At 38.7% G+C, this 72,089-nt stretch overlaps 1 protein-coding gene across 1 annotated transcript; it reads right to left on the bottom strand.

Moving 5' to 3' along the window:
* Window positions 1-27,442: 27,442 nt before the first annotated feature.
* On the bottom strand, window positions 27,443-63,678 carry Aldh7a1 (aldehyde dehydrogenase 7 family member A1). The gene is made up of 18 exons (XM_078048178.1): window positions 63,453-63,678; window positions 61,072-61,125; window positions 60,399-60,464; window positions 53,307-53,387; window positions 52,871-52,994; window positions 49,267-49,399; window positions 48,425-48,469; window positions 47,427-47,504; window positions 44,900-44,997; window positions 40,517-40,558; window positions 38,591-38,685; window positions 36,497-36,581; window positions 35,123-35,229; window positions 32,846-32,962; window positions 31,368-31,465; window positions 31,122-31,195; window positions 29,165-29,240; window positions 27,443-27,613 (listed from the first exon to the last, which is right to left on the bottom strand). Exons 1-18 carry the CDS (start codon window positions 63,642-63,644, stop codon window positions 27,559-27,561), a joined length of 1,620 nt encoding a protein of 539 aa, XP_077904304.1. The 5' UTR covers window positions 63,645-63,678; the 3' UTR covers window positions 27,443-27,558.
* Window positions 63,679-72,089: the final 8,411 nt, after the last annotated feature.

Here is a 72,089-nt window from a genome sequence, read left to right as displayed (position 1 = left end):
TTCTTGTTTCTTACCTACATCCTAAAAGTTCTTGTTAGACCCCTGAACACAGGGATGAGGACATTTGGTTCCTACCCACCCACTCCCATCCTTCCCAGTATGGCTAAACTGAATAAATTCCTTTCCTACTTCACAATTACTTTTTCCACTTCATTTTTTGGGTGAGTGGACCTAATCTGTTTGGACTCCTCAAAGTCCCTAGCCCATCTCTGGCCTAAGATTCTGGTAACAATCATACCCTCTGCTTATGATAAAATTAATATAGATTGAGCACTTATGTCAATCAATATCAAGACTATAAAGGATAAAAGAGCTTTATTTAGGGTTTTAAGAATTGCAATCCAGGACACACAAATTTGGGTAAAACTGAAAATGTGTTCTGAAGAGAGAACAAAGGGCTTGGGTTTAAGAAGGCAAAAATCTACAGTGCAGGCCAGCACTGAAGTCCATGAGTTCATGGCTGATTGGTCAACTTAAAGGTATAGCTGCAGGCCGGTGTGAGTTAGTGTAAGTGCAGCCAGTTGGATGATCTCTAGGCAGCATTTTAAAATGTTCTCTTTGACCAACAGATCCCTTCTTAAGAAGAGTTTTCCATGATTTCACACTTATTATGTGTCAAGTCCATCCCTAGTTAGTTTACATCTTTTAATCATTTAATTCTGTAATAGTGGTCCACCTTACACTTTGGGTTTTTTTTATTTATTCTAGTTAGTTATGCATGACTGTAGAATGCATTTTGACATATTTTACACAAATGGAGCACAACTTCTCATTCCTCTGGCTATACATGGTACACTCCAGTAGTGTAATCATACATGTACATAGGGTAATAATGTATATAGGGTAATTCTACCATCCTTCCCATCCCCACAGCCCCACCCTTCTCCTATCCCCTGTGCACAAACCAAAGTTCCTTCATTCTTCCCTATCCCCTTGCCCCAGTAGCATTTGCTTATCAGAGAAAACATTCTGCCTTTGGTTTTGGGGGGGATTGGCTTATTTCTGTTAGCATGATTTTCTCTAGTTCCATCCTCTTACCTCCAAATGCCATCATTTCATTCTTCTTTCAGGATGTGTATATGCACGACATTTTCTTTATCCATTCCTCTATTGAAGGGCATCTAGGTTAGTTCCACAGTTTAGCTGTTATGAATTGAGCTTCTATAAACATTGATGTGGCTGTGTCACTAGTATGTAGTCCTTTGGGTATAAATTGAGGAGTGGGAGAGCTGGGTCAAATGGTGGATCCATTCCAAGTTTTCTGAGGAATCTCCATCCTGCTTTCCATAGTGGTTGCACCAATTTGCATTCCTACCAGCAATATGTGAGTGTACCTTTTCCCCCACATCCTTGACAACACTTATTATTGCTTGTATTCTTGATAATTGCCATTCTGACTTAGAGTGAGATGAAATCCGAGTTTTGATTTGCATTTTTCTAATTGCTAGAGATGATGAACATTTTTTCATATGTTTGTTGATCAATTATATTTCTTCTTCTGTGAAGTCTGTTCAGTTCCTTACCCATTTATTGATTGAGTTATTTGTTTTTTTGGTGTTAAGTTTTTTGAGTTCTTTATATATCCTGGAGATCAGTGCTCATCTGAGGTGCATATGTTAAAGATTTTCTCCCAATATTTAGGCTCTCTTATCATTCATTGATTGTTTCCCTTGCTGAGGAGAAGCTTTTTAGTTTAAATCCATCCCATTTATTGATTCTCAATTTTACCTCTTGCACTTTAGGAATTTTGTTAAGGAAGTCAGGTCCTAAGCCAACATGATGAAGATTTGGGCCTACTTTTTCTTCTATTAGGCACAGGGTCTCTGTTCTAGAGTCTAAGTCTTTGATCCACTTTGAGTTGGTTGTTGTGCAGGGTGGGAGATAGAGGTTTAATTTCATTTTGCTACATATAGATTCCCAATTTTCGCAGCACCATTTGTTGAAGAAGCTATCTTTTCACCTATGTATGTTTTTAGTGCCTTTGTCTAGTATGAGATAACCATATTTATGTGTGTTTGTCTCTGTGTCTTCTATTTTGTACCATTGGTCTGCATTTCTATTTGGTACCAATACCATGCCGTTTTTGTTACTATTGTTCTGTAGTATAGTTTAAAGTCTGGTATTGGGATGCTTCCTGCTTCATTCTTCTTGCTGAGGATTGCTTTGGCTATTCTGGGTCTCTTATTTTCCAAATGAATTTCACAATTGCTTTTTCTAGTTCTATGAGGGATATCATTGGAATTTTAATAGGAATTGCATTAAATCTGAATAACAGTTTCGGTTGCATGGCCATTTTGTCTGTATTAATTCTGCCCATCCAAAAGCATGGAAGGTATTTTCATCTTCTAAGATCTTCAATTTCTTTCTTTAGTTTTCTGTAGTTTTAATTGCAGAGGTCTTTCACCTCTTTTGTTAGATTGATTCCCAAGTGTTTTGTTGTTGTTGTTGTTGTTTTGAGGTTATTGTGAATGGGAGGTGGCTTTCCTAATTTCTCTTGCAGTGGATTCATCACTTATGTATAGAAATGCATTTGATTTATTGACTTTATATCCTATTACTTTGTTGAACTCATTTATTAGTTGTAGAAATTTTCTGGTGGAATGTTTTGGATGTTCTAAATATAGAATCATGTCATTAGCAAATAGTGATAGTTTTTCTTCTTTTCCTATGCATATCCCTTAAATTTCTTTCATCTGTCTGATTTGTCTAGCTAGAGTTTCAAAAATATGTTGAATAAAAGTGGTGAAAGAGAGCATCCCTGTCTTGTTCCAGTTTTTAGAGGGGATGCTTTAAATTTTTCTCCATTTAGAATATGCTGTCTTTGGGCTTAGCATAAATAGCTTTTACAATGTTGAAGTATGTTTCTACTATCCCTAGTTTTTCTAGTGTTTTGAACATAAAGAGGTGCTATATTTTGTCAAATGCTTTCTTTGCATCTATTGAGATAATCATATGATTCTTGTCTTTAAGTCTATTGATGTGATGGATTATGTTTATTGATTTCCATATGTTGAACCAATCTTGCATCCCTGTTACTTTATACTTTGATATAGCCCTTGCTGCTCTGCCACTGCAACTTACTTTTAAAATGAACATGTTTCTTTCTCTTCTTCTCTCCTTGCTCTTCCTAATCTCTTCCCATCCCTAATCTCAGGGAAAACAGGATTACCTTTCTTCCCCATTTTAGGCAGACTTATCTGCCTCTGAGTACACACTCACCACAGGAACAAAGTAATCCAGACTTTGGGGATGGCACCAGAAGGTCTCAGAAATGACTATCTCCCAAGTTAACAATTACAACTTGAATTACAACTCCAACAGAGAAATGGAGAATATAGCCTTTGAATCACTTCTTTAAAAGCCCCCTGTTCCTGCTGATGGGCAAAATCACAGCCTTTGGGACAGGAGTCCCTGTGTTTCTCCTTTGCTGCATGAAATGAACCTTCTTTTTCCTTTTTCTCAAAACTGTGTTCTCATTATTGGATTGGCATCTGGGACAAGAACAGAGCATTCAGCAACATTAGTATACTTATAATAAAAAGTTATTCTTTGTTTATCTAAAATTCAAATTTAACTGAATATTCTGGACTTTGTTTGTTGCTAAATCTGACAATCTCCTATTAGAAGAAATGCCTATGTGAGGGAAAATAGGGAGGGAGCTGGACCAGGCTGGGAGATCCCTCAGACTGACCCAGTGAGGAGTTGGGGCAGAAAGGTTAGATAGAAATATGAAGTTTGAATCAGGGGGACTGGGGACGTGGCTCAGTTGGTAGAGTGCTTGCCTTGTATGCACAAGGCCCTGGGTTCAATCCCCAACACCTCAAAAAAAAAAAAGTTTGAATCAAGCAAACCACACAAAGTTAAAGAGGCAAGAGGCCGTCTTGGAATTGGCTTTCCTTAAAAACTCCTGCCACAGTTGACTAGAAGCAGCCATGAAGTCCTGCGCACACAGTGATAGAGTTCAGAGGTCAGCGACAGGGGCCCTTGGTCGACCACACTCCCCAAAATTTGTAGGTTTATTTATTTTAAATTTTTTTATTATATGTTGTTTTTAGATATACATGACAGTGAAGTATATTTTGACATATAATACATACACGGAGTATAACTTATTCTAATTAGGATCTCATGGTTGTAAAAGAGGTAAACTTTCACTGGTGGTGTATTTATGTATGAATACAGGAACATTATTTCAGATTCATTCTATTGTCTTTAATTGGAGGTTTATAAAGCACACTCTTTTGCCCACACAAATCCATCTTACAGGTGCTAAAACTGAGTCACAGAGAACTTATCAAAAGTCAAGACTATTCAGTAGAGGAGCCAGGATTTGATGCTGTGATCCCAGAAGCCTTGTTCCTGGCCACCATGCTAGGCTCTCTCCTGTCCTCATGTTCAGAAACTGAAGTTCACTAGTATCTTTAACCAAATGATTACATGAGGCACATTTGATGACACAGTGTTTAAGAAAAGGAAGTCCATAATTATTTGATAGATCTTCAGTAAACACAGTCAATATGCTTACAAACCACCAAAATGAGTAGATCAGTTCCCAAGTCAAGAACACCCTGGAAAAAGTTTATATCCAGGATGACTCCTGAGCTCATAATGTGAAATAACTATTACTATTACTATTTCTTTCCAATGGCACAACAAATGATCTTTAATATTTCATCAGGGCCCTCAAATCTTAGAATGTTAAGATGGATTTCCACTATCTGGGACAAAATGAGGCCAAAATAAAAATGAAAAGCCAGATAAATAATCCTGCATCACTGGGTGAAGCATTCCTTATTAGGCTGGAAAACATGTCCCAACATCATAAATTTACTTCCTAAAAATAAACATTCCCAGAAAAAGTTTCCTTTTCAGAGAGGTGTTACCAGGGAAAAACTAAATAAACCCTCTAGTTTGACTTGCTCTTAGTTGGCTTAAAAATCACTAATATTAAGGTCACACAGCTGGGCAACACAATATTAGTCTCTCATCAGTTTTGCTGTAGGTAGTACCTCTGATATATGGGTTATGAAGACAAAATTTGCTGGGCACAGTGGTGCACACCTGCAATCCCAGCAATTTAGGAGACTGAGGCAGGAGGATTGCAAGGTTGAGGGTAGGGTAGGAAACATAGTGAGAACCTATCTCAAAATAAAATTTAAAGGGGCTGAGGGCAGCCAGAATGGCAGTTACCAAGAATACAAGCAGTAATAAGTGTTGGCAAGAATGTAGGGGAATAGGTACACTCACATATTGCTGGTGGAACTGTAAATCGGTACAACCACTTTGGAAAGCAGTGTGGAGATTCCTCAGAAAACTTGGAATGGATCCACCAATTGACCCAGCTATAGTATGGAACTATTCACAATAGCTACAGTATGGAACCAACCTAGATGCCCATCAGTAGAGGAATGGATAAAGAAACTGTGGTATATATACACAATGGAATATTATTCAGCCTTAAAAAAAAAAAGAATGAAATTATGGCCTTTTCAGGTAAATGGATGGAGCTAAGTGAAATAAGCCAATCTCCCCAACCAAAGGCCGAATGTTTTCTCTGATAGGCAGATGCTAATTCCTAAGGATCAGGGGTTTGGGAGGTTAGGGAAGAACAGAATTACTTTAGATCTTTAGGTAGAAGGGAATGAAGGAAGGGGAGGGCATATGGGACTAGGAAGAAGGATAATACAATGAATCAGATATTATTACCCTATTTACATATATAACTATATGACCATTGGGATTCTACATCATGTATACCAGAAGAATGAGAAATTTTTATACTCCATTATATATGATGTATCAAAGTGCATTCTACTGTCATATGTAACTAATTAAAACAAATAAAAAATTAAAAATTTTAACAAAAGGAGCTGGGGATATAAGTAGAGTGCTCCTGGATTCAATCAATCCCCAGTCCCCCACCCCCTCAAAAAAAGATGATAATGATTGCCAAAGTTACTTTTTAGGGACTTGGAGCCCACTTTTGCTGAAACATTTGACTCTTCACTTTGGCGGGCTGATGTGGCATGGAAAGGCTTGGCTCTCTGCCTACATATTGTGTCTGACTCCATTGCTGTCTTAACCTTTGGGTCAAATTCTATTCAGCTCTCCATGTAGACATGTTGAACTTGAAGAAATGATTTGTTTAGAACTATAATAATATAGGGCTAATTTGACCTCCCACTTCCAAGGCTAAAGATACTTCCCAGCCACATAGCCAGAAACACCAGGCTATGAAAGGATTGAAGAGCATCTGAGCTCCTGGAAGATCTCCACTATTCCCAGAAAAGACAGGGATATCCCTCCGCTGTGTTAGCCTCTCTCTCCCTCATTATTTCTTTCCTACCTCTGCAGCACCCTAACTCCTTGGAGTCGAGAAGTTGATTGGCAAGCATGGCCTCCCACTTCTCCATTGTTTGGCCACTGAACAAAGCTTTTATCCCCCCACCCCCTGCTTGTCTCTCAGACATTGTTTTTTCCATGTTATGAACTTGTGGACCTGAGTTTAATAACAGATTGATAGAGAATCAAAACCCCTGGAAAACCCCACACAAGACTGCCCAGCACCTTCCAGTAGGCCTTGGAGAATGATCCAAATGCATCTATCACTTGTTTTCTGGCCCTAGCCCTCAAGGTCAGTGCAGGCTCCTTTAGCCAGGTGACCCTTGTCTAATTCCCTATGAAGCCTGGACTTGTACAACTAGACCTGTTGCCCTGAAACCAAAGATCAGAAACAAAGAGTAAAAATCACTTCTTTTTATGTCAGGGGGGCAGTGGATGGCAGAGCTGGGGATTAAACCCAGGAGCACTCTACCTAACTGCTAAGCTACATCCCCAGTCCTTTTTATATTTTTGTGGGAGACAGGTCTTGCTAAGTTGCCCAGGCTGGCCTCAAACTTATGATCCTCCTGCCTCGGCCTCCCAGGTTGCTGTGTCACTATGCCCCCCTACCCTTACTCCCACACCCCCACCCCCCGCTTCTCAAAATCACTTCTCATTTGAACTGTGTACAGAGAAGTTTCAGGAGGCCCCAACTTCATTTTTTTGTTTTTAAGAAAGGATCTCAACAACAAAGCTATTGTTGGCCAGGTGAGTCATGAACTCTTGAGTGATCCTCCCACTTCAGCCTCCTGAATGCCGAGATTACAAATGCATACCACCACTCCAGGCTTGGTCAGTACCTCCAATTCCTTAATAACTTCTTAGGAGTAAATCCAATTCAATTGTTTTAAGATTCCTGAGGCCAGTTTTTTTTTTAATCCGATTTATTGGTTTTTATTCAGTCCCAAGGGAACTACTTTCAAAAACACATATACAAGGAAGTGGCTGTTGGTAGACAGAAAGTCTAGTATGCTCTGATACAGTGGCATCGAAAGACTCACTAGTAAGAAATAGGCAGAGTTATGAAGAAACAGGTGGTAAAAATGTTGTGGTTTAGTCATGAGGCGTCCTACTTTAAAAAAAATTTTTTTAAAAAAACCTCATGTTAGACAATGCAGAAATGTTCAAAGGTAAAATGATTACCTTATGAGAGCTGTAACCAGGATATGACTCCATTTGATGGGTTAATAACTTGAAAGGACCGTTGTACTGGGTTATAACTGTAGGCAGGTAGGGTGTGGCTGGAGAAAGTAGGTCACTGGGTCATGATTTGGGGGTTTATATTTTGTCCCTGGTATCTTGATCTCTCTGTGCTTCCTGGATGCCGTCATCTGAATAACTGTCCTCCTCCAGGCCCTCCTGCCATGACCATCTGCCTCACCTCAGCCCCAGAGCAATGGAGTCAGCTGACCATGGACTGACACCTCTGAAACCCTGAGTGAGATAGACTTCTCCTCCTCTAAGTTGTTCTTGTCAGGTATTTTCATCACAGTGATGAAATGCCCACTAACACCTATTCCATCAAGAAGACAATGGAGACAATATGCATGTATTTGTAATTAAGAAAAATAGTTTGCATGGCTAGGGATGTATCTCAGTGGGAGACTTCGTGCTTATTTTGCATGAAGTCCTAGGTTCCATCTTGTAAGGGTCCAATGAAGCTTCGGAGAAAGAGACCACACAAGAGACTGGCTTCATGCAATTGGCAAGAGGGAGTTTATTGAACCCAGCATGCTGGGGCTCAAGGCTCACTCAGGAAGGGAGAGCAGCCCAGAGCCCAGAGCAGAGGTCAAGCAGAGCTTAAGTACACTTTTGGGGGAGGGCGGGGGCTTTGCATACATCAAAACAAATCATCATGAGGCGCGGGAAAATTGAACAACAACTCTGAGACATGATTAGTACATTCATTGGCAGGAACAGTCTGGGCAGGGGTGATTGGTCACTCCTAAGCGGGGTACACATTCAAACTGATTGGTTTTGGGGCCTGGATGCCTACGTGCCGAGCTACTCAGAGCCCTTAGATATTAAACAACCAGGGAATCGGTGGAAATTTTTACTGGGCAGTTCCAGTATTGTGCTAACAGCTACAGGGATTACAGGTTCTGAGGGTAGCAGAGGAATTTTAACAATACCTAGTCTTTTACTTTTTAACCCAGGCCTTGCAGTTTAGAAACTTTACAATGCCCAGTCTTTTACACTTTAACTCAGGCTTTGCAGCTTAGAATCAGCTTAGAAATTTTACCTTTACAATCTCATCACCACAAAAACAACTTTTAAAAAAGAAAAATATGTTACAATTTATCCTGTACACATAACTTTTTGTTTTTAAAATTACACATATAATGTAATTAATGTTCCCATGAGACAGAATTCCAACTCTGCCAAGTCTTGGCCACATCCCCTGCCTCACTCCAGACCAACCAGGCTGCCCTCCCGCTTCCTCCTCCTGGAAAAACTGTCAAATTTACCCCACTCCTTCCTGCCCTAAGAGAAATATTTTTTTTCTCTATCCTGTTATGGTCTGTGGCTAGGACCTATCAATTGAACTGAGATAAATTAAGACAATTAAAAGACAAATTAAACCAAGCACAACGGCACACACCTGTAACCCCGGCTACTCTGGAGGCTGAGACAGGAGGATTTCAAGTTCAAGGCCAGTGTGGGCAACTTAGCAAGACCCTATCTCAAAGTAAAACTAAAAAGGGTTGGGGGTGAAGCTCAGTGGTAAAGCACCCCTGGGTACAGCCTCCAGTACTGGGGGGCGGGGAGAGAAATCAGGAGAAAAAGCATTCATATTTTATTGGATGTTAACATATTTATGTGGCATGAAACCCATCATAGAAAGAAATGTAAACTCCAAAGTAGCAGTTAGACCAAGGCCAGAGGCTTGTATTCCGTTTTAAGAAAGAGGGACAAATCGTGGAAAATTGACAAGACAAAGGAAAAGGGGATGGGGTTAAGGGTGGTAAATGATTGAAAAGTGACTGAGAAATAAATAGGAGAAAGTAATGGAAGCGAAAGATTACCTTAGGAAGGTTCATTTGTACACATTCATTTCCACATTGACTCTCCATCTCCAGGGGAACGACTGTCCTCTTCCTGGCCCGGGGAGGGCCCTTCTCACAGGACTTAAAGCCATGCTTTCAGGTAGAAAGAGGGAGGGCAGAGAGAGGACCCTTCCTGCATCTACCATCTCTCAAGTTCCTTCAGCTCAAAGTAATCACCATGCCAAAGCAGCATGTTTTGGGGTGGCGTGTTCTGAGCCCCTCGCTGGCCTCGCCTTTCCTTGCCTGGACACTCAGGTCTTGACATCGCTAACCATTTCCGTCCTCACTTCAGCTGAAATGTCAACTCCTGGGCAAGTGTTTTCCTAGCGTTGCTGTCTAAGACATTCTCCACACCTCTCTTACCTTTTAATTCTGTATCACAACCTTTCCTCCTAATAACACTTTGCTTCAAATATATTAGTGTGGGTTGATATGGGGTCCATATCTCCTATGGACTGAGGGCAAAGACTGTGCCTGCTTGTTCTCCAAGGCATCCCAGCACTCTGCTCCATATCTAGCACAGAGGGGGCTTCATGTGGAAATAGGTGGGCGCACATAGAGATAAGAATATACATCCAAGTATTAACCAGGGCTGACTCTGGCTAGCGAGACCATGTCTGACAAATTTCTTTTCTTTTGCCTAGCTGTACATTCTCCTTTTGTTTGTTTGTTTGTTTGTTTGTTTTAGTTATAGTTGTACATAAGACCTTTATTTTATTTATCTATTTTTATGTGGTGCTGAGGATTGAACCCATACTAGGCTAGCGCTCTACCCCTGAACCACAACCCCAACCCTCTCCTTGTTTTTTCCCCTCTATTTCATAATAAGAAAATAAGGTATTTGTACATTTTTTAAAAGATGTTTATTAATATTAACAACCTGATGAAATGCTTCTTTAATTTCAAGCAGTCACATGACTGTGAGGAAATTCAAGACTTTCTGATAGGTCCCAAACAAAAGAAGGTTCATTTCTGCCATGATCGCTCCCTTCTTAACTTGACCAAGGAGTTCACTACACTGCACACAAGTCAAAGGGAAGTGGGGGCCTTGAACATGGGTTTCAGGTTCAGCAGAAGCAGGTAAGCAAGCTGCATTTCCCAGCTGTGTTCATGAAGGCAAATAACCCAAACTCTCTGAGCTTTGTTTTCTTTTTATCTATAAATCATTATTTTTTAAATGTCAATTTTCAACGGTTGTTTTATGTATAATATTTTGTTACTGGTATTAATTAAAAATCACAGGATGCCATTGTTTTAGACTAAGCTCTTGCACAGACTAGACTAAAAATCAAAATGGAGTTACTCATGCTAAATTTCTATATCACCATGCTGAAAAGTAAACTGTTTAGCCTTCCAAGAAAAGCATCAAACTTGATTGGCATGATTATGAAGTTTTATCTGCCTTTAATTCTTACAAGAAGTAACCTGAAGTAAACTGATGTCAACCAATCAGTTATTTTTCTATTTTTCTGTCTCCACCTTACAAGGAAATAACTTGGAAATGACTCATTACTTTTTGTTCTTGGGTTCTGCTTTCTTCAGCCTTTCTGTCTATAAGACAAACCTCCTTTGCTCTGCCCATTAGAACACTTTCTCTGTTTTATAGAACGAAGTAGTGCCAGCTTCTAGAGCTGAAAATAAAGCCAATTAAAACCATTGAACTAAGTTATTGTCATTGTGTCCCTCCACACTGGCAATATTCATACTTGCCATTTTAAGAAAAAAGCAAGAAAACTGAAACCTCTTTGGTAGATTGAACTGAATAAAACTGCCAATATTTGACCATTTTTAAATGTAAAGACAAAGTGGCAATTTGATAGGGCACAGCATAATTGGTGGGTTGTTGTTTGTTCTGTTTGAGCTGGGGGGGTTCAGAGGAGAGCACAGCAATGAGACTCTGCTGACAGCAGAGGTACTGTCCAAACCAGTGAAGTGCCCCAAATGGCCCAACCTGATGGGAATCTCCACCTATTCAGGGTCCAGAGGCATTCAGGAGAAAGTATTCTAATTTTAATGTCCCATTGCTCCAAAGAGATTGTTAAAGCTCTCAGTTTCATTGTTGTCTCTGCTAAATGGAAGATTTTATAGGGGGAAACAAGGTATTATTCACTCGAAAATGAGGAAAAAAGAATTTCCCCATGAAAAGTGGCTTCATCTTAAGGTACAGTTCATAGATCGACCCCTCCCCACTGTTTGCGTCACCCAAGCCACCACTCCATTCAAAAAGAATTTCTTTGTTCTTTGGTGGTGAAGAAGGTGAGGAAAACATAGTTTAGGCAATCAGCATTTATAGGAAAGCTCCAGTTTAAGAAATAAAAGCACGCTCCACTGTCAAGTTCATCGTTATTTATATGAGCTAAATTAAGGTAAGTAATTGAGAACTTTAAATCCCTTAAAGGAAACCAAGAAGATTCTGAACACCTCTAACTCACATGGTTTCCTGTGGTCATCTCAGCTACTCTTTTTTTTTTTAGTCCCAGGGATTGAACCCAGAGGTGCTTAACCACTAAGCCACATCCCCAGCCAACCCTTTTTATTTTGAGACAGGGTCTTCCTAAATTGCTTAGGGCTTTACTAAATTGCTAAGATTGGCTTTGAACCTACAATCCTCCTGCCTAGGGCTCTTGAGCCATTGTGATTACAGACAGGCAGCTGCCACTGCACCTCCTACATTTAAATTTTATTCCCAGTCTCTCCCTGGTCTTCATAAACACAAGTGTTAAATCAACACACCTGTTAAAATTAGGTTTGGCTACAAGTAATAAACAAAGCACCAAAATTACAACAGCATGAACTCGATGCCAGAAGGGCGCTTGGGCAGTGTGTGGTCACCAGCCTGTGTCTGGGAGTCTCCAGGGACCCAGCCCACTTTCTCACATGGCCACGCCTCCAGTAAAGGAGCCAGGAAGACGCTGACTTTCCAGCTTCATACCCATCTTAAGAGGGAGACCATGGCTGTAGAGATGAGTAGACTCTTACCATGACCAAATTCTACCAGACATACAAAAACAAACCTCAAGTTCCAAAAAGTTTCCATCCCCTTCCTTATTCATCAAATGTTAATCAACTCTTCATAAATGCAACTATATCAGGTGAAAGCTAGAAACAGGAGAGAACAAATTTGAACCCGATAGACAACGTACAGAGCTTTCATTTAGTGAGTGAAACAACAAAAATAAATAAATAAATAAGTTGTATGTATATACAGAACAAGAAGTTTGAAGTTCAGGCAGATGTGCAGTTCAGGTGGAGATGGTCATAAAAAAAAAACTTTCTGTAATTTTCCTTACTGTTGTTAAGCAATATGTGTTAGGTCGGTGGTGACTTGGTGTCGACTTAGTGGCAACTTAGAACAAAGCAGCCCGCACTGGGAAAAGAACATCAATCAGATGCCAGCGGAAATGCCTGTCAATCAGCCAGATCTCCTGACTAACACCTGTCAATCAGCAGGACCCCCTGGCCAATCCTGGAGTTCAGCCAACTCCCCTGACCAACTCCAAGGGGGCAAGGGACCCTAGAGACACCTTTTCCTGTTCCAAGCCCTTCCCTTCCTGCTGTAAGCCCCATAAAAGTCCAGTCCGGTAGAGCTTCCACGTGGTTTCTCCTCAGATCCTTCTGTCCCCTCTGTGGGTCTGATTGAGTTCTGCCCAGGAGTGATAACTCAATAAAGCCTGTTCAGCGATCCCTTTTAAATCTGCCTCCTTTGGCCGATGCCTGCCTTATCTGATCTGACAATATGCATGAAAAAAAGGAAATAATAACAAACCAGAATTAGACCTTGTATCTGCAATAACAACCCTGAAGCGAATTTCCTGAGTAATTATTTAACTATACTCCTCAGTGCAGCTAGCAGGAGGCTGCTTAAAATGGTAAACAAAGGTTAGCCAGGGGCCCTTCCCTTGAGCAGACAGCTCATTCAGTTAGAAAAGCTCCTTTTGTTACCAGAAGCTACTAAAAAAAAAAAAAATCCAAGCCCTTGAAGTCATTTAAGCAACTCTGAGGGAACAATGATGCTTTCACAGACTTTGAAGAAAGCATTTTACAGAGAAAAATCCTATTGAACAACACATGCCTAAGTTATTATAAAGATGCAGGACTGAGTGAATGTGGTAACTCCAGCCATTTAGTGGGAGAGACACCTCGGTTGTAAAATCTCAGTGGTGTGGTGAAAGCCTGTAATCCCAGACACTGGGGACGCTGAGGCAGGAGGATCACAAGTTCAAGGCCAGCCTGGACAAATTTGCCAATTAGTCTCAAAATAAAATAAAAACTGTGGGACTGTGGCTCAGTGGTAGAGGGTCTCTGGCATCAATCCCCAGTACCACCACCGAAACAAACAAACAAGAACCAACATGTAAAAATGTGGATGTGTAACCGATGTGATTCTGCAATCTGTATTTGGGGTAAAATTGGGAGTTCATAACCCACTTGAATCTAATGTATGAAATATGATATGTCAAGAGCTTTGTAATGTTTTGAACAACCAATTAAAAAAAAAAAAACCCTCCATAGTAGGGCACACTCCCAGCTCCCAGCATGCTTCAGGGGCTTGGGGAAGCCACAAAGCAGAATCCTGGCTAAACCTGCAGCCAGAGTGGCTCTGTGTTTTCTATGAGCAAGAGTAAAATGAAATTCCTCAAGGAGGAAAGGAGGCAAAGTATTCACGAGGAAGTCACCATTAAATGTTAGAGAGGTCAAAAAAATAACAGATAAAATGCAGCCAGACCTAATTTTGAAGACCACGGAGAGAATGGGATTAAAAATGGAAGCGTAGTTGAGATAACCACAGAATCGGTCCAGGGAGAGCTAAACTAACCCACATGGACAGAAACTACTAGAACAGGGGTGGGGGATGTGGCTTAAGCGGTATCGCGCTCGCCTGGCATGCTTGCGGCCGGGGTTCGATCCTCAGCACCACATACAAAGATGTTGTGTCTGCCGAAAACTAAAAAATAAATTAAAAATTTTTTAAAAAATATTACAGTTCAGGGCTGAGAATATAGCTTAGTCAGTAGAGTGCTTATTAAAAAAAAAAGAAAGAAAGAAAGAAAGAAAGAAAGAAAGAAAGAAAGAAAGAAAGAAAGAAAGAAAGAAAGAAAAAGAAAAGAAACTGCTAGAATAATCGCCAGTCCTCCTGCAGGAGGTGGACGGCAGAGGAAGGCAGAAGTAAGCAAAGACCTTGTCCTGGTCTGACTCTTTGCACAAAGCCAACCAAAAAAAATCACCGGCGCCATCATTCATGCCTGTGATCCCAGCAGCTTGAGAGGCTGAGGCAGGAGGATGGCAAATTCAAAGCCGGACTCAACAACTCAGTGAGACCCTGTCTCTAAATAAATTATATAAAAAAGGGCTGGGGACATGGCTCAGTGGTTAAGTTCCCCAGGGTTCAGTCCCTGGTACCAAAAAAATAAAAAACAAAATAAATTTAAAAATCGAGTCATTGCTGTGCCTTCTATGCCCAAAAGCTGTAGAGAATTTCTTTAAAAGCTTATTTTCATCTCAAGAGGTTAAAAATCAGTTGAATATTATTTTGAGCATCTGGAGTTTGGATTTAATTATAGTGATAATGCATAATTGTTTAAGTAGAAACAGATCATTCATTCAAGGAAGGAAAGAAAAGCTTCAATGAATCACGTCCATTCCTCTTAGAGCAATTTAATAGTTTTTAAACTGAATCTTGCTATTGTTTGGATCTGGAATGTCCCCCAAAAAGCTCACATCTTGAAGGCTTCGTCCCCAGTGTGGCAATGTTCAGAGGGGAAACTTTTGGGAAGTGATTGGATCATGGGGCTTTATCTCATCAGTGGATGAAACCATTGATAAGTTCACAATTGAATTATTGGGAGTCAGTGGAACTATAGGAAGAGGGGCTGGCTGGAGAAAGTAGGTCATTGGCAGTATATCCTGAAAATATATACCTTCTTCCTGGCTCCTCCATGGTTTCCTGACCACCATGAAGCAAGAAGCTCTGCTCCACCACATGCTCCCTGCCATGATTTTCTGCCTCTTCTTACGCCCAGAAACAGTGAAACTAAGTGACCATGGACTGAAACCTCTGAAACTATGAGCCAAAATAAATCTTTCCTCCCTAAGTTTATTTATCTCGGGTGTCTTGTTACAACAACTGAGAAACTGATGTGACTCCATTTTTGAGAAACCAGCCTCTACCTCAGAGAAAGCCTGTCCAAGGAACGGAGCATGACCCTTGTCCTTGGAAAAACCCACAGAGCACTCCTAGGCAGATAGCCACCCTGGTGAGTTGTTTGTCTGAAAATAACAGGAGAGATCTGCGGCTGTGACAGGGGTCCCTGACTCAGTTAGGCCAGGTGAGGACCCATAGCAACCCCCTAGCAACCACCAATCAGCATGAGACAGGGAAAATACCTGGGATGCCAGATGATCCTCCCAGTAGTTTATGGTGGTTGGGAAACTATGTAGTTTAGCATGTACACCCCTCGCGGCTTAAACCAATCAGTTCAAACGAATCCCCCTATTGTACTAACCAATCACCCCTACCCAACTTGTTCCCGCCAGTGAATGTGCTAATCAATGTTAAGAGTTGGTGTTTGATTTTCCCGCGGTATGGAATGATTTGCTGTGTGATGTTGTGACGCATAGAGTATCCCCCCAAAAACATAAATCCTCACTGAACAAAGGACTGGGACTCACTCCTCGGAACAACTGCATCAGAAACGGTTGTGAGTCCAGGCTCGAGCTTTCAATAAAGACTCTTGTGTGATTGCATTGGATTCGGCTCCTGGAGGTCTCTTGGGATCCCACGAATCTGGCATAACACAACTAAAAGCTGATTGGCATAAAGCTGCTCATACTAAGAGAGATAGCATAAAACTCACATTTGTTTTCCCAAGTTTACATTACAAAATATCAGTGTGTCCCTGAGACATTGCCCCCTCGTGCTATCCCCAGAAAAGACAGGGCTATGTGTCATCTGGCCCCAAGAAAGGACTCAGAGCTCTGAGTATGTGAGCTTCTCTTAGACCCTATTTGAGAATGTGGCAGAGCCCACCTTCCTAGCTCACAGCGGAATGTCCTCACGTTGCAGCAAGCTCCAATGGCCCACTAAATGGAAGCAAATATCTCTTTATTCCACTCAGGGTCTTCACAATGAAAACCAAACAATCTGAATCTTCAATACACATTTGAGTTCCAGGCAGAATAGGGTTTAAAGACATTCAGAGGAGGTTCTACTGTGCAGCTGTCTATTCACTACAATATGAGATCATTTCCAGCCCAGATTCCTGGGTGTGTAGGGAAACAGAATCTGCTACCCAAAATATGCCACTTTGTCTTGAGGGTTACTTTGAACTGTAAGCAACTGAAAAGAAATAAATATAAGAAAAGCTCTCTGCCCTCCCCATTTTTACTAAAAGCGTGACAGAAATTTGCAGGGATTTCATCTTCTCTTCACCAGGAAGGACAAAAACTAATCACTGGGGACAGCTTTAGATCTTTACCAGCCAGGAGATGGCACCAGAGGAAGCCACATAACACTGTACTCCAATGGCCCACTCAATGGGCCTTTTTCCTCCAGTCGTTTCCCACAATTTGAATCCAGGTCTTCTGACAGCTCTGATCCCATAGAGTAGAATCCACTGAGCCAGGGAATAGAAAACAGAGCACAAGACCCCACAAAAAGCGTCCACATGCTGCTCATGCATCTCTCCTCCTGGTTTCCCACTTCTTTTTCACCAGCACCACTTTGCCCAGGTGGCCCTCCCTTCCCTTCTGCCCATTGACCCTCATGGGTTTCCTGTCTCTGCCAGCCCTATCTCCAGCTGTCCCCTTTGTCCAAAGGCATTTCTTCCTCCTCCTACTCTTTCCCAACCAATCCAGCAATTCTCCTAGATTGGCTGCTTTTAGAAACTGGTTGGGGGTTTTTTTGTTTATTTTTTGGTTTGGGGGGGGTATTTTTTGTTTGTTTTGTTTTTTATTAAGGGACAAATGAGGGATAGATTTGGGGAATGACAAGTGACTGAATAAAGTCTTTTTTAGCAGACAATCAGATAGCATGAGGAGGATATTCCAGCTAGCAGGTGGAAAGTATTTTTAATAAATCCAGTGGTGGAGGCTGCTAGTTTCCTTCTCACAAATAGCCACTGCGCCCTCTCAATAGTAGAACACCAACTCCTGACTCAGTGCGTGGCTTCCTACAATAAAGGCTTGTTTCTCCACCTTTCATTTGGCTGAGTGAGCTGTGTGGTTACCAACAGGGTTTGCCTTATCATGTCCCTCTTCTGGCCACGCCCTGTAGGGGAGAGGCATGCCCTCCCTAACCACCAGCCCAAATACCAGAAGCTGCAGGGCCTTCCTGGACTGTGCACAACATCGTGGGCAACGCTGGATGCGGTGACACACACCTCAGCCACCCTGGATGGTTTACACCTTGCTCTTCAGTAGGAAGCTGTCTTGTCTATTATTTATTATTAGAACAGCTTAAATATATTCCACCTAGAATCTATTTTATTGTACATTGTATTATTTAATGCATACGTATTATTAAAGGTGTATTACTTAATAATTATGTATCATATTATTTAATACAAGACCCCTGCCTGGAAGTTGAAAGCTTATTTCACTCTTCTACCCTTCCTAGCTAAGGACAGTCTTTCTGCCTAGAAGAGCCTAAAGAATAAAGCTTTTGAATCCTTGGGCTGGTAGACTTGAAATGTGAATGAAAGCCTGGATGAAAGAAATAGGAAGCTGGGAAAGACCACATGAGCTGGGTCTCAGCGGTGGCTAAATGAAGTTACAGCCACCACTGAAAGAAACTTGAATTTTGACTTGATACAGTGGGGCACTCCTGTAATCTCAGTGATTCAGGAGGCTGAGGGAAGAGATGGAAAGTTCCAGGCCAACCTGGGCAACTTAGTTTAAGGATGGCCTTAGGCCTTAGCCTAAACTCCATTTTAAACCTCACCCTGATTAGAGCAAGAAGCAAGAAAATCAGGGTGGGGACAACCAGACCAGTTGCTTTAACCTTAGGACAAATGACATCACTGAGAAATCTGGTAGCAGCTGACAGGGATTGAAAGGGTGGTCAGAAGCCCCAAAATTTAGCATAAATGATGGAACAAATGAACAGACCTTCAGCCAGTCGACACCGATGCACACAAGCCTGAGAGCCTGATGAGGACCTGGACTGACATCCCAACTCTTCTCATCTGCCTGATCCTCTGCGTTGTTCTCACTGCTCTCAAACTCTTCAGCAGTCTCTTGACTCGGGTGAGAAAAGGACTTCTCCCAGTGACCACCTCCTCAGCCAGCCATCAGCTCCACCCCAAGAGAAGCCTGCCTGATCCTAAGCCTGATCTGATCACCGCGGTCTGAGTGAGTATGCATCTGCTGGAATTAAAGCCCAAGGCTTGAGACTTCTGATCGGATACTTGAGCTTAGCATGCAGAGGGAATGTCTGTCATGAGCCTGTCATGAGTAAGTGTGTTTGAAGTGCTTAGAATTAAGCTAGAAATATTTGCTGTGCATTGATTATGTCTATTGCAGTGCCTAGCATTAAGGATTGTCATTTTCTTGATTAAGAACCTATAGAGTGAAATTGTATTGAGTGGTTTGAGTGAATAAAGCATTAAAAAGGGCAGAAGTGCAAGGACATTCTTCTTTTTCTCCCCTTCGACTGCATCAGTCGAATCTTTTGCCCATAGACACTTAGCAAGACCCCATTTCGAAATAAAATAAAGGGCTTGTCAGCCTGATGCACAGGCCTGTGATTCCAAGGGTTAGGTAGGCTGAGGCAGAAGGAACAGGAGTTCAAAGCCAGCCTCAGCAATTTAGTGAGACTCTAAGCAAGTTAGTGAGAACTTTTCTCAAAAAAAAAAAAAAATGGCTGGACCGGGCACCATGGTTGTGCAGCCTGTAATCCAAGGAGCTCAGGAGGCTGAGACAGCAGGATGGCAAGTTCAAACCAGCCTCAGCAATGGCGAGGTGCTAAGAAACTCAGTGAGACCTTGTCTCTAAATACAAAGTAGGGCTAGGAATGTGGCTCAGTGGCTGAGTGCCCCTGAATTCAATCCCTGGTACCACCACCTCCCCCCCCCAAAAAAAAGGCTGGGATGTGGTTCAGTGGTTAAGTGCCCCTGAGTTGAATCCCCAGTACCGAAACAAATAAATTAAAAGAGTTCAGTAGAGCACTTACTTACCATGTATGAGGCCCTGGGTTCAATCCCAGTACTGAAAAAAAAAATTTTTTTGTTTGTTTTTTTTGAAAGCTGACTCTCAAACAAAGCACTTAGGCTAATTTTGGTCTACAGGGCACCAGTCATTGACTTCATATTTGGTGCAGTTCATTCCTTTTACAGATGAGAAAGCTGGGGCACAGAGAAGTCAGGTTACTTCTCAAAATCATTCAGAAAACAGGAGGAGACCACAGAGCTTAGAACACAGGTCCCCCTTTAGGAGCTATGGCTGCTCTATCCATACTACTCTGCAGCTAAAGCCACAGGCATCTTGTTCTCTGCTGCCAGGCACACAGGCAGGCAAATAGGAAAAATCAACTACTACTTTGATTCTGACTCAAAAGTCTGCACTTAAAGCAACATCATTTCTTCCTTCTCTACATCTTCTTTTCCTGAAAACTTCAGGCCTTCAGTCATTACATGATTGAGAAGGTTCCCTGTGTGTTCCTGACTTCGCTGGTTGCTTTGTAGTTACACAGGAGAATATCGTTGTTGGTGGGAAATTCGCGCTAAAGTATTTAGGAGTCAGGAGCTATTGGATTAACAAGGATTCTCAAGTCGTTTAGGAAATAAGGTTTATGGACTAGTAATTTTAAATCTGTGGGGTCAAAATAAAATATAACCATGACAAAGTAAAAAGGAAAGGTTGTCAATTAAAGAGAGGAGGAAAAAAAGAGTGGCCAAGAGCTCCACAGTTTCATGTACACTATTCACATTCATAAGGGCGCTAACTCTGAGGCGAGGCTGCCTGGATTCAAATCTCAGCAGCTGTATACTTGGGGAATATCACTTAACCTCTCCAAACCTCAGCTTCCTCTTTAATTAAATAATGATCATTAGGCTGGGTGCAGTGGCACACACCTATAATCCCAGCTTCTCAGGAAGCTGAGGCAGGAAGATCACAAATGGAGGCCAGCCTCAGCAAGTTAGTGAGGCCCTGTCTCAAAATAAAATATAATGGGCTGGAGGTATGGCTTTGTGGTAGAGTGCCCCTAGGTTGAATCTCCAGTACCAAAACACACACACACACACACACACACACACACACACAAAACAAAAAACAAAACAAAAAAGTCAAATAACAAATATCATTATAGAATCTACTTCCTAAGATTGTTATGAAAAATGCATGAGTTCATATTTGTTAAACACTTTGAAAAGTGCCTGGAACTTAGTGTCAAATAAATGTAAAAAGACAGGAAGAATGTCTCTGGAGTTGTCTATAATGGAATAACCTCATGCATGCTCACTCTGGGGAGGAGGGAGTGGAAGGAAAAGAAAACCACTTAACTACATTTCTTAATTGAAAAGAAAAGATAGGAACCTGTAATTATGGGCAAACATTGCTACTTCTCTGACATTAGGGGCTTACATTTTACCCAAGAAGAGTAACTAACAGAAGCTAGGGTGGTCTGTGTAGCTGACAGAAGAGTGGCAGGGTAGAGGTTAGTCACGGTGCCCAAGAGCAAAGAAGCTTATAAAGTGGGGCCCTCAGCTCAAAGTATCTGTCTTCTGACAGTAAAAATTTTTCTCTGGCGACCTCCTGGATACCAGAGTATCAACTCACTTTTCTGCCCAACAGAAGCGTTTGCTCCAACCAACAGCGACATCTACAGGCCAGAACCGTAAGGAAATTTACTAATATCCAAGTCAGCCAGGATTTCTAAAATCCAGGCCCAGTAATAAGCAAAGAGCAAATGGTGAGCAATGGTTAGGCCCATGCTTCTATTTTCAAAGCAGTTTATCTTGGAAAGTAAACAGCCTATGCATAAGGCAGGGGGGATCCCACTTACAATAACTGAAATAATAAGATATATAGGAATAATTTTTTTTCTGGTACCAGCCCTCTTTTTATTTTATTTTTGAGACAGGGTCTTGCTGGGTTTTTCACAGCCTCACTCAGTTGCTGAGGCTGGCTTAGAAATTTCAATCCTTCTGCTTCAGTCTCCCAAGTCTCTGGAATTACAGGCATATGCCACCACTCCCAGCCAGGAATAATCTTAAAAGTTTTTAAGACACTGCATGAAATAAAATTTTGCAAGAAATCTTAAAAATATAAACAAAGTCGGGCTGTGGCTTGTGGCTCAGGGGTAGAGTGCACACCTAGCATGTGTGAGGCAGTGGGTTCAATCCTCAGCACCGCATAAAATAAAATAAAGACACTGTGTCCACCTATGTCTAAAAAATAAATATTTTAAAAAATATATAAACAAAGTACATATCATGTACATGGATTTTTTTTAAACCTGAGCATTTTAAGTTATCACTTGAAAAATGTTTCTAAACCTTATTTATGAAAATAACCAAAATATATAAAACTGTAAAAGTATGTCAAAAACACCCTAATGAGAGTAGAATATATTAATGGAGCCCTTACCTTGTGTCAGGCACAATGCCCTAGACATGTTATTTTCATAATTTTTCTTTTTTTATCCTTAGGGTTGTGTGGAACAGATATTATCTTTCCTATTCAGTGGAAATGTATTAGCTAAGCTGAACATCATCACTGTATCTTAACCTATGAAAACATCACTCCAATTTCCTTTAGGGAAATGATCTGACCTTGATTTCAGCATTAGGGCTATTAATCTAGGTGTTTTCTCTCCTTTAGCCAAGAGGCAGGTAAATTACTTCAAAGTAAATGATTCATGCTATTGCTTGCTCCTTCCTAGGAACTGAGTAGAGAAACAAACAAAGGTTGAAATTCAGTCATGCTAGCTTTGGCAGGAAGGTTGATTATTACCTGCTAGCTAGCCTTAGGGTAAGGAGACAAGCCCAGGAACCATCAGTAGAGCGAGTGGTGTTAGCAGAGGCTTTTGCAGCCACAGCAGAGGGGACACCTGTTAAGATGTGATGTGTTACCAAGGGCTGGCAGGGAGCAAATGGAGAGATGAACAACACCCTGACCTCCCTCCTCTGCTCTGATTTTCTGCAACTGGCCAAACAGGATCAAAATCCACAAGACAAGGGCTAGGGGTGAGCTCAGTGATAGAGTTCTCATCTAGCATGTGTGAAATTCTGTGTTCCATCCCCAGCACGCGCGCACACACAAACACACACATACACACACATAGAGGGAGAGAGAAAGAGAGAGAGAGAGAGAGAGAGAGAGAGAGAGAGAGAGAGAGATATCAGAGGACAAAAACAGCCCAAATGAAGCAATATTTAGAGGTCAGCCCCCAAAGACACCCTGCAGGAGAGAGAATATTGAAGGGGCAAACTTAGTCTGGCCAGCATGCTTTCCAAAACATTCTATTTGTACTAAAGACAGATTTTTTATCTTGTAACAAAGGAGCCAAACTGATATGCCCCATATAATAGATAAGAAGCTCAAAGAATTGCCTGGCATGTGTGAAGCCTGGGTTCAATCCTCAGTTTGCATATAAATAAGTAAAAGATCCATTTACAACTAAAAATATGTATTAAAAAAAAGATAACAAGCTCAAAGAGGTAAGGTTACTTCCTGAAGGTCACATAGATAATATGTGTAGAATTCTAAAACAAATTTAATAAATGTAAAAGCCTGCAAGACTTAAAACACATCCAGTACATGTGTATATATACACAAAACACTGAACAAGAATACACAGCCTAAAAGGAATGCAGTGTGTTATATGAGTCATCATTGGGGAAGAAAAAGCTCATTTGTAAACTGGAGGTAAGAGAATTACTTAGATATTTGAGTGGGAAACAATTTAGATAAATTACAACATAAACCTAAATCCCAAATTGATTCAGAACTAAACTGTCAATATCACAAAATATTTACAGACCTTTATAATAGAAAAATAAACTTTCTCAACATGTTAAATCCAGAATCCTAATCAATGTGAAGATTAAGTCTTTTCCTTTAGATGAGAGAGATTTTTTCCTTCCAATTACTCCCAAAACAACCATTGTTAGGAAACTTCTGCAGGGTGTGCTCCAGCAAAAGAAGAGTATAAAGCAATAGAGAGGAAAAGAAGATCCAAAGAAATATCTGTGCTCATGTTCATTGCAACAAAAGCAACAGCTAAGAAATGGTAACAATCTAAATGGGCATCAGCTGATGAAGAAAAAAAATATAGGGACCATGGAATACTATTCAGCCATAAATAAATGACATTCTGCCAGTTGTGACATGGATAGAATAGGTCATTATGTTAAGTAAAATAAGCAGGCTCAGAAAGACAAGAACCTCATGATCTCATTCATACATAGAATATAAAAAATAAATGATTTCATCAAAGTTGAGAGTAAAATGTTGGTTCAGAGATTGGGAGAATGAGCAGGGGAACAGTAGGGAGAGGGTGATCATTGGGTTATAGTGAGACAGGAGCAAGAAGTTCTGGTGTGCTGTTTTGCACAGTAGGGTGCCATGCATGACATTTATTTCAAAAAGCTATAAGAAAGGATTTGGAATGTTTTTTACATATTTGATTAGATACATTTAACCTATATACATTTAATGTAAATTAGATACATTTAATGTAAATCAATGTATACATGAATCAAAGCACATAGCACCCATTAATATGTAGTTTTTGTTAGGAGCTTAAAAATACAAATTCAAAAATATGGAGGTAAAACAGAAATGATGGGTTGATTAGTTCAGAGAACATAAGCTGCTTTTTATTACAAAGATCCTAGCCCATTTGAATATCTAACTGCATACAAGTATTACTTTGACTTTTAAAAAGACAAAGAATATGTACACCTCCAGTGATATGAACCTCTAATACCAGCAACTCAGGAGGCTGAGACAGGATTGCTTAAGCCTAGGAATTAAAGCCAACCTGGGTAACATAGCAAGACCCCATTTCAGAGAACAAAAATAAAAAAAAATAAATGCAGAGGAAAACATTTGTGACCTAAGTTTCTAAACCAAAATTGGAAAACTATAAATGTTCAAGATTTGACTATATAAAAAATTCAAGACTTCAGTACATCAAAATATATCAGGTTTCTAGAACTGAAGAATGGTAGCCCCACATACCCTAATTTCTTCATTGTCTTCTTTAACCTTAAGACCAACAAATACCACAAATTAAACCAAACATGAGTAGTTATGTGGAAGGGGTGGTAAGCTTGCAGAAGTTACAAACTGCAAAAATGATCAACATTGCAAACATCTCCTGGACCAGGAAAATATGAGAACAAGTGAATCAATAGGTATAAGACAATGTGTGTGTTGGGAACCACAGGAGGTGAAGAGTATGTCTCAGTCTCTTCAGCATTCCCAGGAGATGTTCTTTGGCTGCAGAGCAAGAAAGAAAAGATTAAAGGAGAGGGGAGCGTAAAACATAATGGCATTGCGATTTCCCTTATGTGAAGTCTGCATCATGCGTGCCAGAAGCCAGGTCTTCCGTGTACTTCCTAGGGAACCACAGAGCCACTTCCTATGAGGCCACAAAGCCTGCAGTCTCTCGAGGGACTGCAGTACAGCAAGTTTCTAAGATTGTAAGGGTTTACCAGATCCAAGCATGCTAACCACAGTCCACAACTGCACAATGGGGGCTGGGAACTGCCAGCAGTAGTAGTAGCCAGACACAGGATTTAGGAGGGAGGAGCAGCAGTCACAAAATGTTCAATATAACCAGTAATTAGCAATTCAAGGCTTCTAGTACCTTCAAATACCATAGCAAGCAGTGACACATGCAGATGTACATTTTAATTTCTGTGGCTAAAAATATTACTAAGCAACTTCTATTTAAGTCAGTAAAAAAAGAACAAAGAGGAACAATTCAAAGGCAAAAGTTTTAATGAACATTATGACAAAAAAAATGACTCCTTATTGTGCTCAGAAACATGAGTAGAAAAATTATGTAGCAGCTTCAAAGAGAGCTTTCAGGAATTCAAACCCAACATTACAGACCCCAGTCACCTCTTCTAACCAACATCCAAGAGATGTCATTACAAAGTGGCCACTATAACAACCCCAGCAGGCACACAGGAGGATGGAGAGCTTCCCTCCTAACTGGAGGAAAATTATTAAACATAAAACATTTGAAATCAAAGTGAACACTGATACAGCTTTTATTCTGGAACACTTGTTTTAAAATATGATGCTGGGAAAACAGGTTATAAAGACAGGATATAAAGGATATAAAGACAGGATATGAAGACATCAATCAAAAATAAATCTGCATAATTTCACAAAATGAAAATGGCCTATTGTGATGTCATCATTAAAAGTTATTTATTTATTTTTGGTTGTATATGGATTCAATGCCTTTATTTGTTCTTATGTGGTGCTAAGATCAAACCCAATGCCTCACACTTGAGAGGCAAGTGCTCTACCACTGAGCCACAACTCCAGCCTAAAAGTGTTTTAAAGAATGCTTAACTTTCTTCAGACATAAATGAAATAGGACTAGAATACTTAAACATATCACAAAAAATAAAAAACATAGCAAGATATTTATAGTTAATGACCAAATTGTATGATTTTCTTAAACTAGTGCTTACTCTTAGAAGCATCTCTTTCTCTCTCTCAATATAGGATTCAAGTCTATTTTGAATCTGAAAATATGGAGGGAAATTTGACTTTCAGTAGGACCATTTCATGAGATATTTAAAAGCAATCTTCAGTTCAATAATGGGGAGAAAAAAAATGGGGAGAGGTAGAGGGGAAGAAGGATCTAGAAATGTAGGATTCCAGGTAGGACTGCAACATTATGTATTAAACATTCTCTTGATTAATTTAAAGAATCAAACAGTTCTGAAACTCTTATGTCTCATGCTCCAAGCTCCTAGCAATGGATCTTTCAGAACTTACCTTCTTCTCTTAATAAGCAAGCCCATGTTGCTACTGATTGCTTTAGTTATTTTAGGAAGTGTTGATTTCCTATTACAGAAAATGAAGAACTACTTTCCATCTACCCTCATCTGATTTCTTCCTGCCAACATCCTTTCTCTAGGTTTATCATCTGTACTTGGCTTGATCCATATTTCAATGGTGACAACAGAGCTAGGTAAATATTATTCTCAGCTGAGCATGGAACACATCACGAATACCTTTCATCCCTGGTATATTTATAGTTGTTTTGTGTGTGTATGTGTGTATGTGTGTGTGTGTGCGTATGTGTGTATTTTTTAAGGATAAACAGATCTATACCCAGTCCTTTTTTATCAATAGACCATTATTTTACTTACTTATTTATATGTGGTGCTGATATTGAACCCAGGGCCTCACACATGCCAGGCAAGCGCTCTACCATTGAGCCACAACCCCAGCCCCTTAGTTTTGTATTTGATGGCTTCTAACAGCTAAAGAAAACAGCCTAAGGTAGCATGAGGCATCCAGACATGGTTTCAATACATTCTACGCAGGGATCTTTGGCCTCGGAGCCCTTAGCACAATTTACATTCCCCGTGCAGATCTATCCCAAGTTGACATAAAATAGCAAGAGCCATGACTGGCAATAAATATCATCTGACATTTTAAACATAGCAAGTCATCCCCCAAGAACACTGTGCTAGGGTCCTCAGCATATAAGTAAGGACACATTCCCTTTCAATCATGCCAGAGGGGGGTTTGTTCCACATAGGAATTCCTTTTTTACAGATGACTCATCCTGCTTTTACCATAAAGTCTTCTATTTTGTTCTCTATTTTATCCCATATGTTCCCAGATTACTACCAAGGTGTGTGCTTTCTCTAATTATAAAATGATCATGTACAACTAGTAACAAAAAAAAAAAAAAAATCCATCCAACCTATTTTTTACTAAATATGGTTATGTTGTAAATATTTTGAGTTAAAAAAAAATGAATCTCTTGATTTAGTCAGGGCTTGGAGTGGGGAGTCATAAGATATTAGCCAATGTCATATTCAGGATGATGCATTTATTCAGAGTAAATCTTAATTTTCTTGGTCTTCTTCAGAGTAGCTACAGGAATGCCTAAAAGACCTTACTAAAATAAGGCCAATTGAAAGCAACTTTACTGAAACTTGATTCCTTGAGCCAGCGGAAGGTCTTTACTGTAGTTGATGGTACTAGAGGGAGAAAAATGAACAAAATTAATAACTGGTAGTATATAAATATAATATAGAATACTTTTATGCCATTAAAAAATACAGATCTATTTAGCCAGGCACAAAGGTGTATGCCTATAAACTCAGTTACTCAGGAGGCAGAATGATGACAGATTTGAGGCCAGCCTCAGCAACTTAGCAAAATCCTATCTCAAAAAAAAAAATTTTTTTTTTAATTTAAAAACAAAACAAAGACTAGGTACGTAGCTCAGTGGTTGAGACCTCTGGGTTCAATTCCCAATAATACAAAAACAAACAAACAACTACACACACACACACACACACACACACACACACACACACTAAATTAGTGAAGAAAAAAATTTAGGACACAAAACAATGTTAGTATGGATCCAGTTTTATAAAAGAAAAAGAAACACAAAAGTCTGAAAGACATATTACACATATTACTCATAGCATTTCTTTTGAGCAGGACTCAAGCATATGGAGACTGTATCTTTCTGTATCTCTCAGTAACTTGTATTGAGTTGGATATGATGGCGTATGCCTGTAATCCTAGCAACCAGGGAGGCTGAGGTAAGAGAATCACAAGTTCAAGGCTAGCCTCAGCAATTTAGTGAGGCCCTAAGTTACTTAGTGAGACCCTGTCTCAAAAAATAAATAAATAGGACTGGGAATGTAGCTCAGTGGTGAAATGCTCCTGGGTTCAATCCCCAGGACCACAAAAATAAAAATAATTTAAATAACTTGTATTGAATTATTTATTTTAAAAAAAAAACAAATATTCCCATTTTGATAAAAAGAAAATTTAAGAAAATAAAATAATTTAGAAATTAGAAGCTTCCCTATTAACTACTCACCTGAGAGTCACTGGGTTTCTTTCCCAAGAGGAAAAGTATCCCCACTAAATGGATTCAGAAAAGCTATAGCTAAGTATTTACCTGTCTAGCTCTTTGGGTACACAAGAAAAGCAAATAGCAAAGAATGAAAAGCCAGCAAAGAGGGTGCATGTTTGGGGCTCAACAAGCCAAATCTAAAGCTCCTCAGAAGTCCCAGATAGGAAAGCAGTTACTGAGGCTAAAAGGAGTCATCAGGGAGGAACCCAGCCCAGCCTACTGAGCTGGTGAGAAGCAGAGAGGGACTAGGAAGGGTGCCTCTGGGTTCTTCACCCAGGGCTCTTTCTAAAACATAGCACCACATGCCATGTACATGAGACATCTTGGGGATGGGACTCAAGGCTCAACATGAAGTTCACTTAGGTTTCATATATACCACACACACAGCATGAAGGCCATTTTATGCATTTTTAGTGCACCTGCATTTTTACTTTAACCCATCATAAGGTCAAGAGTGGAATTTTCCACATGTGGCATACTGTAATCACTCAAATTATTTCAGATTTTAGAGCATTTTGGATTAGATGATCAACTTGTTAGGAGAAGATAGCTGTAGAATGATAGAAAAATCAAACCAAGTGAAATTGCACAAAGACAAAACAGAAAGTAGAATTTAACAGCACATGCCCAACATGGCCCCAAAGTCCTCTCTTACCAAGTAGATCGTCTCATGTACTGTTTCCAGGCATCACTACCAGACTCCCTGCCACCACCAGTGTGCTTTTCTCCTCCTACAGAAATACAAAATAAACACACATCTTTGGGCCAGTTTGATATCACCGAGATAAAGATAAAAGGAGACTAGAGCTACCTGACCAGTTATTTAACATTTAGCCCAGAGTATTTCCTCTACAAACAGAGACTAAAATAAACAGAAAGGAAGTAAAATAGAAAATAAAGCATAAGGAATTAAAAAGAAATGGAAATATGTCAAGAGGCTAAAGAACTCTTACAAATATATACCATTAAACTAGATGGATATTGATTTTAGAAATGGTTAAAGCATTTTATTCTGTTTTTGTTGACAGCAATTTCTAAATTGCCACTAATGTTGGACATAACTCTTATGTGTTAGCTTATTTAATCTTTATTGGATTGTAGGGCTACAATGATACTAAATTTTTACTGTCTACTTAGCTTAAGCCCACTCAAACGGTTACATCTGTCTTTTTTTTTTTTTTAGAGAGAGAGAGAATATTCTTAATATTTATTTTTTAGTATTCGGCGGGCACAACATCTTTGTTTGTATGTGGTGCTGAGGATCGAACCCGGGCCGCACGCATGCCAGACGAGCGCGCTACCGCTTGAGCCACATCGCCAGCTACACCATTAAACTAAGGTATTAGAGTAAAAAGGTCTAGATATAGAAAATCTAATTTTATTTTCTTGTATGTATTTATCTAAATATTCAAACTTACACATTAATTATACAGAATGATGGTTAATTTGCAGGAAAATGGACGGAAAACGAAACCATTTTGAGAAAAATAAGCCAGACTCAGGGACAAGTGTCACATGTTTCTCTTACAAGTAGACACTAGAGGGGGAAAGCAGGCAAAAAAAAAAAAAAAAAAAAGCCATAAAAGTAGAAGGAGACCATGGGTACAGAAAGGGAATCAAGGGGAGGGAGGCAGGAATGATGGGGGAGGTATTGAGGAGTGAAGTTTTTCAAATTGCATTTATATATATATATATATATATATATATATATATGAATATGCCACTTGAAAACCACCATTCCGTATAATTAATAGTGAACCCATTAAAGAAACTAACTGAAAGCTTAAAGAATCAATTGAAGAGAGCAAGGCATGAGCTGGAAACAAAAGAGATCAAATGCCCACAGAAGAGTGGACGGACACCTCCGCATCCAGCAACCACAGAGCAGAGGGCAGAGATGAGGGGCCAAACTGAAAACTGAAGCTTCTGTCAAAGTCTTACTCTGAACAGTATTGTAGTGTTAGGTCTAAAAATATAAAAAGAATGCCACTGTACATAAACTCTTACAGATATTAATGCACGTTTGTTTTCCTTCTATTCTGAAAAACAAGGCAACCTGATTGTACTATACTTTGGATCATTTTTAATAAGTAAAACTTAATATACCATTGTTGGGAAGGATTTTTTTTAACCATTACAAAATTTAAGTATCAATAAGCCATGGCTTATTAACAGACAAGAGGATCAAGGCCCAGTAAAGAGAAACAAACTAGTATTTCATCTACTTAAAGAAAATATAGTTAACATTTATTATGCCAACTTTGAAAAAAAAACCAGAATATTTTATGTGAAATTTTCTAATGTTGAAGCAGGGGTTCTTAATAGTTCTGGGGTCTTGGGTATTCTCCCTAGAATACAGATGCTACATTTCAGGGCTTCATGTAACTTGGGTTAAGGGACACTGCTCTAACCCAATGCTGCATCTGGGCAGAAGATGCAGAACTCTGGGTAATAATTTCAAAAATGGTAATAAGCTCTTTCAAGCATGTAAGATCACATATTACATCAGAATGTAAATTATACTTCAGTTTCTGGACCAAACTTTTCTAAAAGCTACTACTGCTTTTCCTTTGCCACCCAACCTGGAAAAGGAGAAATGATTCTCTACATACCAAATGCACCTCCGATCTCTGCCCCACTGGTTGGAATATTGACATTTACAATGCCACAGTCTGAACCTTTAGGTCTGTGCGTAAAACGAGAGGTATGGTGAGAGCAATATATAGGAAATTAAAAACAACACAAACAAAAGCCCAATTAATCAAAGACTCTCAATGCTAAATAATGGATTCATTCTTTTAAAACCCATTCACCACAGAAATCAGACATATAAATGTTAAAAATAAACAAAGTTATACCCAAGCCAACGGAAGATTCTGCCCAAATCTTTAGTAAAAATGCTACTTGAAAGTCCCTGTTTCACTTCATTGTTCCATGCAAAGACCTCTTCTTCAGTCTAAAAGGAGAAGTGTTGGAAGCTGTTAAGACACTACAATGTTCAGGTCAAAGTTCACTGATGTTAAACTCATTTCACGAGATATACCAATGTCATTTTAGTGTACAAATAGAAACCAGTCAACATGTTACTAATTCTATTTTTCTTATAATTTATTTCTTATTTTTTTTTTTCTTTGGGGTGGGGGCGGTTACCAAGGATTGAACTCAGGGACATTCAACCACTGAGTCACATCCCCAGCCCTATTTTGTATTTTTATTTAGAGACAGGATCTCACTGAGTTACTTAGCACTTCACCTCGCTTTTTCTGAGGCTGGCTTTGAACTCTCGATCCTCCTGACTCAGTCTCCCAAACTTCTGGGACTACAGGCATGTGCTGCCATGCCCAGTGTCTCTTATAATTTAGATAATTTTTAATAGTAATATCTTGAAGGATATTTTCCTCCATGATACTTTAAGAAACAAAGATTAGTGTGTTCTTCCATTCAAGCTACTAAGAGTTAATATATATTGAACTCCTATCATGTACAATACACTGATGTATGCACTTAACATTCATTTATTTATTTAATCTCCACCCTATGGGGATTAAACAAGTTTTATATTAACAAGTTTTATATTAACACAAGTTTTATATTATCACCAATTTACAGATTCACCAACTGAAGCCCAATAAAACTAAATGTAAATAATTTGCACAAAAGCTCACAAACACTCTCATTACAAAACATGAAATTATTCTAAGCACTATATTTGAAATAATAATAGATAATTTAAAGATAAAATAAATGCAATCTTATAATTGCAACAAGGTGCAATTCTCACTATATTTTGATAACAGTAGCACATTCAAACCTTGATTCAATCTCTGAAAAAACTAATTCTAAACATTTGTTGGCAAAGCCAGAGCCTGTCTCAGGCCAGGGAATTATCTTTACATGTTAAAACTGCCATCATCTGACCCCTACCCCTGATGGGGTTGATAACTGCATGTCTTCAAATTACCCCCACATCTTCTCATCTTGTCTGCTGACAAGTACCCAGTGCTCAGGCTATGGAATGCTCTAGTCCTCCTGTCAGGAGCAGCTGCCTCTGAGACCCACACAGCTGAGTAAGGTGAAGAGGAATTGAGGGTCACACATCCTACAAACTCAAACACAGGTCCATTATTCATCTCAGCTTCTCTGGTACCTAGCTAGGAATGCTTTATAGTTTTAAAGTGTTCATCTCATAGTTTGTCCTGAACATTTCAATTTCTACTATTTCAAGTGACTTTCTAAAACCTTCTTAAAAGCTGACTGAAATTTAATATACCTTCATTTTCCCTTAGTTTTATCATGTATTTCAACATTAGACTAGAGACACAGAATCTGTTTGTACCTTGAATTTAAAGACATAGAGAATGGGAGCAAAAGTCTCTGTGTGTGCAATGGAGGCATCATGGGCAAGACCCGTCACGATTGTGGGTTCCACATAATTTCCAGGGCGATCCATAACCTCGAGTAGAAAGATGAAATAAAAGGAATAAAACATTTCATTTTCTAGTACTTGGGAGTTAAAGGATGCTTACATTTATGAGGAAAAAAATAAACAGCACTTATAGGTAAATTATTTCTCCAAAACAACCTTCCATCCCAGTGAATATTATTTCTTGCTCCTAACTTAGATGCTCAGAAAAAAAAAAAAAAAAGGAAAGAAAAAGGGAGGAGTTTAAGGAGGAAAGCCATGTCATGTCACAAACAAGTTATGTTAACAAAACTCTGCTGCAAATAGTTATTTTATAATTAATTATAAAATGGGTGATGTATGACCATTGTTTTATAGACTGAATCAGGACTCAAATGTTGAAGTCTTAACACTCAGTGTGACTGTATTTAGAGACTGGACCTTTAAGGAAGTTGTTAAAGTTACTGAAAATAAGTGAAGTCAGCAGGGTCAGGTCCTAATCCAATAGGAATGAGTGTCCTATTGCTTTATAGTTTTAAAGTGTTCATCTCATAGATCAGGAGGAGACACTGGAAATCTCTGTGCCCTCCATTGAAAAAAATCATGTGACAGCAAGAAAGGGCCATTTGCAAGCCAGAAAGAAACTTCACCAGGAACCAACCTGCCAACCCCACCAGCATGTTGATCTTGAACTTCAAGCCTCCTTCTGTGAGAAAATACATTGCTGTTGTTGGAGCTACCCAGTGTGCGGTATTTTGTTATGGCAGCCCTAGTAGATTAATACTGTACAAAACTGAAGTCACCAAAAGAATATAACGTCATAACCAACCTCTGTAAAACCAAGTCCCTAGTCCACCTCCACTTAACTAGTGACTGTCTTTCCTTCTGTGAAATGTTCTGAGGCCCACAGCAAGCTGCTCTGGCTGGGGGGTGGGGGTGTCAATCCTTTAGAGGGTTTCTAAAATTCTTCTCTAAACCTTCAAGCTTATTTTACCAAGAGTCACTTTCTTTTTCTTTTTTTTTAATAATTGGTTCTTTTTAGTTATATGTGACAAGAGTCCATTTTGATATGATTATACAAGCATGAAATATATCTTATTCTAATTAGGACTCTAGTCTTATGGATGTACATGATGGTGAGTATCACTGTGGTGTATTCATATATGTATACCAAGAGTCAACTCTTGATCAAGTGCATGGCAGCTGTATTTGTTATTACAATGCTATATTATATATGTAACTTAAGTAAATTTTACTAAAGAATAAAAGCTATTCCTGTACAGAATGGGTTAAATGCTTTTGAGAAAATCCAAAATAATAAATAATGAATATATATACACATCCCTGCCCATTAAGATGTGGGTGTGTTGATGATAAAACTAGAGAGGAGGATTCTGCTGTCAGACTGCTTTGCAAGACTCAAGTTTCCATGAATTTTAAATAAGTGAGACTCAATTATATAGATAACAGATTAGAGGTGCAGCTTTTGCAGAGATGAAAACAATAAATTCCTATAATCCATGAAGAAAATTTTTTTCTTCATGGATTATAGGAATTTATTGTTTTCAATAAATTAAAATACCTTGGCTCTACATCAAAAGAATCACAAATTAAATGTAGTTCTAAGTGGTTAAGTTAAAATAAAATACTTATGGTTGTATTTTTTATTTCCTGTCTTAACTGAACATCTCAAACGACCACTAAATATGGATTCTTGTGCTGAACACAAAGTCTTCTATTGTGATATAAAAGAAAGGTTTCCTTTCCATACAAGCTCCTCGGGTCCCTACCCAAAGGCCACCAGGACTCTGAGCTTCTTTTTTTTTTTTTTTTTAGTTGTTGATGGACCTTTATGTTATTTATTTGGATGTGGTGCTGAGAATCCAACCCAGTGCCTCACACATGCAAGGCAAGTGCTCTACCACTGAGTCACGACCCCAGCCCCAACTCTGAGCTTCTTGTGCATCATTCCCTGAAACACTCCACATGGTTTCTGTTATCATTTTTTAAAACCTATTTCCCCCTGTAATAGGGACATGGAGAAGGATGTTCAATGTGACCCTTCACCAACTGTCTCAGAGACCTGCTTGTGCCTAAGGGAAAGAGAATAAAAAAGCCATCACTCCTGACCCCAGGGCTCTCATTACCTTGCCCCCATAGACCACTGTGCTCTCATTACCTTGCCCCCATAGACCACTGTGCTCTCATTACCTTGCCCCCATAGACCACTGTGCCTCCTTCTTTCTTTGCTTCTTCCACCGCTCCAAGAAACATGCTCACTGACTGTTTGGTATGGAGTGGCCCATATAGAACATTAGCTGGGGAGAGAAAAGGAATGATCTTCATTTTGCCCTAAATAGCATCACTTTATTATTATACCAGCTTTTCAAAATGAATAGGCTAATAATAATCCCTTCCTGTAGCCTCTCAGTTAAGAGCAGGAGTTGGAAACTTTTTTCTGGACCACAAAGCGAACGTACTCCACTTTGCATACCATATGTGACTCTACAACTATTTGATCTCGCCTTTGTACTGTGAAAATTACTGTAAATGACATAGAAAAAAGCATGGTGGCTATGCAGCAGATACAAAGAGGTGGTGAGCCAAATCTGCTTGCCAACCCTGGCTTTAGAAAAATGGCTATCAATCAGAATACTGCATTAAAAGTTCAGGATCAGAGGCCTAGAAGTGTAGCTTGGTGGTAGAGTGTTTGATTAGCATACACGAGGACCCAGGGTTGATCCACAAACAGTGAAGTGAAGTGAAATTAAATAAAATAAGATTGGTTTACTCATTACAGTGTGAGCACTGCCTAAGAATATCACAATCTCTATAGCTTTCATGAAATTCAAAGGGGAGAACCTGATGCTGCCCTATGTTATGGCTGCTGGAAACAAGAGCATCAAAGATAACCACAGGTCAGAGGAGGGAAGATTTAGGTAGGCCTCTGTGAGAAGGTAGCACTTTATGCAGAGCCAGTTACAGAAAGAGCTGGATGAAGGCCAGAAAGAGCCAGGAATGCTTGAAGAACTCAAGGAAGGTTGGAGAACTGGAGATTAGAGAACAAGGGGGAATGTGGACATAGTTCTGGAGGGAAGGTGGGTAGCTATGAGATCACCAAGACTGGGAACCCATGAAGGAGGGAATCAAAAGGAATCTAGTTTTAGTCTAAGCACAATAAGAAGGCCCTGGAATACTTTAAGCAGAAAAGTGAACACATTTTAAATGATCATTCAGGTTTCTCTGGGGGTCAGCAGTGAAAGTGATAAAGTCAGGTAGGGAACTCTTACAGCCTTCCATGAGAGAACACAGCAGTCGACCTGGACAAGGGTAACAGTAAATGGAGAAAAGCTCATCAAACATCAACCCAGCTGAACAGCACCTCCAAGTCTCACTCTCCAGCATATATTAAATGCCTAGATCCTAACCTAGCAGCACATGTGTCTCATCAAATGCCCAATAATCTCCTTCATATTCCCCCAGGCCTCTAAAAGAAGACAAAAAAAAAAAAAAAAAAACTCAGAAGATCAGAAACACTTTTAACACAAGCTGTTAAAATCTTTAAAAACGGAACCAGATACTCACGGTCCCATGGGTTCCCAACTCGGATCTGTGCGTAGGCCTTTTTAAGTCTATTTACAACATCATCATGGATGTTTTCATGTAAAAACTAAGAGAAGAAAGAAATATTCATGGGAATAGCAAAATGTACAAGTTTTTAAGCAATGAATACTTTTTTTAATAGTATTAATAGCTTTTTAATACTATTAAAATATAGTAATCTCTGAAAACATAAGCAAGCAAAAACATGTGTTTTAAATTACATCATTTCTGATTTTAATATTAACTATATGAAGTTAATAATTTCCTCCAGGTAGATACTAGAATAAAAATCACAAGTTTATCAATTGTCTAAGGACCTATCCAACAAAGTTTCACAAATCCATTATTCCTATATTTGTTTGAAAGCATTTAGAACTTTTTTTTTTTTTTTTTTTTTTTTGCAGTGCTGAGAATTGAACTCAGAGCCTACACATGCTAGGTAAGGCCTCTTCCACTGAGCTGTATCCCCAACCCATAACTTCTTAATCAGAGTCAAGTCCACCTTGAATACAGTGCAACCACAAGTCTCAGCACAATGGCTGGGTCAGGCTGATCTGTGCTGGGTCACCACAGGCACTCAGTCTCAGACAACATAAATCTCCAGCACAAGGTCTTAAATCGGGCAAGGATACCCATGCACTCACTCTGTGTGGGATGTGAACTCTTGCTACATTCCTAGCAGCAGAGGTAAACCTGCCAAGCCGTTCATGCTCTAGGCTAATGTCCCTGTGACAAATGAATTGTCACTTTGAGAACCAATCACAAAGTGGTCTATTATACTGTAAAGGTTTTTCTCTTACACCTCACTGTTGCTATGGAAATCAGTTTGATCAATTATTAATAGCATTCTTTAATATTTAACACTAAATATAAAGCATGGCTATATATATTTGCTCCAAGCCCCAAAGGAAAAATAAAAGTGGGCTGAAGAGAGAAATGAGTGGCTCTCAAGTCATTCCATAATTCATCATTTACTTAAGGATATAATTAGCTACAGGATGCTTCTTTCTTTGTTTTAATGTAATGTTTATGGTAAATCAAATTAATAAATTGTAAATGCTATGAATATCATAGATGTTTTTGAAGAATTCAACTGAATAATGTGATTTTCATTTGCAAAATGCAAGAAAAAGTATGAAAAGTGTGAGAAAGATAAGGATTGAATTTTCATATACCTTTTATCTTGTTCTAATTTAGATTATGCTAATCTTCCACAGAATTTGTTCATACTCATTGTGAATGAGAGCAAAATTCAAAAACAATTCCTTCAGGATTTGATTAGTTTTTTAAAATGGAACAATGGAAAAGCTCAACAATGGAAAAAATAAAAGGAAATATGGTCAGATTTTGTACCACATTAAAGTTTAAACTTTAGAAATCCCACACACTACAAGTAAACCACATCTTATATACATTTATTATTATCTGTCCTATGCATATATATTTGTGTGTGTGTGTGTATATATATATAGATAGATAGATAGATTATATATTTAAAGAAAACACAAAAATAGTCATTTGTTTTCAATAAACCATGTCACATCAAGTCAAATTGAAGACTTGAAGCCAAAAATCAAAACCTTTTAAAATGTTTTTTATAAAAAAATGAGTCTGGGGATGCAGCTCCGTAGTAGAGCTTTGCCTGGCTGCCTATGGCCCTATGGTCAATCTCCAGTACCACAAAAAGATAAAAAAATAAATGAGTGGGAAAAAAAAAAAAAAGTGAGGCTACTTTTTAATTGAGTTTTAGAATTTTTCTAATTTCTAGCTTTTTAAGTGACGCTGTATTTTGTCCATCTTGTCCTACAAGTATGAATAAAAATAGGTCTCACCTTTCAGTGTAATACCCATCAATTTGTTTTGACACCACTGCTAGCTTGGGGTGGGGGAAAAAACTGAGTACCTGGTTGATCAACATCGCCTCAAGCACTAGAGAGCAACAAGCCCGCACATTTGCAATCCATGTCAGCAGAAAATATTTTTCTGGCAATATGTCTACGATACCTATTCAGCATAATTCATTAAAATGTGGTGTATAAGATCAGGAAAATCTCATGCACTACACAGCACACTCACCAGTCGCCTTGCAGTGGTACACCTCTGGCCAGCTGTCCCCACGGCAGCAAAGAGAGCTGATGGAACAACTAAGCTGAGGTCTGCATCCTCAAAAGCTTAGAGAAGCACAAACAACATGCCCATCAGTGCAAGGAAACAGGCAGAGAAGACATCTGCTAAGTGGTCTAAAAGGATGACTTTAAAAAGTAAGAATGCCAAAACCATCATAAAGCAAGAAGGATCACGTTGCTGACATATACACATGTGCTCATTAGGGGTGAAGACACTTTTCTTCTAGAAAAGATTACAGAATAGAGCAATTAGCTCTATGACCTTTACCCAAATACACAGGTAAACTGAGTCTCTCGTTCTCAGCCCATCATCTTTCATCTTCCTCAATTTCTGACACTATCTGAACCTCCTCTATATGGTCATTGTCACTCTTCTGTAATGCGATCATGCTCTTCATCAGCTTTATTTGCCTCCAATCTAAATTCCACAGGCTCTTTTGATGCCAGTGTCCCTGGGTTCATAGACAATTAAAGACCTCCATAAAAAAACATGCTCTGGAAACACCCAAGCACTCACTTGCATTAGTCAATTTCCTGTTGCCATCCTGCAGATGCTTTTCCAAATCATTTTCAAATCATTGAAAAACGTCTGCTTTCTGCTCTACTACATGGAATGATCTTATCTTCCACTTGATGGAAAAATTCACATGGAAAAAGCCCCTTTTGAGCTTCCTCTATTCCTCTGAAGAGATCAATACAAAGTCACTTTCAAATTCTTCTCTATTTTTATCTACTCTCAGAAGAGAAAAAATAGTATAATCTTTATAAGAATAACCCTTCCATTTATATATTTTTTTAATTCCTCCTTTCTTATATCTTCTAGAAACTTACAGCCAGTTCCTCCTTCCATCTTCAATCCTGACCCTCCAATCAAACAGCATTGTCAGACTAGCATTATGGTTAAGAAAGTGGTTTGTGCAAACAGACCAGAGTTCTCATTCATCATTGTTTTTTAGTTGTGTTATTTCAACATTCTTTTTTCCCCAGTACTAGAGATTGAATCCAGAGGTACTACCTCTTCCATTTTACTTTTCATTTTGAGACAGTCTAAGTTACCTAGCTGACCTACAACTTGCCCTCCAGCCCCCAAAGCTGAACACACTCCCTGGCAGGTATCTAGTGTTCACAAGTGCTAACTACATCTAGTGCTCACTAAGTATAATCTCAACTAGATTAGAAGTTCATCTAAAACAAACCCTTTGCCATCTGTTTTTAAATCTGTGATGAACACCACAAATATACAGACACAGAAACATGAAGATAGCAGCAATATAGAAATTACCAAGTTTTCCTTTTTATCACAAAAGCTGTTTCTATTAAGACTCAACGTACTGACTTTCATTACATTGTCCAGAAGTTAGGGTGATTTTCTAATTCCCTTTTGTGCCAAACTCAAATAATGAAAAGAGATGCAAATCATCTCTTGGTCTGCAGGTAAGTGATTAGCAAAAAACACCTGAGGAAGAATGCCCTCCCAACAGGAAACCTCCCACACTCTGCAGAAGATCAGCTACAGAAATTAAAAGGAATCAGCACATCATGCAAGACTGAGTTATTCTGGAACAACATGCAGTTAGTTTTCAGAAAACAAAGAAAAACGTGAAGTAATAATGCCACAGTACAGACAACGGAAATCTCGTGCACAGGTTCCATATCCTGTGTTATATTCTCCAAACATGAATACTTCTCCTACTTAGTTATCTTTGTCTCTAACCTCAGCTTGTATTGTACCTTATAAGTAAAATTTCTACATGGAAATAAGACCCAGCTCACATAACATAGGAAGGATTACTTCCTAAACAAGTTCTGTATGTTCAAATGGCTACTGTGGCTATGTTAAACAGAAAACAAAAAAACTAAAAAAGGGCAGCCTTACCAATAATGGCATTGTTTCCTCCAAGTTCTAACAAACTTCTCCCTTTAAAAATACAAACACAAATTAATTACTATTCAGTATTTACTGCACATTGCTGTATATCTTCAAATTATAGTCTATCTCAATAATTTTCAAATTTTTCTGATGTATAATTATGATAAAATATTACCAACAAATTTCCTCATTTTGATAATTATACCATGCTTACATGAGAGAATGCCTGTATTCTAAAACCCTGAAATATTTAATGATAAAAGGACACAATGTCTTTGACTTATTCCACTAACAGTAACAATAACATGTACGTACTATGTGTGTGAACACACATGTGTACATATATGTTGCTGGAGAGAGAAAGTGATAAAGCAAACTGAGGCAAAATATAAGCAATTAGTGAATCTGGTTAAAGGGTATAAAGAATTCCTTATACTAGTCTTGTAACCTTTAAGTTTGGAATTAAGAGAAAAATAATGTAAAATGGGCCAGTCACTGAGGAAAACAGTATGGCAGTTTCCCAAAAAACTAAACAGAATTTTTATATGATATTAGAAATTCTACTTTAGGGTATATACCAAAAGAAGAGAAAGCAGGGACTCAAACAATTACCCAAGCACCCACGTGCTTAACAGTTTTATTCACAGAGCCAAAAGATAGAAGCAACCCAAGGATCCGTCAACTGCCAAGTGAAGAAAACGTGGTACCCATACATAGAAGAATATTACACAGACTTAAAGAATCCTATCCCACACTACAACATAGATGAACCTCAATGACACTACACCAAGTGAAATGGGCCAGTCACAAAAGGACAAATATAATTTCACTCAGATAATGTTGTAAAGTAATCAAAATCATAAATATAAAAATTTTCCAGGGGCAGGGGAAATTACTGTTTAATGAGAATAAATTTTTAATTTCGCAAGATGAAAAAGTTCAGAGTTGGGGGTGTAGCTCAGTAGCAGAGTGCCTGCACCACATACACAAAACTCTGAGCTTTATTCCCCGAATGGGGGGGGGGGGGAATCACTTTACGGTATTCTATTCTGATGACATACCAAATTTATTTGCCACAGCATAGTACAATTATCAAAATAAGGAAATTTGATGTTAATATTTATCATAATTATACATCAGAAAATTTTAAAAATTATTGAGACAGACTACACATATTACTTTTCCAGTGTTGAGTATATTTATTATTGGTTATTTATTCGATTATCTACTTAGGTCAGGGCCAAAGAGCATGTACATTAGGAATCCTGACACACAATGCCAATTATCCAGAGAAGAAATATAGCAGTATGTGAATGCCACTGTCACTTTACTCTCCCCAGCACACAGATGTGCTGAGGGCCATTACCAAGTAGGAATGACGCATCGAAATTTCCTTGCCAAGCGTACCCCATGCTGCTTAGAGGACATTTGATGGAACATTGCATGCATGCTTTAATAAGGTGACCTTGCTCAAGGACCAAGGCGGATTCGGGTTTAGAGCTGATCAGGTTTGAGGAAGTAACCGGCTCCTTGAGTTTAAGGCGTTGCCAGTTTAAGATAATGGGTTTTAGGGAAGTTGGAAGTTGAAGATTATTGCTGGGATTAGGGTGTTCCTGCTGCTTGTTCCCGTTGAGTTCTCGTGAGATTAAAATGGGATTTGGAGATAGCCTCGTGGAGTAGGTGGTTTGTGCGGGAGACAGAAGAACGCGTTTGCCCCTGGACCTGTGTGGAGGTGGTGTGAGAGCTGGAATAAAGAATTGCTGTTTGAACCTACAAAGCTGTGAGTGCCTCGTGATTCTGGTGCCAAGCCGAGACATTGGCCTTGGCACAGATGTGAGATTTATTTGCCTCGATTTTAAAGCTATATGTACCCTATTGTTCTTTAGAACATAAGTTTCCTCAAATGCACTTTAAAATAATGTTTATTTATTTGTGCTCTCAGAACTGATAGCAGGAGAGTCTGTTGCCACTTTTGTCACTCTCAAATAGTTAAGCATCCAGTGGATATTAATCATGAAGGGACGGGGCTGTTACTGCCAAAAGCCTCTGGGCGCTACCACAGTTCTAGCCTCTACTTTAGTCGTTGATTTAATGACAGCTTACTGGCTACAGCATAGCATTGTGCTAGATGCTAAGAAAAGATGTAAGAAAACCAAATATTCCGTTATAAGATAGTAGCTTCTCCTACCTGGCTACAAGTGATATTTGGCAGAAAAGGGAAAACTGTGTTTTCTACATCCATCCAGTCTTCTGTGAAATGCTCTTTAACTACATTCCTAACCACCAAGCCTTTCCCTAAAAAGTATCTGTACCTTAAGATACACAGACATATTTAACAAGTTATAATCCTACCTACTGATGGTACTACACACATGGACAACAAACACATGCTTTAGAGGGCAGGGAGAAACAGAAGATGAAAGCCTATAGTGGAAGCAATGACACTAATAACAGGTAGCATCTTTTCATGCGTTTACTGGCCATTTGTCTATTCAAATACACCGCCCAGTCTTAAACTGTATTACTGGTCTTTGATATTGTTGAATTTTAAGAGTACTCAATATATTATAGACACAAGTTGCTCATCAAATATATGATTTACAAATATTTCCTGCCATGGGTTGCTCTTTTCACCTTTTTCCTAGTAACCTTTTGCAGCACACAAGTTTTTATTTTGATAAAATCTAATTTTTCTATTTTTATTTTTGCTGCTTGCACTTTAGGTGTCTTATCTAAGTAAGCACTTCCTAGCCCATAGTCACAAAGACTTATTCCTGCTTTCTACTAAAAGTTTAAAGTCTTGAATCTTATGTGTAGGTCTTTATACATTTTTAGTTTGTTTCTATATAAAAGGTGAGGTGAGATAAAAGCCCAACTTCATGCTAATGTACGTAGATATTTAGTTGTCCCAGCATCATTTGTTGAAAGAGATTCTTTCCCCATTGAAAATGTCTTGGCATTCTTATTTAAAAAAAAAAAAAAAAAAAGCCAATCAGCAATCATTGCAAAGGCTTATTTCTGGACTCTCAGTTTTATTCAATTGATCTTTATGTGCATCCTTATGCTGCTACTAATATAGATTACTATTGATTTATGCTCAATTTTTTAATACCTTTATTTTATTTATTTTTATGTGGTACAGAGGATCGAACCCAGGGTCTCGCATGTGCTAGGTGAGCACTCTACCACTGAGCTACAACCCCAGCCCCTGATTTGTACTCAATTTTGAAATCAAGAAGATTGAGTTCTTCAATTTTGTTCTTCATTTGCAAGATCATTTTGGCTATTTGGGGTCCTCTGAATTGCTGTAGGATTTTTAAGATCAATTTGTCAATTGTTACAGAACAAGAAACTGGGATTTTAACAGCAATTACACTGCACCTATGTATCACTCAGGAAAAAAGTCAGATCTTAACAATACTAAATGTTCTATAAAATGAAAACAGGATAACTTTCCATTTATTTAGCTATTTTCCCATTTCTTTCAATGATGCTTTGAGGTACCCTGCATGAAAGACTTAAACTTCAGTTAAATTTACATTTAAGTGTTTTATTATTCTCAATGCTATTATATATGTAATTACTTTCTAAGTTTCACTTTCAGATCATTCATTATTATATAGAAATATGATTTTTATATTGACCTTGTATCCTGAAATTTTGATGATCTTTTTTTTTAAAAAAAAATATTTATTTTTAGTTTAGGTGGACACAATATTTTTATTTTATTTTTACGTAGTACTGAGAATTGAACCCAGTGCCTTATGCATGCTAGGCGAGCGCGCTACCACTTGAGCCACATCTGGAGCCCAATCTTGATGATCCTTAAATACCTTTTTGTAAACTTGTTTTTTAAAAGCAATGCCTAAATAAGAAAATAATAGCTCATTAACTAACTCAAGTCTCCTTTTATGCTGAGTGTGGAATCCAAATTTAGCATAATAGATAAAAATTGGTCAATATACCCCTGAAAAATTCTTAAACCAGCAATAAAGTAGAATACATGATGCTATGTCTGTAAGACCCTTTCAATTTATGTATGCGAATGCAAAGGAGGTGAGCACTCCACGACCTAAGCCCACATTCACTGGTCTTATTTATATTGTGATTTATTTTTTAAGTTGCTAAACATGTCCAGAAGAATTTAAAAGATCCTTTTTTTATATGATTCTACTATTTTCTACTGTAGAAAAAAAGATATATTTCTTCTATATAAATTTGAGATTCCCCTAATATTCAAGTAAAAATTGTACCCTTTTCTTTTATTGGACATTCAAACATAACCAGCTTTTCCTTGACCCTCTGAATGGACAAAACAAAAGCCAACTTTTATATTCCACATCCATACTTCTCAGAGAATTAAAATTCTCATCAGAAATCAACACTTACCAAACCTCTCCTGTACCATAAGCGCCACCTGTTTTCCCACCTGAGTACTTCCAGTGAAGGACAGCAAGTTCACCCGCTCATCTTTGGCCATTGCTGTGCTGCAGGGAAACAGACACGGTTACCCAAGCAGAGAAACCCAGTGATGGCAGTACCTACCAATGCCACAAGAAAACACTGACATGGGCCGCTGGCAAGGCAGTCCATCAAGGCTACAAGGAAGGCCTTCAGGAAAATGAAATACATTTTTCACAAAAGAGGATAACCTGATCTGAGAGCTCTCTGTAAACAGAAATCGTCTACAGGAAGTTGTTAGTTAAATAAGAAAAATCTTCCTGCATCGAGTGGGTGACTGGACAATATCCTTCTAGTATTTCCTTTATGAGCATGTAAGTTGTTTTTCAAATGCACAATCTACTATATAATTCCTTAAGAATTAAAAAATAGTGCCATACACAGTAGCACACACCTATATTCCAGTTACTTGAAAGGCTGAGACAGGAGGATCACAAGTTCAAGGCCAGTCTCAACAATTTAGCAAGACCCTGTCTCAAATTTTAAAAAGGCCTGAGATGTTGCTCAATAGTAAAGTACCTCTGGATTCAATCATCAGTATCAAAAAAAAAAAAAGGATTAAAATCTCAGATGGCTATACGGAAGCATCCAACAGGATCCCTCAAAGAAGCTGATTTAGAAAGGCTGTGCTAGGACTTCCAGTTGCTTTTAAGGAATGGCGATCAGTACTATTGATTTGAATCTCTGTTCATAGATCAGTGCTTCAAAGAGTTCAATTGAGCTAAGCAGGGAAGTTAAGAGCATCAGTCTAGTGCAGGGCTAGACAGCTTGATTCATCTACTCAGACAGGTTTCCTCAGGTTCAGCCCACAAATATGAGCACTGATACTCAAAGTGGTTCTACTTAACATATTCCTATATACACTACTGACCCATTCCAAGGCCAACACGAAGAACTGGACTACAAAAACAAGAGTAAATCAAAGAATACAATACTCATGTTTTAAGTAAAATTTAGATAATATTTCATTATTTATTGTATATGTGGGAGCTGTTTTGCTAATACATTCTCAACTATTTGAACAAAGGACTAACTTACTGCTCCTTTTAAAAATTACCTAGTAAGTAGAAGTATGGTAAAAGTGTCAGAGAGAAATTAACCTTTTAGCCCCAACAGTATGGGTTACAAGGCTTGATTCCCAAGAGACCTCACCTCATCAAAGTCTACGCTGGAAATAACAACCTTTCATCATGGGTCAGAGTAATTATGGCCAATTCTAGCTTAAACAAGCTTTGATATTATACTATATAAATGAAGCCAGACACAAAATATATACGCCAGGCCATATATTATATGCTTCCATTTGTATGAAATATCCCAAACAGGCAAATCCAGAGATAGAAATCCCAGTAGTATTATCAGGGGATGAGAAATGAGGAGATGATGGGTAATGTGGGTTTAGAGTGTGGAGTCTGAGTTTCTGGGCTGATCACTGTTTTGGAATAAGATAATGATGATGGTCCATAACACTGAATATTCTAAAATATTCACACACTTTATTCTGCTTAAGCGGATAACTAGTGAAGTCATCTTTCACATGTGAATGTCTCATCCACAAATTCCTGCATCGCAATTTTATAACTCAAAAAATGCCTAAATATTTTAAAACAAATTAACTGGTAAGTTCTCCCTTACCCCAAGAAGAAACTAAAAATGGAACAGTTCTTGAAAGACTCAAAGTTTCTTTCAAAACACATAAATATGTACGTTCCATTACTGTCTACAAAACAAAAACCATAACATACATATGGAATAAATAAATGACAAGGGATAAACTTCAACAATTTTTTTTAATGCTTCTGAAAGTTTCTTGGCCCATGGGTCACTAGGGTGTAATAATTCCCTATATTAGTGAGCTGGGTTTAATGTAGCGCAGCTTGATAATTAGGTTGGAGGGACTTGGTGAATGTTTATATTTCACCCCTATCCATTCTTCAGGAAAAAAAAAAAAAAAGTGAGATCAACAAGGCTGGATGCTCTTGAGAGAGCTCTACTGTTTTCTATAGCTTCAAAACAATCTATTTACATGAATAAGTTCTTGACCAATGAAATTTCAATAGATTTATGTTTGCAAAGTTTTAAACATTTGGCACAGCAAAACTTGGAAAAAATAGGGGAGAGGCGACATATGTTCAGTTTTTGTCCCCTTTTCTTCCACCTGCTGTTGGAGAGTGATGAGATGCTCATGGAAGAGAAAGGCCTGCCTTTGTACCAGACTGGTGACAGGTGCCACTAGGAGTGGGAAGAGAATAACTCTCACTCCTTTGCCCCAAGAAATATCAACAATCTCCATATTACCTGGTCCATTTCCTGAGTAATTCCAAATTTGGCTCTATAGAAGGACTCTTCCCCAACTCCAGTGCAGCACTGGATTTTGTTATTCTAGTAAAGACAATTTTCATTGATCATCCTGGGGTCCCTCAACAGAAGGATGGTCTCCATCTAATTCACTCACCCGATGTCTGCTCCACCACAAGTCAAGGAACAAATTGCACCAGGCAGCTTGTTGTCCTCTAGAACCTTGGCTATTATCCTAGAAAGAAAGAGCCATTACTAAGACAGAAAATAATTTAGTTTAAGACATATTTTTAAAATTAGGGATGAATTCCAACCATTTCACTCTCCTTTTCCAAGTTTCTCTCCCACCCTTTTAACATTCAGACTAAATTTCTCTTCACATATTATAAAAATAAGGTTTCCAAATACTTATAGGTAGAACTCCTTCTTTCTTTATAAAATAATCTTAAGAAGGAAAAAAAAAAGCATTTTGAACATAAAGAGAAGACTTTATAAAGCATTGCTCAGGCAGTTCAAATAATCATTAAGTATTTTCTGCCAAAGGGCACATGGCAGCCCTACATAGAAAAGCACCCCATCTATTCCAGATTATAGATTTGTAATGATGATTTTATGACCTCATCAGAGCTGACAAGCTCTTAAAAAGGAATAAAATGCTAATAATTTTTTAACCAAAACATGAGATTCCTTTTAAACAGTACTGGGTAAATCAGTGGATTAATACAATCAGTTCTTTTTGTTAGCAGTCTATTAAGCAAAAGAAATAAAAATATTATCTGACTAGAAATCTATACACAGAACTATTAATTTTGTTCAACAGTTATTAAATATAGCTCTAAAATTGGCAGGCTATTTCTTCTCCACTAAAGATGTTTTTATTTTTCTAGGTGATTTAAAAAAAAAATGTCTAGAAGAGTTCAACACTTAAGTCAATATCTGGCATGTTTCCAAAGAAATAAATGACATGATTCTGAATGAGCTGTGTCAACTGCAAAATGATACAAAAATGTTATTACAACCAAAGTTGAAAAAGGTTATCCAAATTCCATGCTTAAATAAATATGACATTTTCACATCATTTAAAAACTCAGGACCTTTCAATCACCCTTTCAAGATTATGCCATACCCAGGAAAAAGAAGGCCACACTCACTTACTTTGTGACAGCAACACTAACGAGGGAAGTTGTTGGAGCCCCTTTCCTAGACATAGTTAAAAAAAAAAAAAAAAAAAAAAAGGAGAGAGAAAGAGAGGAAATTTGATTTTAGGAAAACCACAAATACCTTTTATTATCAAGCAGAAGCAAAAGTCTTTGATAAAGCTCTAATTCTACAAAAATAAATCTAGTAACTGAAATAGAAATCAATCCTTTAGGTGGTGTCTCTGGGGTCTAAGGGTCCACAAAACCTTCATGAACATAACAATGGCACCACTTGACTTTGAACCTACCTGCTTAATATCTGTTGCACTAACCTCTGCCAATTATGGGAACCAAATGAAGCAGAAATCCATTACCTACACAACTAGCTATTTGGACTTAAAGTATGGGTTTCTTTGGCAACATGGTCCAAATCATTAATCCTTGAAACTATGCTTTGTTTTATAGATAGATCTGAGTATATTCAATTGAAGATAGCATTTGATATCACATCTGAAGCACTGGCAGTTTTGCTAAGGACTGAATCCTTAAGCCAGAGAGCCTAACACTAACTCTGGGTAGTTAGCATGAGAATTGAATTACAGTACATGCATTTGAGGTAGAAATGAAGGTGGGAGAGAAAGGGGGACAGTGCTGTACCAAAAAACTAAGTCACATAACCAGTGGCAAAATATGGAATAATTAAAAATCAGTGCTTCCTGACTAGCACACATGACAATGTTAACTGAAAGAGTAAGTATTGAAAACATTTCAATATATTTTAAATGTTTTTAATAGTTCATGAAAATGACCACTTTTATCAGCTTCTTACTGCTGGGCAGGGAAGTGAGCAGATCTTACCAAAGACAGACATTCCCAGTGATCATTGCAATGGCATTATTCCAGCCATACACTGCCACAGGGAAATTGAATGCAGTGATGATTCCAACCAGACCTACAGGATTCCACTGTTCAATAAGTGCATGGCCAGGTCCTGAGATGGGGGAAGATACAGAACATGCTCAAGCACATTGATTTAATGCATATGAATTAATAAGAATAATATCTGAAATCTTTCATTTTCAGAACAAAAGTACATATTCCAGACCAGGAGAAATTCCAGGTGCCTTGTAATGGATCACTTTACACAGCATTGAATATGAGTACTTTTTTTTTTGGTATTGGGGATTGAATTCAGGGGCATGCAACCATTGAGTCACATCCCCAGCCCTATTTTGTATTTTATTTAGAGACAAGATCTCACTGAGTTGCTTAGCACCTTGCTTTTACTGAGGCTGGCTTTGAACTCTCAATCCTCCTGCCCCAACCTCCAGAGCCACTGGGATTACAGGCTTGTGCCACCGTGCCCAGCAACGAGTACATTCTTAATGTAAAACAGAAGTGTTTATCACTATAATATTCTTTATAAACCATAAGGCTACTCATTGTATCTCTGAAACTCACAGGAAGTACATACATCAGGGCAGTTATTGATCCTATCTGGAGACAAGGAAATTTCAGAGAGGTGTTAAGAGGTGCCCTAAGAGATGTGATCACAAAAGACATAACATGACCAGAATACAGAATTTGTGCCTTTTAAGGCTTTTTAATGTTGCCAGTTGAAGTGGGCTTCAATCCTTTTCACATTCGAGACAAGGCGGATCATTTATAGGCTAATGTTGAATGAATATGTTACCAAAGACTTACATTCACTACAGGAAAATTAAAAATACAAATAGAAGTATTTATGTATTAAATACAATCTTTAGGCTGGGACACAGTGGTGCACACCTCTGATCCCAGCTACCCAGCTACCAGCAGTAGGACAAGAAATTTGAGGGCAGCCTAAGTAACTCAGCAAGACTCTGTCTCAAAATTTTAAAAGTGTGGATGGATAGATAGATCTGATTGAAAACGATTATAATTGGTGAGTCAGACACCAAGAGCATCACAGATCAAAAAAGTTTCTTGCTTGCATGTGTATACTTCCCAAATTGACAGTGTACTAACTTTTTAAACTGGAGGAACCTCTTTTAAGTGTTCAATGACATAAAATTAATCTTGAATAGTAAGAATTGTTTTTATACATTTAATTAAGGTCATTAACAATTCACTTAATAAAAGGGCTTCTCTAGCCAGGCATGGTGGCACATACCTATAATCCTAGCAACCAAAGAGGCTCATAAGTACAAGGCCAGCCTCAGCAACTTAGCAAGACCCTATCTTAAGATAAAAAGTAAAATGGGCTAGGGATATAGCTCAGTGATGGGGTGCCCCTAGGTTCAATCCCAAGTACAAAAAAAAATTAAATTAAATTAAAAAGGCTTGGACTCTCTACAAGCAAGGAATTTGTCCAACATTCCAAAAAATTAAACTTTATTGTAAAAAGAATTTTTCTTGATTATAAATGTAATAATACCTAGGAAAATTTTATAAAATACAGAAAATAGTAACACCTCAATAATTCTACCACTTATAGAAATCATCACTAGTATACCCTTGAGCATACTTCAATCCCTTGTACTATCAAAGCAGATGCAGTTACCTGTTTTGGTCCATCAACACTGCAAACATTACCAATGTATAAGCTCTCATTCTCATCAGTAAAACATGATCAAAGTACAAGGCTGGTCTTTGCCCCATAGTTTGTAATAGAAAAAATTAAATATACCCTAAATATCCACCATTTGAAACACAGCTAAATTATAACAACCTTAAAGCAAAATAGTGACCAAAAAATGAAGGAAGCTTCTTACCATATAAATGTGAAACAATTTCCAAGATGTATGAAGTAGGAAAAAAGTACAGAACAGAATGAATAATTTTCCATTTTCAAAAACAACACCACCTATTTACCTGTATGTGAACTAAAGTTCTAAAAAGATACACAAGAAATCAAAAATGTTCACTTTTTCCATGGGTTGTTATAGATAGTGAAACTTTTCATCTTTTACCCTTTTCTGATTTTCTGCTATTCATATTATTTAAATGCAACTATCATTTTGACCCAGTTATCCCACTCCTTAGTTTATACCCAAAGGACTTAAAATCAACACAGTATAGTGATACAGCCACATCAATGTTTATAGCAGCTCAGTTCACAATAGCTAAGCTATGAAACCAGCCTAGATGCCCTTCAATGGATGGACAAAGAAAGTGTGGTATACATACACAATGGAATACTCAGCCACAAAGAGAAATTAAATTATGGCATTTGCCAGTAAATGGATGGAACTGGAGACTATCATGCTAAGTGAAATAAGAAATTCCCAAAAAACTAAAGACCAAATATTCTCTCCCATACACAGATGCTAACACACAATAATGAAGGGGGAAGGAAAGTCAGAAATACTTTGGATTAGACAAAGGGGAATAAAGGGAAGGGAGGGAGATGGGAATAGGAAAGGCAGTAGAATGAATTAGACATAACTTTCCTATGTTCACATGTGAATATACAATCAGTGTAACTCCACATCATGTACAACCACAAGAATGGGAAGTTATACTCCATGTATATATAATATGTCAAAATATATTCTACTATCATGTATAACTAAAAAGAACAAATTTAAAAAATTTTAAAATGAATAAATAAAAATAAGTAAATGCAATCTTTCAATAAAAGTGTGGGGTGAGAAGACAATCTTCATTAACATCTTTAAGACATGCTAATATTCCACCAAAATTAGTTTAATGTTTACCTTAGAATTAGGCATTTAAGTCATTTTTAGTATATTCTATTGATATCTATAATGCACACTTTTTTTTTTTTTTTTTTTTTTGGTACTGGGGATTGAACCTAGAGGCAATTTAGCACTAACCTACATCCCCAGCCCTTTTTATTTATTATTTTTTGTACCATCATAATTATACACTGAGTCACATCCCCAGCCCTTCTTATTTTTTTATATTGAGACAGGATCTCACTAAGTTTCTTAGGGCCTTTCCAAGTTGTTGAGGCTGGCTTTGAACTTGCAATCCTCTTGCCTCAGCCTCCCGAGTCACCAGGATTACAAGCATCCACCACCACAACCAGCTAAACACCTTTATGCATAAATTTTTGTCACATTTTAGATATAGTATTAAAATTGACTTCAAATTTAAGACTCTGGGTGTATTTCCCAATTGATTTCTAGATGTGTTAAAAGTATACCACTCATGTACTCACCACACTGAGTTTTATCTTTGCAACAAATCAAAATGGAATGGGGATGCAGCTCAATGGTAGCACCTGCCTAGCACCCACTTTGTGTGAGGCCCAGGTTCAATTCCCAGCAGGCAGGTCAGGGTGGGGTATTCTGGATCTCTTGTTTTTATTTGCCTTAATTTGCATTTCATAGAAAGATTGAAGACCTATTCACATATTTACATTCCACTTGCAATTCCTTTTTTGCAAATTATTCCCATCCAAAGCATTTCTAGAGTTCTATCAGAGTAGATTCAGCTTAACTGACACATGGCTTACTTTCCGAAGGCAAGATGGGTCCCCCAATCATACGGGACAAGCCAACAGCATAATCACAAATATCCACGTACTCTTGAACTTCTCCCACACCTTCCACCAGGATTTTCCCCATCTCCAAAGACACCTAAAAATTAAAAAGCCAAGCAGGATTTTTCCAACAGAATTAACACTTTAAACATTAAACTGAGGTGGGCAAAAGTAAAACATTATTTCATGTCTATTTTGTGACAGAAACAAACTGAAGAAAGTCTGTTCCTTTTTTCGGCAGAATTTTAAAACTGAAGAATTTTCTTTAATTTTTACTGTCCATCTCATAAATCTTTCCTCTAAAGAAAAGATTCTGAAATGTATAAACTCAAAAATCACAATCATATCAAATATGCATGACAGCTTTATTCTCTACTCCAAGGATTGTATATATACTACAAAACATTACCAGGTTTCCCAGTACTTGGATCTTCTCCCTCAAGGCATCGCCAATCTGCCTTACTATTTCTCCTCTCTTCGGAGCAGGGATCTAAGAAAACAATAGAATTTTAGTGTTCTGACCCAAAGGATAAATTCATGTCTATAACAGTGCTACTTGTACACTGTAGAACAAAATACAATCACACCAAAGAAGACTTTTTGATTACATCAAGACTGTGCTATGACTAAACACAGCAGCTAAAATAAATGCAAGGCACTCATGGGGCTCATATCTACTAGAAGTTGCAGGGGTGAAAAGACAACAAAATATTACAAATTGTTGCAGGGCATGGTGGCACATGCCTATAATCCCAGCAGCTAAGGAGGCTGAGGCAGGAGAATAGTGAGTTCAAAGCCAGCCTTAGCAACTTAATGAGGCCCTAAGCAGCTTAATGAGACCCTGTCTCAAAATGAAAAATAAAAAAGGGCCAGGGATTAGATTAATTCTAGATAGGGAAGAGGGGTGGGAGGGAAAGGGGAGGGGAAGGGGATTAGCAAGGATGGTGGAATGTGATGGACATCATTATACAAAGTACATGTATGAAGACTTGAATTGGGTGTCAACATACCTTATATACAAACAGAGATATGAAAAATTGTGGTATATATGTGTATTAAGAATTGTAATTGGCTGGGGTTGTGGCTCAGCGATAGAGAGCTTGCCTAGCACAGGTGAGGCCCTGGGTTGGATCCTCAGCACCACATACAAATAAATAAAAAAAGATATTGTGTCCAACTAAAAAATAAATTAAAAAAAAAAAAGAATTGTAATGTTGGACTGGAGCTGGGGCTCAGCGGTAGTGCACTTGCCTGGCATGTGTGAGGCACTGGGTTCGATTCTCAGCACCGAATATAAATAAATAAATAAAGGTCTGTCAAAAACTTAGAAAATATATTAAAAAAATTGTAATGCAGAAAAAAGAGTAATGCATAATGGCATAAATTGATGTGAACATACTTTATATACAGAGATACAAAAATTATGCTCTATATTTGTAAAAAGGATTGTAATGCATTCTACTGTTGTCATGTATTTAAAAAATAATAATAATAAACAAAAGGGCCAGGGATGTGGCTCAGTGGTTAAGTGCCCCTGGATTCATCCCTAGTACGAGAGAGAGAGAGAGAGAGAGAGAGAGAGAGAGAGAGAGAGAGAGAGAGAGAGAGAGAGAAATTACAAATTGTCATCAGGGCTATAAAGACAAAGTGGGGAAAAAGATAGTGAAACACAGAAGATACTCATGTATTCTACTCATGTACTCACCACACTGAGTAAATGGACAAGATGCTTTACCTAAAAAGTTCACAGGGAAAATATCTAAGGAGGTAAAACTTAAGCTGAAACCAGAAGAATGGGAGACATTTAGCCACAGGAAGATTCTTCCAGAGAAAGAAAAAAATGTGTAAGAGGGATCATGGAAAACAAAAAGGGCTGGCTGGAAAGCAGTATAACTAAAACTCTCAGAGGTTTTTAAGGAGTTGAAATCTTACTCCTGGTACAATGCAAAAATCTTTAATTTTTTAAGGCACAGAATAAGATGATTTCCTTTATCTTTCAATATCACTATCTGACAAATAGAAAGTAAATTGAAAGGAAAAGAATAGAAGCAGGGATATACCAGTTAAGAACATATTATAGCTGGGAACAGGGTTTCACACCTGTAATCACAACTACTCAGGAAACTGAAGCAGGAAGATCATAAGTTGCAGGTCAGCCTGGGCAGTTTAGCAACACCCTGTGTCAAAATTTTAAAAAGTCCTGGGCACATAGTTCAAGGGTACAGCACCTGCCTAGCATGAAGACCTGGGTTCCACCCTCAGTAACACACACACACACACACACACACACACACACACACACAAATTACAGTAGCCAGGGCAAAAGATCAAAGTGACTTGGTCTTAACACTACAGCGATACCAAGGGAGACAAAGTGAACTCCAGATCTAATTTTGGAAGTAGAATTGACAGGACACACTAATGGAACAGATCTAAGACAAGTCTAAAAAATACGGAAAATAGAAGAACTAAAGATGACTCTCAGGTCTCTGACTTGAAAATCCAGATAGATCCAAGTGCAACTATTGGACAAGGATGATTTGAGGGGAGGAGCCAGTATTTTGCAGGTCACCCTACTAAAATAAAAGTTTGTCATTTTTATAATACATGCACTCTTTTATAAACAGGAAACAAGAATTTGTAATGTTAAATAAATTAGCACAGCTCCTATATATTTCCTAGCAAAAGCTTGCATTTAATAATGTTTCAACTAGTCAGATATGCTGGCTCATGACTCCCAAGTAATCCCAGCTATTATAGAGGCTAAGGCAGGTAGATGACAAGTTCAAAGCCAGTCAGATCAACTTAACAAGATCTGGGAAGATAGGCACCAACTGTCCTCATCCCTGCACTAATGAAGTCACATGTAGAATGAACATCAAATATAGTCATATGTGGGGAACTGAAAGCATTGAGGAAAAGATTAGGTAAGAATTTGAGAAGCCATGAGTGGTGGTACATACCTATAATCCCAGCACTCAGGAGGCTGAGGTGGGAAAGTCACTTGAGCCCACAGTTTGAGAGCAGCCTATGACATAGCGAGAACTCGTTTCAAAAAAAAAAAAGACCCAAAATCCCAGCGGTTTAAGAGGTGGAGGCAGGAGAATTGCAAGTTCAAAACCAGCCTCAGCAACTTAGCAAGGCACTAAGCAACTCAGTGAGATACTGTCTCTAAATAAAATACAAAAATGGGCTGGGGAGCTGGGCACAGTGGCACATGCCTGTAATCACAGCAGCTCAGGAGGCTGAGGCAGGAGAATCAGGATTTCAAAGCCAGCCTCAGCAAAAGCTAAAAAATTCAGTGGGACCCTATCTCTAAAGAAAATACAAAACAGGGCTGGGGATGTGATTTAGTGATTGAGTACCCCTGAGTTCAATCCCCAGTTCCTCCCCCCAAAACAGATAAAATTACTTTGGGGAAAATAAAAACAGATACCCATGTTAAAAAGCTACCAGTTATCTGGTATTTCTACATTTAGGAGAAAATGGCTCATTAACAGTTCCTGTCCTCAAGGGATGGGAGAGATTCCAACTCTCACCAAAATGAAAGAAAACTAAGGACACACCAGCGATGAAGAGGAGCAAAAACTGGGCCAAAACTGACTCATGAAGCAAAGCAGCAAGTCTCAGTATTCCTGACCACGTTCTCTGTGGTTGGTTTTAGGTCAGAGGAAATCGGTTTTATAAACTGCCTTCCCATATATTCATATTTTGATTTCATTTCCCTTTAAGAAGAGTATTCCCTCTGAAAAAATCCCAGGCTTAAGTAAAGTAAATGAGCCAGGCACAGTGGTGCATGCCTGTAATCCCAGCAGCTCAGAAGGCTGAGGCAGGAGAATCACAAGTTTCAAGCCAGCCTCAGCAATTTAGCAAAGCCCTAAGCAATTTAATGAGACCCTGTATCTATATAAAATACTAAAAAGGAGGCTGGGGACACAGCTCAGTTGGTAGAGTGCTTGCCTCACATGTACAAGGCCCTGGGTTTCATCCCCAGCACCACCACCAAAAAAAATAAAAAAGATTATATATATGGTTGAGGTTGTGGCTAAGCAACCCTGGGTTCAATCTCTGGTACCAAAAAAAAAAAAAAAAAAGAAAAGAAAAACTAAATGAAACAGTAATTTATCCTAACACATGCAAGGCCAGCAGAAAGAAGGCAGCCCCAGGAGGGAGGATCCAAGAGGAAAGCTTGAAGACTGAAGGGCAGCAAACTCTGGTCTATTCTTGTTTGAGGCGTCCATTACCTCTCTAAGTCACTGCCCTACCAGCAAGAGCCCCAGAGGCAGTCTGGAAAAGCTCAGATTCCACCCTAAACTTTGAACTCAGTTGCTTAACTCAAACTCTAACTAGCAGGATCTCCAATAGGCTCTCTTACTATCACCTAGGAAAGTGACCTATTGTCACTTAGCAACCCCACTCTATTAGGAGATCTAAAAAGCATCAGCAGCATGAAAAGGCACATTAGACACAGAGTAGACTACTAATGAGGTCCAACCCAAAAAAGTACAGCACAATATTCAAGAAAGATCTCCAATATGTCAGATACCAACCACCCCCACAAAGAGCAGAGCCTTAAAAGCCAATTCAGGAAAAGATTACACAAACTTCCTGTCCCCCCACCCCAAACTGCTTGTATTTACCCTGGGTAATACACTAGATGCTTCTAGTCAGAAGACAGGTAAAGTTATACCTACATCTACCCAGCTACTCAGGAAGCTGAGGCAAAAAGATCCCAGATTTGAGGTAAGCCTGAGCAACTTAGTAAAACCACCACCACAAAAAAAAAAAAAGTGACATTGCAGTAGCATCCAAAACAATGTATATATAATGAACCCTAAATTATATACTTTAATTAATAATAATGTAGAAATATTGGCTCATCAATAATGCAAGATATTAATATTGCAAAAAACCTGGGAAGAGGAATAAACATGAAATATACACTTTCTGTTCATATTTCTGTAAACCTAAAACCAATCTAAAAATGAAGTATTAATTTTTTTAAAGTATATGTATTAACTTAAAAATTGTATAGTACTTTAGACTGGTATGCAATGATAACACAGGTCACAAAATTTTCCACCTGCCATATATATATGTATGTATAATAATCACAACTATGGAGTAAATATACAAGCCTGGAAGAAAATGCACCAAAACACAATTCAAATGGCCTCTCTGTATTGAGGAGGTTGGGATTCAGGGGTTGGGGGGAAGTACCAGGAACTGAACTCAGGGGCGCTTGACCATTGAGCCACATCCCCAGCCTATTTTGTATTTTTATTTAGTGACAGGGTCTCACGGAGTTACTTAGTGTCTCACTTTTGCTGATGCTGGTTTTGAACTGCTGATTCTCCTTCCTCAGCCTCCCGAGCAACAGGGAGTATGCCATCATGCCTGGCTAAATACGATTATTTTATTATACTTTGGATCTGAAATGTCTTCCAAAGGCTTACATGTTGAAGGCTTGATTCTCAGTTAGTGATGCTATTGGGAGGTGGGAGAAATTTTAGGACTAGAGCCTAGTTAGAGGTAGATCACTGGAGTCATGCCCTTGAAAGAGAAACCTGGGCTCTGTCTCTTTTTCTAATTCTTAACTGCAAGGTGAATAGCTTTGCTCCATCATGTGTTCCCCACCACGATGATCTGACTTACATAAAAAAATGGTGCCAGCAGGCCATGGAATGAAACCTCTGAACCCATAAGCCAAAACAAATCTTTCTTCTTTTTTTTTCAAATATATTTATTGTACTTGTTTTACTTATAGTTGGACACAATACCTTTATTTCACTTATTTATTTTTATGTGGTACTGAGGATCGAACCCAGGGTCTTGCACATGTGAGGCAAGCGCTCTACCACTGAGCCACAACCTCAGCCCCAAATTTTTCTTCTTTTAAGTTGATTTTCTCTAGTATTTTGTCACAGCAAAATAATACTAACAACAAACTTTTTTTTTTTTGGTGGCAGGTGGCATGCCAGGGATTAAACCCAAAGATTCTTGCATGATAAGCAAGTGCTCTGCTGCTAAACTATAACCTCAGCCCTTTTTTAAATTTTAAGATAGGGTTCTGCTAAATTGCCCATGCGGGCCTCAAACTTGAAATCTTTCTCCCTTATCTCCCTATTTGCAGCTGGAATTATAGGTGTGTACCCTCATGCGGAGATCTTTTTTTTTTTTAAATAAGATGTATTATTTCTACAATTAGAAAATGTAATCTTAAATGATACTGTTTGGGACATCACTCAGATATGTGAACTTTACTTAGGAAACTGTTAACTTGTGTAAGTGGTATTTTTCTGCTTATTTTTTATTGCATAAAGTGGAACCCTCAGCCTACTTACATCCAGAATAAAAGTAGAGGAAAGATGTTTTCCATGTTTTGCAGAAAGATGATCTTAGCCGAGGACAACTGTGTATACAACCCAGGAGTCTGCCCCCTCCTACCTGCCAGCCCCAACTCTCTTTGCAATTACTAACTCAGAGAAAACACTGAGGCTCAGCAGTCTCAGTGTCAGCAGCATATGGTTTTATAACACACTGGAACTTGCTATATATCAGACTTTCCTATAAGCACTTTAAGTAATAAACTCAACTCTCAGGACAACCTCAGAAGATGGCATTCATAGCCTCCCCTTTATATGACAAAGCACTCTGAAGATGGAGGGCAGAGGGAAATGGAGAAATCCAAACTATCCCTGCTCTCCTTTACTTTCCCCTCCTCAGGAGCCAGCCCCTACTGGGTCAGTGTGGGCCCGCCCAGACCAGACACGGTTCTCATGTTTGCTAATTTGACCCCTGATAGAGATTTAGACTCTGCCTACAACCCCTTGCCCTGAGATAGAGATGTTGTGGTTGCTCTTGAGGCTAGGCATACTGACCTACTGCATCCTTCCCAGGTCAATCTGGCAGGAGGGACAAAAAGAAACAAATAAGTATTTTTTTAAAAAGATCTTACATTCTTTTTCTACTTGCTTACTTATAACTTCAGAGGATAATATTTGTAGCTCAAGTTCATACTGCATAAATACAAAATTTTAATCCATTTAAAATAACTAATTCAGGGGCTGGGGTTGTAGCTCAGTGGTAAAGCACTTGTCCAGCACATGTGAGGCACTGGGTTCGATTCTCTGCTCCACATTAAAAAAATACGTAAATAATGTATTATAATGTAAATGAATAAAATAATGTAAATGTAAATTAAATAATGTAATGTAATGTAATGTAAATAAAGGTATTGTGTCCATCTACAACTAAAATTTTTTTTAAATAAAAAGATTTTTTTTATTTTTCAAATAAAATTATGCATTCAATGAATGCCAAACACAGAAAATTCTTAGAAATTGAGTGGAGACAAATTGCTGCTCCAATTTCAGCATCACAGCCTCAAGCAGTCTCCTCTCAAGTGAGAGGCAGTGACTTGCTGATCAGATGTTTGTTTATCTCATCACAATTAAGAAAGGACCTCTTCTGTGCTTTAGACCACAAATAACATACTTACATCTGCCCAGACTTTCCAAGCTTCTCTTGCTTTCTTTATAGTTTCTTCATAGTCTGCCACACTGGCCTACATTAAGAATTAGGAGGGCGGAAAAAAAGAATTAGGAGGAGGGAAAAAGGAAACAGTAAAGGAAGGTGATGACCTTCTTCAAGAACACAGAGACATTTTTGGATACAAACTGGAAAGTGTCCGGATATCCCTGAGATATATGATTGAGGATGATTTTTACAGTCCGAGCTTTCAAAATCTGGCCAGAACCCAGGAAGATAGGATGGACTCCAGCTCTGCTTTAAAACCTTGATTTTCAAAGCAAGGTCCACTGGTTTTATCTGAGCAAATCACCTGACCTGTGTTAGAAGCGAAGACCTCGGGCTCCAACCCAGACTTAAGGAATCAGAAACTATATTCTAACAAAAACCCTCAGGAGATAGAGAAGCGTGGTGTTAAATGAAACTCCTTAGTCCTCTCTAGGGTTCACCTTCTCTAGGACATGCCATACCCACCCTAAAAGTAGATAGTCTCTCCCAGATATTCTTTAATGTCAAATGAAACAGAAACACCTTATTCTTTGCATTTGTATATTTGTATTGCTCTTGACCTGCCTAATAGGATTCTATCTCTAAAGAAAGTTTGCAAAAACTCCCTGTGAACAGTTTGAATTTTAAAAGCTTACCTGCCGGACTCTTGCTATTGGTTCATTGTTAGCAGGACAATAGGTTGTAATAACCTAAAAACAAAACCCAAAATAAATGACCATTATTTACAGAAATCACAATTCCTTCCAAATTGAGGGAACAGACTGAAGAAGAAACATGGGGAGAGGGAGCAGATACAATGTCCAAGATAGAATACTTTACATTGTTACAATTAAAATGAGTCAGATTCAGTATAAAGAGAGAGAGAAATTAAGTCTTAAAAGAAACAACCATGAGCTACTGAGATGCAGAAAGCATAGCTGTAAATTTTAACCAACAGGCCTTTGGCCCTTGCCCTTGTAAATGAGGGAACTATGCAAGTACAAGGAAAAAATGGCACAAAATTATGCAGCTCCACCCTGGCTCCACCTCCAGTCCAGCCACTGATACAGCCCTTCTATAAATATTGGACCCCCAGTCCCAGACTGGGCTTCTCACTCTCAAGATAGCCTTCATTGTCCCTTGAATGTGTATCCACTTTCTAAATAAACCTCTGTCTATGCCTTTGTCTGGCTCATGCCAAAAGTCTTTACTGTCACATATGCCAAGAACCCTGCTGGTTCCGAGTTAAATTTCCCTTCCTAACACCCCTATCCGGAGACATGTGGCCCTGTGACAAAACCACTCTACAGCATGGTGGCACACACCTGTAATCCCAGGTACTAAAATCACAAGTTAGAGGTCAGCCTGGGTAACTGAACAAGATCCTCTATCCTCTCTCAACAATTTAAAGGACTGAGGATGTAGTTCAGTGGCAGAGCAATTGCTTCACGTATGTGAGACCCTGGACTTGTCCCAGTACAAAGGTGGGGGGGGGGGGACACAGACTCTACAGAGATAGGCCTTTCATTAGGAACCAACTTTCCCTAAAACCCACCCTTGCCATCTAAATATTAGGTATACAAACAAAGGCCTTAATGTGACAAGTTATTTCAACTCTTTTTCAATTATCAGACCAAACTAACAAAGTTTTACTCATTCCTTCTCTCCCTTATTCCGCCCACCCTCTGGTCTGAATATGAAATAGTAAACTCTAGATGACTATGACCAAAGCCTATGTCCACACAAACTGGAGAGGTTTCAGGTTGATTAGGGGAAAAAAAAAAAAAAAAAAAACAATGTACAATTAAAAGGCCATCAGGAGGGACTGGGGATGTGGCTCAAGCGGTGGCTCAAGCAGTAGCTCAAGCAGTAGCTCGCTTGTCTGACATGTGTGCGGCCCAGGTTCCATCCTCAGCACCACATACAAAGATGTTGTGTCTGCCAAATACTAAAAAATAAATATTAAAAATTCTCTCTATCTCTCCCTCTCTCTCACTGTCTCTCACTCTCTCTTTAAAAAAAAAAAGCCATCAGGAGAGAGTATTTAATGGAAGAGCCTAATGATTAGGAAAAAAAAAAAAAAGAAGAAAACTACCATTGAATGAAATCTGGAGAACAATTAAAATTACCTGCATCTCCTACTGCCACAGATAAATGAAAAATATATTTCCTCTATCAAAGCAGTTTATTTATTAAATAGTCACCTGAACTGAAGGTTACATAACATTTTCCTATAAAAGCTTCCTTTTGTAGGCCACATTTTTTCCAAAAAAAGGGGAGAGGGGAGCAGCATAATAACCTTACCTTTTCATTGCATTCTATAAAACATATTTTTGAAGACTAAAGGTGCCAGGCACGGTGTCAAACTCTGCGTAATAGAGAAATGCTGGAAATCCCATTTTTAAAGAAGTTCACACGTTTTTAGCAAGTAAAACCTTGTCCACCGGAGTTCAGAAAGAGGACATAAACCTGGCACGGTAGTGTACGCCTGTAATTCCAGTCACTTAGGAGGCTGAGGCAGGAGGACCCCAAATTCCATGTCAGCCTCAGCAACTCAGTGAGACCATGTCTCAAAAATAAAAAGGAACTGGAGATATATAGCTCATGGGGGAAATACCCCGGGTTCAATTCCAGTACCAAAAAGAAAAGACCAATAAAAAGGACAACATAAAACTACACCGTTACTTTTTAAGAGCTACAGTCGTGCTCATAATTAAGATCAACTGCTCAGCAAAGTGTGTGGCGTCTCTCACTACAAATCCCAAGCAAGACGCTGCCATAAGGTTTTAAGTATGAGTGGATCTAGCCTCCTACCAGCTCCAAAATGGCTTGGATTCTTCGTGGCACGCAAAGACCTAAAAATCTAAGGATTGTTCTATTTTTGGTTTTGATTTTACTTGTAAAGGCACTCTGTGTAGCTTCAAAACGTCCCATCCAGTACATCCGCCGCCAGGGCCAGCGGGAGTCGGGTAAGGCAGAGCCTGCCCAGCCTCCCCAGCAAACCCCAGCGGCAGAGATTTCTCCAGGGGCCGCATACCTCTCCCTGGCCGCCCCAGCTTCCATTATACACGCCCTCGTTTTCCTCGCGGAGCCCCAGCTCCTTCAGCCAAGTATACTGGGGCTGATTGATCAGCAGAGTGGACATGAAGGCAGCAGGCCTGTTCCAAAGTCCTAGAAGCTTGCTGTTCTTTGCAGCGTTCACACAAAGCGCGCGAGCAAAATGCCACATCCTGAGTCCCGGACGCGTGACGCGCCTGCAGTCTGGAAGGCGGCTGAAATAAGAGTCCCGCCCAGCCTCCGCGAGAGTCCATTGGGCAGGCCTGGGCCCTGCCTCCGAGCACGGCCCCCACAGCGGCCTGCAAGCTCAGGACCTTCTTCCCGCGGAGCTCGGAGTTTAACCCCAGCTTGGAACAACACTAGGCAGCTGAGGGAAGGGCGGGGAGGTTGGCGGGTTGCCACCTGGTGAAAGACTTCAGGAACCGGGACACGTGCTAGGAATTCTGTTCAACAAAATGCTGCCTCTGTAATATACTAGGTTAGAGCAGAGCTTTGACAACTGCAATATGCATTTAATCACTCTGACCATGGTGTTCCGTACCCATTGTGAATCTAGATCTGGTCTGGGGTCTGAAGATTGGCATTTCTAACCACTTCTCAAGTCATGGTGATGTCCCTGGTCCCTGAAGTAGCCTGGGAAGTTTTCTGGTGGGGGGAGGGTAAATTACAAATTAAGTGTCATAATAAATGAAAAATACCAAATTATTGCATTTCCTCCTAGATAAATATCCTGCCTCAGTATACTCTTACTTTTGAAAAACACAGATGTGTTTTGATCAACTACCTTTACATTGTGTCTTCTTTTTTTTTTTTTTTTTTTTTTTCTTTTTCTTTTGCAATATTGAGGGTTGAACCCATGGCCTTGTTGGCATGTTGGGAAAGCGACTTTCACTGAGCTACATCCCCACCAGCCCTATATATCTTCTGCCTTCTAAATGTACTGACTGAATTGGACACACTTTAACCACCTCAATTGAAAATAACAAAGTTTGCACATGGCCAATTCTACTTTTCTAAACAACTTGTCAAATATGTCATAGGGCTGTAATTAAGCATAGGTACAAATGACTTCTACTTAGGATATCCTCAGTGAGGGCTAGCTGTCTTTGTTTTTCAAAGATAGCTGGGCAGGAGGCAGTGTATGACCTGAAAAGATCTGCTGTCTCCCTGAAGGCATTAAATTGTTGAATTACTACCACTCAGGATACCTTATCGATTTCAAAAACTGATTTGTTGATCTATTACTAAGCGACACTGTTGTTCTAGGTAAACTCATATCAATAAGATTCTTTTAAAAAAGAGTAAGAAAGAAAAGAAAAACGAAAAAAAAAACCTGCTACAACCAGAATGCTGTGATATAATTTACAGAGAAAATTGTCTTTTGCAAAGATTAGCTGCTCACATCCTCAACTTGCTACCTTCTCTCTAGTAAAGTAACTACTTGGCGGTGGTGTTGCTGCTGCTGTTTTTTTTTTTTTTTTTGGGGGGGGGGGGTGTTTGTTTGTTTGTTTTTCCTTTTTTTTTTTTTTTTTTTCAGTCAGCACTCTTCCACAGAACTACATTCCCAGCCCTTTTCATTTTATTTTGAGTCAGGATCTAACTAAGTTGCCAAGGCTGGCCTGAAACTTTCAGTTCTCCTGCTTTAGACTCTAAAGAAACTGGGATTACAGGCACCTATCAACACTCTGGGGTCTATCCAGCTGTTTAATGAGCCAGAATCAAAAGAAGAGTTGTTGATTAATAGTATACGATTCCAGCATTTAATGACACTAAACTAAGAAAGCCTCTCCAGTGCTTGAATTTATCTATAGATTCAATGCAATCTCGATCAAAATAACAGAATTGGAAAGTCAACTCCAAAATTTAAATGGAATTGCAAATGTAGTGGCACCCCCTTTCTCCACAGAAAAGTCTCAACTGGGCTTCTCCAGAAATCTTCACCATGGCTGATTTGGGGACTGTCAGCAAAAGAGTTTCTGCAAAAGAGTTCAATGTAGATAAACTTCCTATTTTCGTGTTGCCCTGTTTTACTTGGCCACTGGCCAGGAAGATATCAACACTCCAGGTGCTGGACACCCCCTTACTAGTTTTACATATCCAGTATAGTAATTTATTGAAATATGCAAACAAGGCATCTGGCCTTGAGCTGGGCTTCACAAAGATGTATGTATGTGTGTGTGTGTGTGTATGTGTGTGTGTATGTAAATATATATATATATATATATATATAGTTTTGTTTTTTAAGTTGTTGATGGACCTTTATTTTATCTATTTGTATGTGGTGCTGAGAATAGAACCCAGTGCCTCATGCATGCCAGGCAAGCACGCTACCACTAAGCCACAACCCCAGCCCGTCTATATTTTTAAGATAAGAGAAGTTACCAATTGAGTTCCATGGTAACAGCTGGCAGGGGGAGGAAAGAAAGGGAGAAGATTCTCTCCCCTTCTCAGGTGTTGTCCTTGAAGGGTTAACTTGCCCAAAACAGTGAAAGAAAAAGCTGCTTTTATATAAAATTCTGCAGACTATGAATTTCTGAGACCTTCCCCTTAGATGCTGGGTATAAAACTCTGCAACTACCTGAACTCAGGTTCAGGGGATTGATTGATTACAGCAAAAGCTGTGCCCTCTGAACCTGGCTGCAGCCAAATAAAACTGTTTCCTGCTATCTTCGGTGCCTTGCCTCATCTGTCTCTACAATACAAAGGCTCTAGTATAACCAAAACAATATATATTGTTTTAATTTTGCCAAATTTTAAACATTTTATAACAACTTTACAATTATCATGAGACTATATGGTAAATAAAACCATCAAATTAATATAGTGGTAGACAAAGATCACTGGAACAGGGGGATGGAGGTACAGCTTAGTGGGAGATTATGTGCTTGGAATGTGTGAGGGCTTGGGTTGGTCCCCAAGCACTGAAGGAAAAAAAAATCTGTGGAACAGAATAAAGAACCCCCCAAATAGCACTCATATATATGGTTGGTCAATTTTCAATAAAGATGTCAAGGAAATTCAATGAGTAAAGTGTAGTTCTTTCAATAAATGATGGCATATTAATTGGATATTCACATGCAAAAGAAAGAAAAAACCTTATTTCATACTATATCTAATACTTAATTCAAAACAGACTATACATCTAGAGGTAGGAGATAAAACTAAAACTTCTAAGGAAAAACATAGGAAAAAAATCTTTGCAGTGATAGACTGTTTTGTGCTTTATAGAATATTTAGTTGCATCCCTGGCATCCATGCACTAGATAATATTACTAAAGACTTACGCCAGAGGCCCTGCTTTGGGTGGGTCACAACAAATCAGGAGTGGCCATTCACCCAAAAACCAAACAGAATAAGTAATGGTGAGAAGCAGGAAAGGAACTTTAATCAGGATGGCTGTACCGGAAAGACAACAGGCAGCATTCTCAGCCCTGTTGTCAGGGGTACTGACATGAGCTCCTAGATTATATAGACAAGCAATATGCTTAGTCAAGCAGTCTTGGTCAATCTGTGGTCTATTCCATCATTATCTCAGGATTGGTCAGATGGAGCCTTGTCACTTGTCAGCCGTGATAAGAAAGTTGCCAATGCTTGGGGGGCAGTTTTTTAACACATCTCAAGATGTTTTTTGTTTGTTTAGTTTCGTTTGGTACTGGGGACTGAACCCCAGAACCTCCTCTTTATTTATTCATTATTTTTTTGAGACAGAGTCTCAGTAAACTGCTAAATTACTGAGGTTGGTCTCAAATTTGCAATTCTCCTGCCTCAGCCTCTTGAGTGACTGGGATTACAGGCATTCACCACTGCATGGGACTCGATTCTTATCAATCAGACCTACTGTTTCTGAAATCCAACATGATTCATTCAAAGCAAAGGAGACAGTTGCAAAATGGAGACAAAGATGCCAAGGTTTTTACATTTGCAGGCCCAAGTGAAGAATCAGTGGTTTTAGCAAAAAGCCTCTAAATTCTTTTTAGCATCAAGTTGTGACAATTATTTATTTTTTTTAATTTTGTGGTGCTGAGGATTGAACTTGGGCCTCATAAATGCTAAGCAAATGTTTTACCACCAAGCCACATTCCCAGTCCCCAAGTTGTGACAATTAAAAAACATTTCCTATTATTGTCTGTTGAGTTAAATACTAATCAGTTCCTTGAATAGCTTTCAGGAAGATAAGAAAGTCTCTTAAAAAATGTGGTAACAAAGAAAAGGAGAGGGGGAGCTGGGAACTTTCCTTATCTCCTGTCTTTAGGAGAGAATCTGAAGAGTGACTGTGGTTGTAAAGTAAAGGGATGTACTCATAAACATCTGAAGAAAGCCACCTGTATAGCGAGTATGCAACCTATCACATATAGATGCTCCTGCTTGTAGGTATGGTGTAGACCTGCCGCTGCCAATGAGTGAGTAATAAAATGTCCATAACCTCTCTGCTGAGTCCTCCAAGTTCTTTCTTTGGGACTAGAAAACAGTATTCTAGGGCCTATGTAGCTCTGGGATTGAACATTACCCAATTTCACCTTTCCAGGGGAGAAAAGCAGCTCTCTTAGATGAAAACTGCTGTTATTCAAAGTATTCTTAAGACCAAAAAATTGGACTTTATTAACATTAAAACCTTTTACTTTTCAAATGATACTATTAATAATATGAAAAGATGAACCATGGTGAGAAAATATCATATATATCATATAATAATAGTATATATGAGCTGGGGTTGTGGTTCAGTGGTATAGCACTCAACTAGCACATGTGAGGCCTTGGGTTTGATCCTAGGCACTACATAAAAATAATAAAATAATAAAGGTATTGTGTCCGCCTATAACTAAAAAAATAATAATAATGTATGGTAAAGGGCTTGTCTCCAGAATATATAAGGAATGCTTACAACAATAAAAAGAAAAGGACCTGAGTTTTTAAAAATGGACAAAAAACTTCATTCTTTATCTAAGGAGATACACGGGGTTTGGGATATAACTCAGTGTTAAGAATACTCACCTAGCATTTGTAAGGTCCTGGTTTTAATATTGTTATGCCAGATTCGTGGGACCCCAATAGACCTCCAGGAGCTGAATCCGATGCAAGCACACAAGAGCTTTTATTGCAAGCTCAAGCCTGGACTCACAATCATTAGACGCAGCAGTTCCAGGGAGGGAGTCCTGGTCCTTTGTTCAGTGAGATTTTATAGGTTTTGGGGAGATACTCTATGCATCATAACATCACACAGCAAATCATTCCATACCGAGGGAAAATCAAACAACAACTCTTAACATTGATTAACACATTCAGTGGCGGGAACAAGTTGAGTAGGGGTGATTGGCTAGTACAAGAAAGGGGTTCCTTTGAACTGATTGAACTGATTTAGGGGTGTACGTGCTAAACTACATGGTTTCCCATATGTTATCAACCACTATAAACTACTTGGGGGTCATCTGGCATTCCAGGTATTTTCCCTGTCTCATGCTGATTGGAGGTTGCTAGGGTTGCTATGGGTCCTCACCTAGCCTAACTGAGTCAGGGACACCTGGCGCCACAGACCCCTCTTGTTATTTACAGACAAACAACTCAGCAGGGTGGGTATGTACTTAGGAGTGCTCTGTGGGTTTTTCCAAGGACAAGGGTCACGCCCCCTTCCTTAGGACAGGCCTTGAGGTAGAAGCTGCTGTTATTTATTTATTTTTTAAAAAGGAGTCACATTAGTTTCTCAATATCTTTCTCTCTCTCTCTTTCTCTCTCTCTCTCTCTCTCTCTCTCTCACACACACACACACACATACACACACACACACACATACACAAAAGAAAGAAAATAGATATATAAATGTCAGATAAGCACATGAAAGTGACAAATAACAAAGTTCTTAAGGTTTTTTTCCAAGAAAAGCCTCCAGGCCTTTCACTAATGAGTCTTGCAAAATATGGAACCAGTTTTTTAATAATGAACATGAACTGATGATGTGGTGTATGCCTGTAATCCCAATTAGGTAGGATTTAAAGTAGTTGAGGCAGGAGGATTACAAGGTGATGGCCAGCCTGGGAAATTTAGTGAGATCCTATCTCAAAAAAAAAAAATTGAAAGTGCCCAGGATGTATCTTAATGGTAGAATATTTGCCTAGCATATGTGAAGCCCTGGATTCAGTCTCCAGTAATTCATGCAAAAACACATACACAAGCACAAATGAACATGTATAGAAGAAGCCAGTTATTCTGATCAGTGATGTCGCAAGCTCAAAATCCCCTAGGCAGAATGTAACTCCCCTCTTAAAGGAAACATGCCTTTTATGAAGAGTTATGCCATCCAATCAACAAGCAACCTCTCCCCTATCCCTTTCTATAAATTCCTCCACTAAATTTATACCAACTGATCAAGGAGACAGATTTGAGTTTTTAGCTCTTGGTTTACTTGCCAGTCAGCCACGCAATAAAGCCTTTTCTCTTCACAAAAATGGGATGCCATAATATTGGCGTCTATGTCCTTGGAGCAGTAAGCCCTTGCTCTATAATAAAAAAGATGTTCATCATTACTCATTAGGGAGATGCAAATTAAGACCACAGTGAGATGCTAGTACACATGCACTAAAATGCTTTGATGGCTAATTTTATGTGCCAACTTCACTGGATCACAGCATACCCAGATATCTGGTTAAACATTATTTCTGGATGTGTCTGAGGCTATTCCTGGAAGAGATTAACATTTGAATTGATAGAATAAGTAAAGTAAGTTGGGTGCCCTCCACCACCTGGTGGACACCATCCAATTTATCAGTGATTAAACTCGAGTGAGCACGCGCGCGCGCGCACACACACACACACACACACACACACACACACATACACATAGAGAAAGGGAGAATTCTTTCTCTCTGCCTGCTTGAGCTGACATTGGTCTTCTCCTTCACTCAGACTGGGACTTACACCATCAGCACCCCTGGTTCTCAGTGTTTTAATTTTTCTATTATTTTATTATATATTTATATTATTTCTGTTACCATAAAATACTCAAGGCCTGATGTTTTATAAAGAAGAGAGATTTAGCTGGGTGCAGTGGCACATGCCTGTAATCTCAGCAGCTCAAGAGGCTGAGGCAGAAGGATCTAGAGTTCAAAGCCAGTCCCAGCAATTTAGTGAGGCCCTAAGCAACTCAGCAAGACCTTGTTTCTAAATAAATTATAAAAATGGGCTGAGGAAGTAGCTCAGTGGTAAAGCACCCCTGGGATTGAACATTACCCAATTTCACCTTTCCAGGGGAGAAAAGCAGCTCTCTTAGATGAAAACTGCTGTATTCTTAAGACTGAAAAATTTGTTAATTGGACTTTATTAACATTAAAACCTTTTACTTTTCAAATGATACTATTAATAATATGAAAATATGAACCACGGTGAGAAAAATATCATATACATCATATAATAATAACATATATGGTACCAATAATATATATGGTACCTGGGTTCAATCCCTGGTACCAAAAAATAAAAATAAAATAAAATAGAGATTTATTTAGCTCAAATTCTAGAAGCTCAAGGGCATGGCACCAGCATTGACTTGGCTCTGGTGAGAACCCCCTTGGTTATCTCACATGGTAAATGGTGTCATGGTGGGGGGGATGAGAGAGGGAGAGATCCCATGGCAAGACAAGAAGCCCAGGAGATATTCAAGGGTCAAATTGGAACCATGCTACTGAATTTCCTGAGTCTTCCGCTTACAGAAGGCAGATTGTGGGAAGACGTCTCAGTCTCCATAATCAGGTGAGCCAATTCTCACAATAAATCTCTTCATAATAATCTCTCTCTAAATATATCCTATTGGTTCTCTTTCTCTAAAGATATCTGACTGATACAAATGACTATAATTAAAAAGATTGACAAAACCAAATGCTGGGTAGGATGTGAATCAACTAAAACTCTCACTCACTCATTGCTGATTAAATACAAAATGGTACAAGCACTTTGGAAAACCGTATGTCATTTCTCATAAAGTCATAGATTAATCTCAAAGGCACTATACTAAGTGAAAGAAGCCAAATACAAAGATGACATACTGAATCACTCTATATATGTGATATACTAGAAAAAGCAAAACTATGGTGACAAAAAGCCGATCAGAGGTGGCTAGGAGCCAGAAGATTGGGAGAGATGATTGGTAGCAAAGAAATAGGAGGGAAATTTTTGGTATAGCAGAAGTGTTTATTATCATAACTGTAGTGATGTTTACATGCTTTATTTATTTATCAAAATTCAGTGAATTGGACATATAAAGCTTATAAATTTTGTAAATTATACTTCAGTAAGAAGGTTCTCTTTTAGACAGTTTTTTTTATTTTTTGGGTTTTTTTTCCCACTGTGACAAAACACGTAACAAGAAAACTTAGAGGAGGTGGGGGTTGTGGCTCAGTGGTAGAGCACTTGCTTAGCATGTGTGAGGCACTGGGTTCGATTCTCAGCACCACATATGAGTAAATAAAATAAAGGTCCATCAACAACTAAAAAAAATAAAATTAAAGAAAGAAAAATTAGAGGAGAAAAAGGTTATTTTGAAGATCATGGTTTCAGAGGTCTTAGTCCATAGTCAGCTGACTCCATTCCTTGGGGCCCGAGGTAAGGCAGAACATCATGACAGAAGAGT

This window comes from Ictidomys tridecemlineatus, chromosome 1, assembly GCF_052094955.1.
Source record: "Ictidomys tridecemlineatus isolate mIctTri1 chromosome 1, mIctTri1.hap1, whole genome shotgun sequence".
NCBI lineage: Eukaryota > Metazoa > Chordata > Mammalia > Rodentia > Sciuridae > Ictidomys > Ictidomys tridecemlineatus.
The sequence above is the reverse complement of the archived record's forward strand: the minus strand, read 5'-3'. Positions and strand labels throughout refer to the sequence as shown.

Coding starts and splice junctions, on each gene's coding strand:
- Aldh7a1 (XM_078048178.1), bottom strand. CDS start 63,644: ATGTGGCATTTTGCTCGCGCGCTTTGTGTGAACGCTGCAAAGAACAGC. Junction 44,998..47,426: donor TGTGGTGGAGCAGACATCGG/GTGAGTGAATTA, acceptor GTTTCCCTGCAG/CACAGCAATGGCCAAAGATG. Junction 27,614..29,164: donor TACATGAGACGATCTACTTG/GTAAGAGAGGAC, acceptor TTCTCCCTCTAG/TACCATCAACTACAGTAAAG.